The sequence below is a fragment of the Nycticebus coucang genome, chromosome 3 (genome assembly GCF_027406575.1).
Source record: "Nycticebus coucang isolate mNycCou1 chromosome 3, mNycCou1.pri, whole genome shotgun sequence".
Taxonomy (NCBI): domain Eukaryota; kingdom Metazoa; phylum Chordata; class Mammalia; order Primates; family Lorisidae; genus Nycticebus; species Nycticebus coucang.
In genome coordinates this window covers 87,503,201-87,574,511 of record NC_069782.1, presented here as the reverse complement: position 1 = coordinate 87,574,511, position 71,311 = coordinate 87,503,201, and the positions used below count along the sequence as shown (strand labels likewise).

Below are 71,311 nucleotides of genomic sequence, written 5' to 3'. Positions count from 1 at the left end.
ATTAATGAAAGGAGAAAGCAGAGCCAGAGATGTGGTGAGTGGTACGAATGCCTCACTGAGATCTGAAGTGAGGTATGAATATGTCCATCAGCAGAAAGTTATTTGGGTTACGTTTGGGGTGGAGAGCTCTTCCCTAGAGGCCTAGGCTGGCTGATTTTAAGCTGCAGGGGCTGAGTTGGCTTCCTAAGATTCCAAGAATTAAATTGTACATGTCAATCACTGGGGTTGGGTTGACCACTGCCATGCTGGGGCACCTCTTGCCCCCTGACCTCATGGAGAGCTGGCCAGGCATGCCTCAGAAACCTTAGAATGCCAAATAATCTTTCTTTTGTTTGTTTGTTTTGCAGTTTTTGGCCAGCAGATGGGGCTGGCATCCTACTCCTTGAGCCACAGGCGCCACCCATCCCAAATAATCTTGAATGCATCCTTAGCTCCACCACACGTTTGAAACTTCCTAGAAGTCTGCCTATCTCTATCATTGTACCCGAACAAGACTGCTAATTCTGGCTGGGACCGGGCTGCAGAGGGAGAGCAAAGGGGCCAAGGGGTCAAGGATGTGTGTTTTTGAAGGGTGCTTCCACCCTGCGACCTCCCTGTTGCCATCTGTAAATGAAGGAACTGGACAAGATGAGGATGAAGGAGGTCTCCACCCCACCCAGGGCCCAGGTTGGGAGTGGTCGCCTTGAGTGCAGATCTGAGAGGGGAACAAAGACAAGTGACAAGACTAAGAGGTGATTATGTGGGAAGAGTCAGGGCACGACTAGGGAATGAAGAGGATGTGATGCCTCCAGCTGTAATAGCCACAGAGAAATTCTGTTGAAAAGGAGTTACAGCATCTCCTAGACCATGTGGCTCCTAAGGATGGAGGCTGAAGGAAGACAGGATCTTGTCTGTCCCGGGGCCCAAGTACCTCTCAGAACTCACAGATGGCCAGTCGGTACTGCAGACAGTTCTTGTCATTCCACTGCCCATCTGTGTACATCTCCACACACTTCTCCTTGCCCCTCCCCCTGGGCTCCCCAGGGTACCAGTTGGAGTAGTTGACGGGGGCCCCATCCAGGTAGTGGAAGTCTCCAGGGCTGGGGCCCTCGGCCAGGCCCAGGTAGGCGTATGTGTTGTACTTCTTCACAATGCTTGCAATGGCCTCATTTTCCTCTGGACTCCTCGGGACAGCAATGTGGCCACCTGCTCTGGCGCAGGACTCTCTAATGTCATCAAAATTGACTGACTGCCCATTGGTGGAGAAGACCTTCTCTCCCACTGCCAGCATGTCCCCCTGCAACAGGAGGACTGAAAGCAGAGGGATCTGGCTCAGTGCACTGCCCAGGCTACTGCCCTCTGTCCCTGAGTCTGTCTCCCTTATCTGGGCTCTCTGCCATCAGGCTCTCTCTAATCTCTGCATCCATCTCTGCCCCTCTCTGTGTCTTCCTCCCTCTTCTAATCCTACCTTCTAATTTCCCCTCAGAGCTCTCACCCATTTATTCATCTATTTAACAATTATTTAGCGCTAGAGATGGTCCAGTTTCCTGGGATTCCATAGAAAGCAAGATAGGCAGAGGACTTGGTTTCCTAGAACATTGGAAGCAAATTGCACCTGCTTGTCTTCCCTGGGCCAAAGACATCAAGAAAGGAACGCATCATTCTTTCCCTGATGCCCGCATGCCCACACTTGTTTGTCAGGTCTCTAAGTTCCAGAGGCTGATGCCGAGGATGAGACCTCAAGGGGCCCCCTTACCTCCTGTTGACTGCAGGATTTGATGTCTGAGGTCCTGGAGTGTGGCTTGGAGCTCCTCATCTAGATAAGCTGGGAGCCCTGTAGAGAGACCCCATCCAGGATGAGGGGGAACCAACACAGATGCCACTTGCTGTCAAGCAGGTGTTTTGCCAGCTGCAGGCTGGAGTTCTGCCTTGTAATTAATGGTTCCTATCCACAGCCGAGGGCCCAAACTAAAAGAGGCTGGAGTGAGTTTTCACACTCCCCACACACTTTTCTTAATGCAGGTTTGTAGCTGCCCAGTCCATCCTCGCTCCTCTTTCCTGCTGTGTCCTTTGCATGGCTTGGTCAGCCCACCTCTAGGGGGATTTCTGGCTTCTGAGCAGGGCTCCCTCCCCACCCTTCTCCAAGAGCAAATACAATTGTCTCTGTACTCTCCTAACAGACCTTGAGTACTGCTCAGGGCTTTGGAGTTTCCCTCTGCATGTGGAGCTCCTGGTATCCCTGATGCACAAAACCCCATGTATCTTTCAGAATGGCCCCAGTGCCATTCAGTCCCAGGAATAGCCTCTGTCCCAGTGCTGCCCTCTTCCCACACCTGACACACTGTCTCCCTGTGTCCATCCACCCAGGCGCCTCTGATTCCTCTCCTCAACCTCATATCTTCTGACTTGGGTTGAGCCATATGCCCTTGGGGACCTGTGTGGTTTGACTGATCCCCATTGTCCCCATATGACTGCACAGGGGCAATGCCCATGTTACCTCTGCCCACTGCCCCATCCTGCTCACCTGGAGGACCCCTCACTCCAGGCTCGCCCTTCTCTCCACGCTCTCCAGCAACACCAGGGGCTCCATTTAGCCCATCGCGCCCAGGGAGACCTGTCATTCCTCCAGGGGGGCCCATGGGGCCTGCAAAGAGAAAGGAACAGGAATATGAGGGATCTGTCGCCCACAGCTGGGTAGGGGCTAGTGAGACTGCATCTCCATTGTCAACTGGGCTGACTCATCTGTCACTCTGTGGGCACTTTGAGGATGCCCCAACCTGAGGCCCCCAGGAAACTCCCACCCTGTCCTACACAACTAACTCTTGGACCTAGCCTAGAGTCCTGGGCTGATGGGCATCCTAAAAAGGGGTCTCTATCCCATAGGTAAGGGTGGAGGTCTCCAACACAGTACCTGGAGGTCCAGGGTCTCCTTTGATACCATCTCTCCCATCTCTGCCTGGCAGACCGTGGGATCCAGGAATGCCAGGGACACCAGGGCTTCTGACACAAACATCCTTCACATCACCTACAGTGTTGGAAGCTGCCGCCAAAGCGAGGATGAGGGCCAGAGGGCACAGCAGCATGGCTCCAGCTCCCGATGCTTCTGCAGAAGGGAAGGGCCATCAGCCCATCATCAGGCAGCACTTGCAAATTTCTGCCCCTCTGTGCTTTGCTGAGCCAGGACAGGTCTAGATAAGAGCTCTGGGAAGACCCAAGCTAGCCATGGAAATTCCCAGCATCGTTGGGTATCTAATGGATCTCATGCCCCATCCCTCTGGCTTGAGGTGGTGTGGTCCCCTCAGGAGAGGAGGGGCAGAGTAAGGAGCTCTGGGGGTCAGAGGGCCTGGGTTCTGATGGAGCCTCTTATCTGTTAGTGCCTTGTTGTGAGACCTCAGGGAACTCACTTCCCTCTCTGACTTCAGCTGAGTCTTCTGAGCTCTGGAGACAATCTTGATCTGTCCCTATCAGGCTGTTAGAGAAGGGATGTGGTCACCCACTCTCTCACTCACCCCTACTCTCAGTGACCCTCTTTTCAGGTTCTAAGGGATCAGGGACCTGAGAATGAAAACATGTGGACAGGACCCTCAGCCGTCCCCCTCCGGGTGGTCAGTAATGGGGAGCCCCCCTCCCCTCTCCTGAGAGAGTTGTTCTCTCACTTCCCCCTGCGGGCCCTGTTGAACCCCTGTGGGAATCCAGGGAACACGGTATAAGGATATTTGCATGTCCGTCTTCCTGAACTCACAATGACAGTGCTGTGGAGCAGGAGGTAGCATGCGCAGGTAGGGCTGCGGCTCTGGGCTGCTTCTCACTGCCTGCAGCCTGTACACTGGAGAAGACCCAGGGGATGGGGCCAAACTCACCTGCACACAGAGCCCCCAGGCTGTGCGGGTCTCTGCCTCCACGTCAGAGTGGCAAGGTGGGCAGCTCCATTTATAAGGATGTGGACTTCCAGGCTCCCTCCTCACCCCTCAAAGGCCCCTATCACAAGGGCCACAAGGGCCTCTACTCCAGGGAGGGCCAGGCAGGAAACAGCCCTTTCATTTACACAGCTCATTTCCCTGCAGAGCACTCAGGCTGGAGGAACACTTAGGACTCTCGAGGGGAACACAGAACCTGTTAAGAGAAACTCCAGGGCTGTAAGAAGGGAATCTCCCATTGGCAGAAGCCAGCCATCCCCTCCCCTCCCTCCCCCATCACACTTCCTTAGCAGTGAGAGATGAGAGTCCTTACCCAAGCACCAGTGGAGGGCCATTTGCTTCCTTGTCTATTCCCAGACAGGGTAGAGGCTATGACTCAAGCTGAAGTGGTCAAGATGAACAGGAGCAAACTGTTTACCCTGGAACCTGCACTACTGAGCCATCTGAAACACCCAGCCCCTGCCTCTGAAGCCTGCAACGAATGCATGCCCCACTTCCCTCTGCCCTGGAGGCTCAGCTGCAGGAGGCAGCAAAGCGCCTGGAAGGAGACCAGCAGCATCTGTCATTGGCTGTTGAGTGATGTCTGCGAACCTGCCATGGGGCTTATTTTAAGTGGTCAAATGATGTATGAAGCCAATTGATGAGATCCCCCACTGAGGGCACTAGATTAGGAGAGACTCTTTAACTGTGGGGATGGTAACACTGAGGAACTGAGACAAGGAAACATCCTTGTGCTTACAGAAAAATCTTGAGATGCTCAGAGGTTGTGGATTCTAGGGAGAGGGAGCTCAGCTAATGGATCCCACTCCTAGAGGCAGGAAGCCAGGCAGCACTGATTTGGAGCACTGTGTGCTCTTGTAACCCAAGAGGAGGGTTCCAGCCTAGGTCTGGTTGCTCGTCTCACATGAGGCCAATTACTGAGACAACAAGGATTGCAAAGAAAGAAAGGAATTTTTAATGCTGATGATATCAGCTGGGAGAACAGGGTAAGCAGCCTTAAATCCTTTCCCACAACTAAGAGAGATTATGGGCTTTGAAGCAGCAGCCATGTGCATTGGGGCATGTTAGTGAGGGATGGCGAGTCTTGGCATCAGGAAGTCTGCATAGAGGACTTGGGAATCTCAATTCCACCATTTCTGGAAACAACACAAAATAATCAAATAGTTAATTAAAAGTACAAGGTTCTGGTCATCAAGACCTACTGGCCTGAGAATCTAAAACATGGAAGAGATAGGATTATTAAAAAAAAACATACAAGGGTCATTGAAATTTGCTCATAGAGCCAGTTAGACCTTCAGACACTCTGGTGCTGCCTGTCACACCCTGAGGTGGGTTCTGGCCCAGGTGTGGGATGGATGGGGAGTCAGGTCCCGTGTAGGGTCAGGCAGAGGGCTGTAGCTTCACCAACTCGGCCAAGGGGAAGGAGGGCTGTTTTGCAGGTGACAAACAGAAACAGAGGCCAGCTAGGACACCCAGGGCTTTGTATTGGAAATGGAGGATATGGCTTTAGGGGCAGATGCCCCTGAGTTTCAATCTCAATCTACCAACTCCCACCCATATAGGTAGTCAGGTTATAAAACATTTTGAGTCTCACTTTTTATTATTATCTCAATTTTTATTATTTTGAAACAACAGTAAACTTACAGAAGAGCTGCAGGTACAGTACAAATATTAATATTTTTTCCTAAACCCAGGAGAGTAGATTACCAACATGATAACCTAACATTCCAATACTTTAATGTGTATATCATACCAAAGATTGTTTTCCTATACATTTAACCACAGTATAACTGCCCAAATCAAGAAAGTAACTCTTTTTTTTTTTTTGCAGTTTTTTGCCAGGGCTGGGTTTGAACCCGCCACCTCTGGCATATGGGGCCGCGCCGTACCCTTTGAGCCACAGGCGCCGCCCAAGAAAGTAACTCTTATACAATATCTCCAAATAACCTTCAGGGCCTATGCAAAATTCTCTAAGTGCTACAATAATCTCTTTCTCTCTCTCTGTCTTTTTTTTTGAGACAGAGTCTCACTATGTTGCACTCAGTAGAGTGCAGTGGTGTCACAGCTCACAGCAACCTCCAAACTCTTGAACTTAAGCAATTCTCTTGCCTCAGCCTCCCAAGTAGCTGGGACTACAAGCACCTGCCACAATGCCCAGCTATTTTTTTGTTGCAGCTGTCATTGTTGTTTAGCTGACCCGGGCTGGGTTTGAACCTGCCACCCTTGGTGCATGTGGCCAGCGCCATAACCTCTGTGCTACTCTTCTCTTCTCTTCTCGTCTCACTCTGTCACGCTGGGAAGAGTGCTATGTTGTCATAGCTCACAGCAACCTCAAACTCTTGGGCTCAAGTGACCCTCTTGCGTCAGTCTCCTGAGACTAAAAGCACCTACCACAACACCTGGCAAATTTATCTGTTTTTAGTAGAAATGGGGTCTTGCTCTTGCTCAGGCTGGTCTCCAACTCCTGGGCTGGGCCTCGGCCTGCCAGAGTGCTGAGATTGCAGGCATGAGGCACCACACCTGGCCTGTAACACTTTTCTTTATTGAAGAAGGATCCAGTTCAGAACAATGTGCCTTATTTAGTTGTCATGTCTCTTTAGCCCCCTTCAATCAGAAACAGTTTCTCAGTCTTTCCTTAACCTCATGACCTTTCACTTTTTGTTTGAAAGAGTTTTTTTTTTATAGATTACTTGGTGTGTAGAATATGTCTTAATTTGGCTTTTCCTGATGTATTGCCTTATAATCAAATTCAGATTCTGCAACTTTGGCAGCAGAATAATAATAATAATAATAATGCTGTGTTCTTATCACCTTCTTCCAGATGGTACATGATTTTTTTTTTTTTTGTAGAGACAGAGTCTCACTGTACCGCCCTCAGGTAGAGTGCCGTGGTGTCACACGGCTCACAGCAACCTCTAGCTCTTGGGCTTACGCAATTCTCTTGCCTCAGCCTCCAGAGCAGCTGGGACTACAGGCGCCCGCCACAACGCCCGGCTATTTTTTTGTTGCAGTTTGGCCAGGGCTGGGTTTGAACCCGCCACCCTCGGCATATGGGGCCGGCGCCCTACTCACTGAGCCACAGGCGCCGCCCGGTACATGATTTTAATTTGTCCCAGTACTGATGATTCACTTTGATCAAGTAATTAAAGTGGTATGTGCCATTCTTCTCCACCATAAATCTATTCTTTTCCTTTTTTAAATTAATAATAAAATTATGCAGAAGTACTTAGGAACCATTGTAATTATCCCAGTCCTTATCAAAATTTTTTCTTTTTTCTCTCTATATATACTTGTTTGTGTCAATATGAATTCACCAGTCTGAGCAAAAGCCAGACTCTGTCTCTACAAAAAATAGAAAAATTAGCTGAGTGTTGCAGTGAGCACCTGTAGTCCCAGACACTTGGGAGGCTGAGGCAGGAGCATCGCTTGAGCCCAGGAGTTTGAGGTTGCAGTGAGATGGTACCACTGTACCAACAGAGCAAGACCCTGTGGCAATTGAATAAATGAATGAATGAACAAATAAATGACTCAGACCTGAAGCATGCCAAAGGCCATGAGAGAGAGGAAGCAGTCCACAGGATGCTGGCAGTAAGGGGATACTTTATCTGTAGATAATTTTTAAATAATCTACAGTTTATTACCACATTGCATCAACAAATCTAAAGAGTGTCATTAAGAAAACATTTCTCCTCCTAAATAGTTGCCTGTTTCTCTTAGCTCTAACAATTGCTGCAGTCGCTGCTGAGTTCTGACAGCCCGTTTCAGACCACTGCACCCACACAAACTCCGGCACCCTGCCAGACAGCTTTCCTCCAGTGCCCTTCTACCTGTCTTAGCACTCAGGGGGCTGCTCCCTTTCCTCCTTGTCCCACTGCTCCTGGTTCTGGCTGGATAAGGAATCCATGTGTAGATACCTGGAGTTTTTCTGACTTGGATTGTTGCAACAGCATCTACGAGATGTACTGAAAGTAAATAAGTTCTCATTTGATATTTCAATGAACTGAGGCTGAGAGGGGTTGCATGGATTGCCAAGATTTCCCCATCCCTGTATTTCAGTTTAAATATTCTGCCATAGTCTTCCCAAAGTTGGAAGGATGGGCTTATTCTACTTGTAACCACAGACAAAAGCATGCACAAATTAATTGATGAGTTTTATATGTGGGCATACATATTTCAAGGTCACTTCTAATTACAGAAATTTAGGGATCAGTTCAGAAATAAGAAAGGAATGGGAACTGAGGGTTTTCTTTTCCAATTCAGTGAGAAAACTAAATAATTATGTGTGTTTGTGTGTATATAGACATACACAAATATTATACATTTACACTCGAACATATATATTACATTAGTGACTCTCCAAAAACTGTCATTTCATTTTTTAAAATGACATAATAAATTTATTTCTATTACCCAGAAATGGCATCCAATTTTTTAAATTACCCTATTTATTTTAATTTTCACCAAGACAGCATCTTTTTGCCCTATGCACTTTGAACACTATCTTGTGTGACTTCCAAACGCCAAAGATACACATCATGCTTTAGGATTTGAGAATGGCTTCTCCATTCTACCACCTTGAAAGATTGAATCTAGCAGGTGGCAGCACCTGTCTGCAAAGAAACATGCTCAGAAACACACACACACACACACACGCAAAAACACACATGCATTCTCTTACTTTGCACATATAAGATCATACTGTGATACTGTCTCGCAAATAGTGTTTTCCTAACATAGCTAATACATTCTTCCAAATTAGCACACAGGGATATAATTGTAACTGTAGCATTTCCTTGGGGTTTGCTTATTTTTAATTTTGGTAATGCATTCTTTACTTTCTTTTCAATATAAACATTTAAACCATTTTAGTTGCACATAAAACTGTATATATAAAGTGTAATGTAACGTTTTGATGTATGTATACAATGTGCATTAATCAAATCAGGATCATTAGCAATCAGCATCCTCAAAGATTTACCATTTCTTTGTGTTAGGAACATCCGAAATCCTCTCCTCTAGCTATTTGAAAATATATACTAGTTTATTGTTAACTATAGCCACTCTACAGTGCTATAGAAAAACAGATCGTATTTCTCCTGGACAGCTGTAATTTTGTACGTATTGACTAACCTATCTCCATTCAGCCTACTTTCTACCCTTCCCAGCCTCTAGTAACCACTGTTCTGCTCACTACTTCTATGAGATCAAGTTCTTTTTTATCACTGAATAGGATTCCACTGTGTGTATGTACCACATCATCTTTATCCCTTTGTTTGTTATTGGACACCCAGGTTAATTCGGCATCTTGACCTATTGTGAATAGTGTTATCATAAATACAGGAGGGCAGATGCTTCTTTGATATACTGATTTTATTTCCATTAGATAAATTCCCAGTAGAGGAATTGCTGGATAATATAGTAGTTCTATTTGTAGGTTTGTTTTTTTGGTTTTTGGTTGTTTTTTTTTTGAGACAGAGTTTCACTTCGTCACCCTCGATAGAGTACAGTGGCATCACAGCTCACAGCAACCTCAAACTCTTGGGCTCAAGTGACCCTCTTGCATCAGCCTCCCAGGTAGCTGGTACTAGAGGTGCCCACCACAATGCCTGGCTATTTTTAGAGATGGGGTTTCGCTCTTGCTCAGGCCACAATGCCCAGCTATTTTGTTGTTGTTGTTGTTGCTCCTGTAGTTGTCATTGTTGTTTAGCAGGCCCGGGCCAGGTTCGAACCCACTAGCCCCGGTGTGTGTGGCGAGGGCCCTAACCCTAGAGCTACAGATGCCGAGCCTACTGTCTTCTTAATTTCTTAAATTTTTTGCACTTTAACACACACAAAAAGAATAAAAGGTAAGTTTACGTCTCCTTAAGTTATCACAAATTTAAAAACCATAAAACCACCAGTCAAGAAGTAAACTTTGCCAACACTCCAGAGACTGTCTTATGCATCCTCAGTTTCTGCACCCTATTCCTTGGCCATAGCAATTCATTATTCTCAACAATTTTGCCATTGATGAATTGTCCACTATAATGCTGGTAGACAATTGTTATTTCCAGTTTCTATCTAATATGTATGATATCACTGTGAACACTCTTTTACACAAAACTGACAGGTCATAGGGTTTTCATATGTTAAAACTAAGTAGATTCTGCCAAACTGTCTTTTAAATTACACCTGTTTACACTTCTACCAGAAGTGCTCAATATCTTCTCCAACACTTTTCCATATTTTGAATTTTTCTAGTCATTAATCTATACATCTGAGAAACTCAACAAATTCTGTGTAGGATAAACTCAAAGAGATGCACACCCAGACGTAGCATAACCGAGTCTTTGTCGAAATTTTTCAGTTTTGTTGCAAGCAAAAGACAATGAATGAATCTTGAAAACACTAAGAGAGTAGCAATTCATCATATTTAAGAGATGCTCAAAGATTAACAGCTGACTTCTTATCAGAAAAAAAGCAATGATATGGTATGTTCAAGATCTTAACATTGAAAAAATCCTGTTATCAATCAGGGATTATATACATGGCAAGACTATTCTTTAGAAAATGAAGGAGAAGTTGAGCCATTTCTAGATAAATAAATACCTAAAGAGTCCACTGCTAGCAGACCTGCCCCATAACAAATATCCTACAATAAATGAAGAGAGTTCTTCAGGTTGAAATAAAAGAACACTAGAAAAATAAAAACCTAATCCACAAAAGAAAATAAAGGATACTGATAAAATTAACTGCATAAGTCTATTTAAAGACAGTATAAATGTATTTTTATTTATACACTTTCTCCTAATTTAAAAGACAACTTTTTTACTGGATGAAGAGGGTCCTGCCACCTGTCAATGTCCGCCAATATGCAGAGATGGGGATAGGTCCACCAAGCTTTATTTGTCAAAAGACCAGTGATTCTGGAGGACAGTGAAAGTAGCATCTCCAAGACTGTTCTGTTCTTCCATTTCCAAAATCACAGTTTTATATATAAAGGTTCACAAAAATGGTTCAGCAAAGACCACCTTAACTCTTACTTTAACTAATAAACAGCATGACTTAGTGACAATCTATTACAACATTTCCAATTCAAAAGTTAATTTCCTAAATCAATCCTCCTAAACCAAAGACTGTAATAACACTTATTTTAAATAATAAACAGCACAACTCAGTGACAATCTATTACAACATTTCCAACTCAAAATTTAATTCTCTAAACTATTCAAGATGGGTATCTTCAGAGTGGGAGCTAAATTTATAAAATAATAAGAATGAGAGACAGGAAGTGAAGGTCACTTAGGACCTAAACTGACCAGACCAGCTGTGTCATGCAGGCCTTAGCCTGGCGGACTCCATCTTATTCGTGTGCTTTCAACTTCCTAAAGTAGTAGTTATAAATCTATGTTGATTGGCATACAACACATAGAGATGTAATTGATGACAATGATAGCATAAAGAGGAGCAGAATTGTATACAAAAATTGTGAAAATGAGCTCATATTAATCTATGTTGTTAAAAATTAAGATGCTATTGTAATTGTCAGGGTCACCACTAAGAAAATAACTCAAAAAATATAACAGAAAAAAAAACACACACACAAAAATAAAACTGGTACATGAGAAAATATTTCTTTTAACACAAAAGAATGCAATTATGGAACAAGAAAAAAGTGGTATAGCCATATAGTGGATATTATTTAGCCTTAAAAAGGAATGCAGGACAAATATATATGACCACATTGATGAACCTTGATAGCATTGTGCTAAATGAAAGAAAGGAGACACAGAATGCAACATATTGCATGATTCCATTTATAGAAATATGCAGAATAGGCAAATTCTTAGAGACAAAGTAGATTAAACATTGCCAAAGACTACGGGAAGAGACTGACTGCTATGGAGATTCTTTTTTGAGTGACGGAAATATTGATGGAATTTCTTTCTGCAGTAGGTCCTTGATCTTGGAGATTTAAAGAATGAACCCATAGACCACACAGATCAATAAGATTAGATAAGATTTATTAGATAGAAAGAAATACAGAGAGAATGAAAGGCCCAGAGCCTCTGGCAGAAGGGAAGACCCAAGTGGGAAGTCCTAAATGGGTCTTGTGTGTAAGAGGCTATATACCGTTTTGTAAATAGGGAGGTTTTGAGAATTATATTTGGCCAGGACTTGGCAGACGTCTAGAAGACGCCCTTTCAATGTTGATTAGCAAATGAGTAAGTGTATTAACAAGTGAATGTAGTTCTTTCAGCTCCAGGCAAAAGTGGCAGGGAGTCCACTTCAGAAGAGGCTCAGCTTACCTGAAACACTGGAAAAATTGTTTTTCTCCTGCCTTGCCTATATTCAAAGGGTATAGTTTGTAGAGAAAAAAAAGTCTGCTTGTCCAGGTCAAGAAAACAGAGGTCTCTGTCCAGTCCTGAATGGGGGGAGAACCCTATGTCAGAAATATTCTAGCATTAGATCATAGTGATGGTTACACAGCTTATAAATATACTAAAAGCCATTAAATTATACACTTTCAAATGATAAATTTTATTTATGTTAATTATATATCTAAGTAAAAAAAGAAAGAGAGAGAGAATAGGAGAGGATATGAGAGAGGATACCCAGGAAAAGTAAGGTCTGAGAGAACAAAAGTCTTCTCACAGAAGCCCCAAGGACACCTACAAAGTCCTCCCTGTGATGACTCAGCTCTTAGGAATTTGTAGAAATTTAACTTCCTGGGACCTAGAAAGTAATGCTTGCTTCTGTTTCTGCAAAAACCTGTGCTTTTGTAAAACCCCAAGCCTGCCTTCTCCAGCTTACTCAAACTGACCAATGGGAAGGGTACCTGTGGATAAAGAGCCCTTGACTGGAGATAAAAGGGAAGAGACAGAGCCAGTCAGGGAAGTGGCCATTTTTGGACTCTAGTCTGCAGTGGTTCTCCTAAAGCCCGTCTTCTTTTAAACACAGGTGTTCAGAAGTTCTTTCTCTCTGTTGGGTCTCATCCTTCTGCAACATTTTGATAGACTTGGATTACCGACCCACCCAGGAAGGATCCCTTTCCTGGGAGGCATGTCCCTCCAAGAAAATAGTGAATGGGACAATCCAGGCCTCCCTAAACTTTTCCCACCTACCCACCCAGGTAAAGCTATGGACAGACCAATCCTGGCTGCCGTAACCCTTTAAATCCCTGTCTGCCATAGCCTACGTTTGGATTTCTCCCTAGTCAGGAATCTCACCCCCTCCCCCCCCCCCCCCCGCACCTCAGGTGGAATAACAACCGCTTTGATTGCACAAATCAGATCTCTGCCTTCCTTTTGAAAGAAAATATTACCATGAGAATGTGACCACTTCTCGCTCCCTACCATAGGAATGTGACCTTTTGTAACTGTTCCAGGAGATAGCCCCAGGAGCTTAAGTAAATATTTGACTGTTAGTCTTGTCTTAAGACAGTTGAATAGTGAACTAGAGTTCTCCTTATCTAGTTAGAATCCCAGGTGTGTGTATTCTCTCTTACTTTAGAGTCCCTGGCATGTCTGCTATTCCCGCCTACTTTGTAGTTTTTGCCTTTATAAGCTTGTAAAAAACTGCTGTGGGGGACTTGATTTCTCGGCTCCTAAAAGAGTTGTGAATCAAGTCCCCGTATACAGGAATAAAAATCCTCTTGCGTTTTTGCATCAAGAGACGACTCTTGCGGTTGATTGGGGTGGTCAGAGCTCCGGGCTGAGTGGGGGGTTCTGCCCCAAGTCTTTCACTTTCATCTTGTGCCTCGGAATGGTTTTTATCTTTGGGTCCAGAACCTTTCACATTTCAAGTAGAGTAAGTGAGTAGACCAACATTTTTATGAGTTTTCCTTTCAAAGGAAGACAAGAAAGGAGACAGTGTTTGGAGAGGTGAGAATCAAAGGCAGGACTTTTCCTAAGAGTAGAGACTGAAGCATGTTTTTTTGTAGAGTGAATGAGGCAATAGAGAGGAGACATTGGTGAAAATAAACTGACAATTGCTGAAGTGGGGGAGGGGATAGGACATAATGCAGAAGTGGCCACTTTGGACCTAGGTGAGATATAAGGAGCTACTCATGAGGGAAGATACCCAAAAAGAGAAAGTTTTAGGGGAACAGATCTTCTCAAGGAGACCACAAGGATACACCAGCAGGGTCCTCTCCATCATGAGTCAACTCTTGGGAATTTGTAGGCTTAACTTCCTGGATCTTGGAAATTTCCACTTCTGTGAAATCCTGTGCTTCTGTGGGGGCTGGAACAGCATCTCACGCCTGATTCCAATTGACCAATGAGAAAGGTACCTGTGGGTTGGAACTTTTTGACTGGAGATTAAAAGGGAAAGACCAAGCCAGTTGGGGAGCACAGCCATTTCAAATTCTTCTATGCCGTAAGCTGCACAGCTGAAATAAAGCCCTTTATAAACATGGTATTTGGGTGCTCTTTCTCTCCATTGGACCTCGTCTTCCTGCAACACTCAAGCTAAGAAGAGAGAGGCACAATTCAAGGATAATTGAGCAAGAAAGCTGGTGATGGGATTGCAGAGAAACTAACCTCTTATGGCTTCCATTGTCCAGTAAAAGTATGGTCAGCCTTTATTAGTGAAACAACAGAGAAATCATTAACTCATAGTTCTTCAATAAGGGTAGAAATCAATCTTTCTACCTGCTTTCTTTCTCTGCCTAGCAGACTTGCTTGCAGGCACCCTGTGGGTGTCTATTTTCAGGGGGGCCCAGCAGACAAAAAGAAAATGTAAATTTTCTTTTCAATCTAGACCTATTAACTAAATCTGCCTTTTAGAATTTGTTCCCATAGCCTCAAGGGTTCCTGAGTTGTCCCTGGACTGAACAATAGGGTGTGAATATGAGGCCTCAGGATAAGAAACACCTATGAAAAGTCTGTCTCCAACCTTGCCTGAGGAAAAATAGATGCCACATTCCCATTCCCAATGCCTTGTGAATTTGGCTGCAATTGCCTTTTTCTCTTGACCCCGCTTAAATTCACATAACCACTTACCTCCAAGCGGACATTCTTCCTTTCTTTCTTTGTAATGCCAGGTCATCTTCCTACTATCTTTTCTTTCTCTCTTTTTCCTCTCTCTTTTATTCTCTCCTTGTCTTTCTCCTTCAAAGAAGATAAAATAAACTTTATACTTTTATATCCCAATCTTGGTCTAGAGAAAGTCTGTCCTCATCCCATGTGGAGAACCAACTCAACTTCCCACTCTAACAGAAATGAGAAGTTAGTTCATCAAAGGCACATAGGTGTGCCGGAGAAGTGTGTTAGATCCGAGGAAAAGTGTCCCTGAGCCAAAAACTACACCAGGCCTGCGCAGCAAAGCCAAACACTGATGCTGAGAGTTGCAGTGGGAGGAAAAGGCTTTATTACAGGGCATCAGTCAATGAACACAGGTAGCTAATGTTTAAAATCATAGTCCCTGATGCCTTTCAAACTAGAGTTTCCTTCTTTCTTTTTTTTCTTTTTGGAGACAGAGTCTCCCTTTGTTGCCCCCCGTAGAGTGCTGTGGTGTCATAGCTCACAGCAACCTCCCCAGTAGCTGATACTATAGGTACTGCCACAACATCCAGCTGTTTTTAGGGACAGAGTCTCACTCTTGCTCAGGATGGTTTCCAACTCCTGAGCTCAAGCAATCCACCCACCTTGGCCTCCCAGAGTGCTAGGGTTACAGGTGTGAGCCACTGCTTCTGACCTGCAAGCCAGGGTTTCTAAAGGCAGGTGTACATTTCAGGAAGGCAAAATTGTAAATGAATACATGGAGGTTATACACTGGCCTGACCCCAGAGGAGGGATATCCTAAAGTGGGGAGGGGATATAGGTGATAGGTGGATTCTGATATTCTTTGATTAGCAGAAAGGAAAGTTAAAATGGGTACGATTCCTTCCAGGCCCCTCAGGGGAAAATTGAGACTAAGAAATGGAGTTTGGTTCCTCACTTGACTAAAGTGAGGAGTCTAGTTTGCATTATCCATCTGGTGGGGATTTCTGAAAAACAACTTAAGAACAAATGTTAAGATGCCATCTTTTAGTTTCTATAGGGAATCAAAATACCTCATGGCTTGGAGGCTAATGTCCCCATCAGTTTGCACATTCACTTTCTAAGGCTAGCTAGGTGCCCGGAATTTCTCCTGAAAGGACTCAAGATTTTCTTTTATCTCTATGCTGGGGAGGGAGGGTAAGGCAGGCCCCAAGAGGGGTTTCTGCTTTGTCTCAAAAGAAAAAGGTATGGAAGATGATATGGGTGGTGGAGAGAGGTAGGATCCCTGAGCAGCACAAAAGTGATTTTTTTGTTAGTTGTCATGAATTTAAAAGTTAGGGCTGATCGGTAAGGCGCCGGCCCCATATACCGAGGGTGGTGGGTTCGAACCCGGCCCCGGCCCAAACTGCAACCAAAAAATAGCCGGGCGTTGTGGCAGGCGCCTGTAGTCCCAGCTGCTCGGGAGGCTGAGGCAAGAGAATCGCTTAAGCCCAGGAGTTGGAGGTTGCTGTGAGCTGTGTGACGCCACAGCACTCTACCGAGGGGCCAGAAAGTGAGACTGTCTCTGCAAAAAAAAAAAAAAAAAAAAAGTTAGGGCTGAGCATATGATCCTCTGTCACCTGGAAATTTTCTTTGTTGTGAAAAATGAATTGTATGTTTCTCTAGAAGATGTAAGAGGAGGCTTTGCCACTGCCCAATGGATTCAAAGGGACCTAAGGATGAGACAGGGCAGAAGGCCCCCTAGATGAACTCCTAGATATTTTCAGCTGGAGACAGAGACCTAAAGGGGACAAAAAGATGGATGAAAGGAAAGAGGAAATTCATCAAAATGTCTTTCTAGTATTTCCGGTTTCCTGAGCACCTAGTTTCTCTCTTCCTGTTGTTTTTCCAATATGAGAATATCAGAGACAGTGATGCCAGGACAGAATCCAGTATATGCTCCTGTAGTCACTAAAAGGGGTCCAAGGGCCTCCTCAGATCCCTGGGGATGGGAATTCCTGACCAAGGCATCATGGGGCCCTCCACAGGCTCCATCTCCCTCCTGTTAAACTCCAACTGTCCCAAGTCTGCAATGATGCAGGTGTCAGGGTCACACCCTAATCCATGCTGCCTCCGTCAGCACTCAGCACACTTGGGAACCATGTGAGCATGGGGCTTTCACGGTGCTCGCTCGTTTCAGTCTCCTTTCTCTCTCTTTGCCCCATTCTTCCTTTGGACCCGTCTTTTCCATTCCGACTACTTCTCCCAGGAAGATCTTGAGCTCCCCAGGGCAAGACAAAACAAAAATCATCTGCCCAGAGTATCTACCTCACAGGCTGAAGAGACAAAAAAGGGCAATTTAACAGGACCCCTGATGGAGTGACTGGTGTGGGGAAAACTCAACCTTTGCCTGAAATGTCCACACCTACTGAGAGAGGATCCCCGAGAAGGGCGAGGTCTAGGAGAACAGGTCTTCTCAAGGAGACCCCAACGATATACCTGCAGGGTCCTCTCCATGGTGATTCAGCTCCTGGGAATTTATAGATTTAATTTCCTGGAACTTGGGAATTTTCACTTGCATGAAATCCTGGGTTCAGTGGGGGCTGGAATAGCATCTCCTCCTTGATTCAAACTGACCAATGAGAAAGGTACCTATGGGTTGGAATGTTTTTGACAGGAGATAAAAAGGTAAAGACCAAGCCAGTCAGGGAGCGTGGACATTTCTAATTCTTCTATGCCATAAGCTCCACAGGCTGAAATAAAGCCCTTCCTCTTATAAACATGGTGTTTGGGTGCTCTTTCTCTCCATTGGGCCTCACCTTCCTGCAAAACTACGAGGTGTCAGGGTCTCTGCTCCCTGCACACCAGTCTAGCACCCAACCTCTGATGAGGAGGAGCAAGCTATCCTTGGCATATGAGCCCTGGGAGAGTTCATACTGTGCACTTGCAAGATTCCCAGCTGTGGAGGTTTCTGAAACCACCTCCTGCTGTGTTACTGTTGCTCCTGAATCTACTAAATCCAGAGGACTTGTTACATGCGTGTTGCAGTTGTTATTCGCTGATGTAGGAGGAACTGACTCTGAGCAAATAAAGACTCCAGCTTCAATAAACACTTGTCTAAAACAACTTTGACCAAAACTATCTTGGTTATGTGAGGGGTGGTGTGAATAGGAACAATGCACCTATATTTATCTAAACATATAAAACTGGTCATTTCACCTAACAAATGCAATCAGTGTAACCTGGCTTATTACCCTCAATGAATCCCCAACAATAAAAAATAAAAATAAAAAAAAAAATGATCATTTCACATACAGCCTGAACTAAAGGAAATTAGCCTGCTGCAAACCTACCCCAGGCCTCCTCCTCTCCTCTAGCGAGGACTCTAACTCTAAACTACATGGCCACATAACCAAGGGTCTGTGCTCAGAAGCTGGCCCCTGCCTGAAACGTGAGGAGATACACTGGGTCATGGTCTTCTTACTGTCCAAAGCCATAGGCCAGGAGTCAGGCCTGGAGGGACTTCAGGGAGGACCTTTGGGGCCTACTGGAGAGCAACTACAGCAAGTGACCACTGCAGGGACAGTTGCCACTAGCCATGTCTGCTCCCACCACAAAGCCTTGTCCATGCAACCCAACACTACTATCCCTGGGGCTCTGCTCGCTGCCATGGCTCCATCTGGCCAGGGTCTTATAGACATCCACAGGACAAAAAGGAATCTGTATGAAATCTTATCTGGCATCTCTCCTGGTCCTAGGAGCAACAGGGGTGCAGGAGGAGTGGGAGAAAGGGCCCTAACCCATGTGACCTATGGAAGACAGGACAACACAGAGTATAGGGCCAGGTGCCCTTCCCTATAGTGTCCCCTAGGAACAGATAGAGGATGAGTGTTACAGGTAAATATGAACAGTCAGCTGACAAGCAGAGACTCGGGACAGCACGTGCCACTGATTCTGAGGAATCTAGAGTCCTGCAGAGAGCCATCCCACACTCTTCAATGTCCTGCCTAAGAGTAATAGCAAGTGCACTGGTGTCCTTGGGGCCCGCACCCACATACTGTCCACTCCACTGTGGTCCAAGTGGAAAGGTCAGTCCTGAACAGGGCATTATAGAGCCTTGGGAGGTGAGAAGCTATGCATGACAGGGACATGAGCTGGCGTCCTCAAGCAGAGGGACTTGACAGGCCTGTAGCTCTTCCTTAAATAAGGAGCATTTCCAACCCAACAAGGACTGTTTCTAGGATAGCAGAGCTGAATGCTGGCAACCCCTTCTCTCTACCCCCAGAGGGGTGGCCAGCCATCCTTTTCTTTCCCACAGCAGGACATCAGCCATCGCACCCCCGGGTAGGACAGAAGAAAGACAGAGAATGCATACACACACATACATCCCCCTGCAAAATTCCAGCCCATGCACAACCAGACTTTGCTGCTCGTCAGTGCAGCGACCCTGCAACGGGCCTTGCTTCTTACACCTATATAATGGGCATAAAGACAGCTTGCCCCTAGCTGACCCACACTGGGTGCAAGCACTGCATGGCACAGCATTCATGTGCATCATCCTTTCTCCCTCAGAAAAGTACTCCTCTAACAAAGGAAAAAGATGGGGCACTACCTGGAACAAGAGGGGCCCTAGGCACACCAAGGCCCCAAGAATCCTGCTCAGATTGGCCTGTCCTGTTCCAGAGAAATGGAATTTTGTGGAAGGAGTCTTAATCTCTCGGGGATTCTTAATGGCCTTCTGTGCCCATGGCAGGAGATGGGTGCCCCTGAGTCTTGGGACTTCTTGTCCCCCATGGAAACGTGGAACTTCTAAGGAAGTCCCTGCTTCTGTACACAGGGAATGAGTCAGGTCAGCTCTTCTCTCTGCTGGCTATCTGAAAAACTGCAGACAGTTTAGGGGATGTGCTGAAAAAAGTCACACATCACACTCCCTGTTCATTCATTCCATATTCAGGGAGGCTACTTGGTACCAGATGCCACAATAGGACAGGAGGCACAGGCTGCATCCATGCAAATTCTCCCCTACTTCCCTTGATTCTACTAGGATCAGAGTCTTCCCCATGTGCCACCCTTTGTCAGGGTTCTTCTGGCTAATTGCCCAATCCCTATTTGTTCAGGGAGGCCAGCTGAGTGCTGGAGAAGCCTGATATGAACCACTATCCACTCCTGAGCACAGCTATAGGTGCTAGGCACAAGCTATACCCTATATGTCTGCCATATCCCTTTTAGGCTCACTGCAAGCAGGGTCCATGTTCAGGTTCCTTCCTCTGTTCAGGTTTCCCAGAAGACCCCAGGATATGCTCTGCCTACAGTGGCCACAGTCATGAATCAGGCTCCGCTCAGACTCAGCCTGATCTGTCACTCTACAGACAGGCCATGGGGCCCAGGACAGCTCACTGTATCACCCTGGGGCTGCTGCCCTGCTCTTTGCACACCCAGCCCTGGATATGCTTCATCCTGGCTCAGGATGAGCCAGGCACAGTACCTCTTACACCCCGACTTCTTGTCCCTAGTCTGCAGATACCTCAGAGCTTGGCACAGGCTGCCCCCAAGGCTCTCAGAATATGAATTGCATGTATTGTAGTGACATTGGGGCAGGCTCTTCACCCCAGAGGAAGAGTCTGAGAGCCTTAGGGGCACAGGTGCCCTAATTAGGGTAGGACAGAACTGAAGAAGCCCAGCCTCTGTAGACCTGACACCCTGAGCAGCTGAGCTGAGTCTAGCCCTGGCAGGACCCTGACAGTTACAGCTACCTCCTCCCCATGAAGTCAGCACCATCAAGCCATTCTGTTAAATTTATGGAGACTAACAAATAACCCCCACTGTTCTTTCACCACCAAACAACATAGAAGCATCGGCAGAGAAGTGTTCTGATATTTCAAATGTCTCTGCTCCCAGATAATAGCATAGTTTAGGAAATAGTGAAGAGTGTCATCGAAATAAAATTAACTCCTTATGCTTTCTAGAAATTATAAGAACAATTTAAATAACCGCTATTTACTGGATTTTTCTAATACTATTGAAGGGTAATATGAGTAAAAGTAAAATACATATAAAAATATTAAAAAAATAAAAACTAAAAACAAGTACACACAGTTAATAACTGATTTGCCATCTGCTAGTTTCCCAGCCTGCAACGCCCTCCTGTGGCCAAACTCTGAGATCATGGACTTGGTTCTGCCCTGAGCTAAACCTGCGCCTGGCAACCAGGACAGACCACCACTGGAGAGGAGTTGGGGACAGACAGCGGTGATCCCGTCTCACACTCACCCTGCCCTCTCCTGAGCGGGCTCTTCCTGTGGTCCCAGAGAGCCCTCCCCATCCTGAGCACACAGTTGTCCCGGCCTGGAAAGCCTTCTTCTTGCTGCCCAGGAGGCAGACACATATCCATGTGGTACACTAGGCACCTCACCAAGGTTCCCAGAGCCCGGGGCAGGGCGTCAGCACTCCGCCAATGCTCTTGGAAGGAAAGAAGGCTGAGCGAGGGACAGAATGAGTGAAGGAGGCAAAAAGCCATCACTGGCCATTCCTCAGAATTCCTACTTCATGGTTCTCCTCTTGTCAGTTGCTTCCCTAAGGGAAGCTTAAAATCCCTGTCCACAAATATATATCTGAAATATGTGCTTAAAATACAAATGTATATATGATATACTTTTAAGTTGTTTAAAAACTGTAATCAGTGCAATTCTGTACTCCGATAGCATCAGCCGACCATATTAACATTTATTAAAATTCGCTATTTTGGACTATAATGAAAATCTGAAAATTTTTTAAAAGCACAAGTAATGGAGATTATTTTCTATAATAACCTGTCACTTGGAAACAAGTGAAAAATTGAATGAAAAACAACTACATGCAAGTTGGAGAACTCCTCTGCTAGTCATTTTGGATCAAGAAGCCACTAAAACCAACATGCAGCTCAGAAATCTGGAAATGGAAAAAGAAACACATGTTAAGCAGAAAAATAGAAATGATATCAAAATAAATTAAAATGTATCAGCCTTTGCAGTACATTGAGCTTCATGGAGATAGGGCCAAGGCATGTGAGAGCTGGATGGTCAATGGGTGACTCTGTGCCTCGCTGAAGAAAAATAACTAAACATGGGCAAAGGAGATCCTAAGAAACCGAGAGGCAGAATGTCATCATATGCATTCTTTGTGCAAACTCGTCGGGAGGAGCCCAAGAAGCACCCAGCTGCTTCAGTCAACTTCTCAGAGTTTTCTAAGAAGTGCTCAGAGAGGTGGAAGACCATGTCTGCTAAAGAGAAAGGAAAATCTGAAGATACGGCAGAAGCGGACAAGGCCCGTTATGAAAGAGAAATGAAAACCTACATCCCTCCTAAAGGGGAAACAAAGAAGTTCAAGGATCCCAATGCACCAAGAGGCCTCCTTCGGCCTTTTTCTTGTTCTGTTCTAAGAATCGCCCCCAAATCAAAGGAGAACATCCCGGCCTATCCATTGGTGACGTTGCAAAGAAGCTGGGGGAGATGTGGAATAACACTGCTGCGGATGACAAGCAGCCTGATGAAAAGAAGGCTGCAAAGCTGAAGGAAAAATACGAAAAGGATATTGCTGCAGACGGAGCTGAAGGAAAGCCTGATGCAGTGAAAAAGGGAGTCGTCAAGGCTGAAAAAAAGCAAGAAAAAGAAGAGGAGGAAGGGGAGGAAGACAGAGGGGATGAAGATGAGGAAGAAGAAGAAGATGATGATAAGTTGGTTTGAATGCAGTTTTTTTTCTTGTCTATAAAGCATTTAACCTGCCTGTACACAACTCCTTTTAAAGAATAAAATTGAAATGTAAGGCCATGTAAGATTTATTTTTAAACTGTACACTTTTTTTTTTCTTTTGTGTAGTTAACACACTACTGAATGTGTCTTTAGATAGCCCTGTCCTGGTGGTATTTTCAATAGCCACTAACCTTGCCTGGTACAGTATGGGGGTTGTAAATTGGCATGGAAATTTAAAGCAGGTGCTTGTTGGTGCACAGCACAAATTACTTATGTATGGGGATGGTAGTTTTTTCATCGTCAGTTGTCTCTGATGCAGCTTATATGAAATAATTGTTGTTAACTGAATACCACTCTGTAATTGCAAAAAAAAAAAAAAGTTGCAGCTGTTTTGTTGACATTCTGAATGCTTCTGAGTAAATACCATTTTTTATTTAAAAACAAAGTCTTAGAAACTCTGAAAGCTTTGATGTAAAAAAATCCAAGAGATAATTACAAAGTATTTCTTTCTCTCTCTTTTTTTTTTTCAAGAGTGAGGCAGAAATATGTGATAGAACATGAGAATAAATAAAAAACCAAAGACAGAAGAAAGTAAGGTAGGGACAGGGTCAGCTGAGGTGTCAGCCTCTGGGGGTTGCCATGGGCCTTCCCTCAGCCCAGGGTTGAAAATAGAACAAACTGTAGACGACCTACTCACATCAAAAGGCCTCCACCCCACCCCACTTCCTGTCAAGAAAAGGAGGGACATGGGTACCATGGTGGGATGGCCTGGATGGAAAGGCAAAGGCCCCAGAGGTGGAGGGCAGTGCCAGAGGCTGATGAGGCAGCCAGGAAAGAAAAGGGGGTGATCCCTGCTCTTCTCAGAGGGGCCTCTGGGAAGCTGCAGAGCGCAGGGTTGCCCCTCCTGGTGGAGAACTCTCACAGCTCAGAACTATAGGAGAGGCTGGGTCCCAGGACCTTACACCTCTGGGCACAGTCCCATTGAGCAGCAGGGCCCTGGCCCAGTGTATGTGTGTGTTGGTCGGGATGTGGAGGTGTGTGCCATCCCAGTGGAGTGGAGGGAGAGCCAGCTGGCTCACTGGCTCACACCCTTGGTTCCCATCCTACCCCAAGACTGGGTCTGCTCTTTACTGAGTGGGTGGTCTTCCGAAGCGCCCTCTCCTGCCTGAGCGTCAGTTTCCCCCTTGTCATTTAGTGATGATAATGGCCTCTATGAAAGGGAAATTCCCGTCTTCTTAGGCTGCTGTGGTTGTCTTAGCATCTGCAACCTCAGCTTGTGAAGGAGGCGTCACCTTCCAGCCAGCCCCAGTGTCCCAGGGCCTTTCCACGCGAGCGCCTGAAAACACTCCAGAGGTCGTCGCCTGCACATTCCCAGGTCTTGGCTCACCTCTGCCTTCCAGGAACCCGCAGACCAGCTGCCTCAGCCTGAGAGGGAGGGGCTGCATGGCTTCCCCTCAGCCCACCCCAGGACGTTCCCCAAAGCTGAGTCCTGGCCACACGGGCTGCTTGTTGGAACCAGATGGGTCCACCTGCTCTGACCAAGCCTCCAGGACTGCATCCTCAGGGCCACTGCAGGGATGATCTGATTAAAAAGCATCAACCGTGTATTCCCCTCACAATTAGAGGCATGTGAATGAGAAATGTGCACCCATGTTAAGGTTTACCTCACTCTGAAGACCAAGCCTCTCACTCACTCCACAGTCCAGCCACTTATCCCACCATCTGACAAATGCTGCCTGAGTAGCCGCCTCGCAGCAGCCCCACCAGACACTCTGCAAGGGGTGCAGGAGCATGTGGCCCAGGCAAGGGCTAAGGGCAGCCGTGCCTGTGACCAAGAGGGCATGCACTGAAGCCTGAGGAGCCACCATCCAGGTGCCTTTGGTCACACTCTTAACCCTCTCAAGGCCTCAATGTCCCCACGTGTAAAATGTGTTTCCTGAGAGCACCTACCTCAGCGGGACGTGGCGAGGAGTGAACACAGCAGTGACGTGACTAACATGGCAGCTGGAGGATGAGCCCTTGAGGTATATGCTCTGCGTGGACAGGAATGGAGGCCCCCAGGCTGGGTGACATGGAGGCGAGGACACCAACCGTGCTGGGGAGGGGTCAGGTAATGCTACACGGGGGGGGGGGGGGGTTGTCTCTGGGATTGTGAAGACAAAAACTAAGCATAGGGTAGTTGCTCCTTGAGTTTTTATTCACTGCTCTAGCAAGAACTATTAGCAAATAAAAGCTTTATTTTCATATAAACAATGTTGACCAAAAAAAAAAAGACTTCATTCCTCTAGAGTCCAGGGGTAGGGAAAGTATCAACTCCCATGTTTTCACTTTGGATATTGTCCAAGGTAGAGGAATCAGCAACCTGCAAACTTGTCCCTCCCTCTGCAGGAAGGATCATAAGGCTTCCTAGGTAACCAGGTGACATGCAGAGGACTAGAGTTTTATCATTGTAAACAGGCTCTAAGGTTGTCATCTACCCTGAAGAGTTTCCTTTCCCCTGAGGCAAACAGAAAGCCAAGGTCTTTGTGCTGCAGGCCAAGGCCCGGTTACAGGCTGCCTGCCCTCCAGAGACTTTCTGGGCCACCTCTCCCAGCCAGAACCAGCACCGTGTGCCCTGGAAAAAAGCCAAGGCCCCATGTTCTCCTGGGGCCATGGAGGCTGCTACCTGAGCCTATGGCTCCTAGAGCTTGAGAAAAAGCAGAGATGCTGCTGTTTGAGGCTGAGGACAAGGTGGGGTGGGTGGTGGGGCCATGGATGGACAGACAGGGCAGTATACACCTTCCACAACCTTGGCAGACCAAGGGCCACTCAGGCCCTCCAGGGACAGACTTGTCCCCACAAAGTGACTTGGCAAAGGCAGAATTTCCTCATGCTATCTCAGGCAACTTGTCCACCATGAGGTGGCCTACTTAACATTAGCATCTGGGCCTTAGGGCTGGACTCTCTGGAAGAGATATCTGAGGGCCCCCTACCTGCTCACCCCTTACTCCAACAGCATTCTGAAGGCCACAAAGGGGGCAAAGGCAGAGAATGATTTCAGATACCTATGCTAGGACAAGTTGCTGCTTCTACCCCAGGAAGCCCACGTGGGACTGGACTAGACTTAGACCACTTACACAAGAGGCCCGAAATCCCAAGTCCCAAGTGTCTGAGTGGTCACATGACTGGGATTATAAGGCTGCCTCTCAATTCCAGACTCTAGCCCAGGCTGATGGGCCAGGGGACCCAGCTCACCCTGAGCCATCTTCTGGGACAAATGAGGCAAATGAAATAGTCCTTTGGGTCTCTCTTGCCTTTGTAGACATTGTCTAGGGCTCAAGAAGAGCCAGTGGATTAATCCATTAATTCCCGGTAACCCCAGGCCTTCGGGGCAGAGTCCATGGCCTGGCGGCAATCTGCTGAGTCATTGCTCAGATCGGTGCCTGGCATGAGACAGGGCTAATACAAACTGAGAGAAAGCGTCTCACTTCCCATCTAGGCCCTGACACACATGGCTCTGGGACCTCTGAAAGTTATCTAAGTTCTCTATGTCTTGGTTTCCCCCATTTGTAAACGGGGTGATAAAAGATGCTGCATTATCATGTTGCAGTGAAGAAAAAGTGAGATCAGTGGTTGGCTGGGTCCATCACATGTTGTAGACACTTAGGAGACATCAGCCCCTATTCTTACCCCTGCCAGATGCCCAGCCTGAGAGGGGCCTTCTGAAGCCCCCAGCTCAGGGGTGCTGGCCACAGCTGTGCAAAGGAATCCCAGTGGCCCAAGCCCACAGGGAACCCTGAGGTCTGTGAGATGCGCTGACCTCACCTTGGCACACAAAGGCGGGGGGGGAAGAGCTGGTCAGGGTCCAGGCTGCACAGGGAGGTGAGTGAGGGGATTCACTCTGGACAGGGGTGCTTTTCTCACAAAATCAACATTGCCTTGGTCTGAGGGAAAGGCAGGGAGACATCATGAAGACCTTCACAGGGAGCTCTGCCCCTCAGCACCAGGAAGCCATTTGCCTCTAGCCTTTCATGGTGATGGCAGGTCAGGACTGAGTTAGAGGGGCCTGGGTTTGCCCCAGGAGTGGTGGGTGGGGAGAGCAGTCAGCAGTCAGGGCTCTGGAGATCTGAGCTTTGGGATCCTGGGGAAGAGGAATGCAGCCACCAGTTGCCTCTGGGATGGGGCCAGCCCAGCTCCCACCAACCCTAAAACACAAGCTTCTTGGGAATCTCCCACGGGAACTCGCTTCTTCCAAAATGGCCATAGCATGCTGTCTTCTGGTAGATGGGCTTCTTCAAATCCAAATCCCTGCATGTCCAGCAGAAGAAAAGGCCATTTTTAAATGGGACAGGAGCAGAATTTCTCCGTCTGGAGTCAGGGACTCCTCCTCCTGTGGATCTCACATGCATACACCCCATCTGTACCACACCAAAGTTGTGTTTTCTAGCTTAGGAAACAGAAGCTCAGAGATCAGGGGCCAGGACTGGAACTCCAGCCCTCTGGTGCCTTTCTCCTCCCTACTCCACTGAACTGGCCCAGACCAATGTCCATACCGCCCAGCTCCAGAGAACTGGACTGAACTCCATCCACGGATGGCACAAGAAACAAGCATGTGGGAATAGGCTTGCCAGCCCACCTCCCAGCCATTTGGTCACCTCACTGTTTTCCTAAGATCTGTAACCCCAACACAAATGCCCCTAGCTGCTCAGAGATGGCCCCACTGCCATCAGTATGTGCTGGGCCAGCCGGAACCTTGTGCAGACTCCATTAGCCTGAAAAGCAGATGTCCTGCACAGTGGTGTGCCCTGCACTGTGCCAAGAGCTTGAGATCCCTCTTGTTCTGAGAGGCTGAAGCATCCTTCTTTCTGCTCCCCTTTCAGCTGACCTGAACATCTAGGGAGGGAGCAGGCCCCACATAACAGCAGCTTGGGGGTGCTGTTACCTGACAATGACGCCTGGCCGAAGGTCGAAGTTCTTATTCACCACATCCAGCAGCTCTCGCTCTGTCTTCTGAGAGGTTCCATAGGTGAAGATGGAAATGGACAGTGGCTCCGCCACACCGATGGCATAGGACACCTTCCAGAAAAGAGCGGGGTCAGGGACTGAAGCTGCTGTGCAGGGTCTGTCCCTCACGGGGCCTTGCTATCTTCAGGAAGGGGCAGCAGGGACCACTCGTCTCTTTCCCAACACGCTTGCCCTCAATTTGTCTGCCTAGAAACCCTCGCTGTCTCCAGGGAGGACAGTTCTTGCTGATGCCCCTCTCCCTGGAGACTCCTGTTTTCCCTCCTTTGTTTTCAGAGCGCTACAGAGCCCAGTGCAATCCCAGAGCTACGACCTTCGGCAAAGCATGTGACTCTCCCACCAGGCCAAAATCTCCGCAGCTGGGACAGGAAGGTGGGGTCAGAAGTGAGGGGCCTACCTGGACAAGCACTCTCCGGCAGAGCCCTGCTTTCACCAGGGACTTGGCCACCCAGCGGGCAGCGTACGCTGCAGAGCGGTCCACCTTGGTGTAGTCCTTCCCAGAGAAGGCCCCACCACCATGAGCCCCCCAGCCACCATAGGTGTCCACGATAATCTTACGACCAGTGACACCTGCATCCCCCTGCAAAGGGAAAGAGATAAAGAGCAGATGAGAAACAGAGCCCTCACATGGCTGGAGAGGGCTGCAGCCCAAGGATGCTCTGAAGCTGCCACAGGCATTTTCCAAAGACCCCTTAGCTGGGAGCCATCCGGGAACCCTGGGCTCCAATTCCACTTCAGACACTGACTAGATGTAGAAATCAGATAACCTGTCAAAGCTTCATTAGAAAGTTCTGGGGTCATAGCTGTTGCTGATGCCTTTGTGGTTTAGACCATCGTAATGGAGAGACCAACTGCAGGCAGGAATGATAAACGCAGCCCTGGTTGTTGCCTGTGGCTGGTGTCCCCAGCAAACACTGCTGCCCATTTCCCGAGTGCACTCTGCAACATCAGCCAACAGTGATACCTTTAAAATGGCAGGGGCACTGTGTGAAACGAGTTAGGGGCAGCCTGTATACTCCACCCTTCTACCCACTCATTCATTCATTCATTTATTGAGACAGAGTCTCACTCTGTCACCAGGGTAGAGTGCCATGGCATTATAGCTCATAGTAATATAGCTCAAACTCTTGGGCTTAAGCAATCTTTTTGCCTTATCCTCCCAAGTAGCTGGGACTACAAGCACCCTCCAGTTTTTCTATTTTTAGTAGAGACAGGGTCTCGCTCTTGCTCAGGCTGGTCTCAAACTCCTGGGCTCAAGTGATCCACCAGCCTCAGCCTTCAGGAGTGCTAGGATTATAGGCGTGAGCCACCAAGCCTCTATCCTGCCTTTCAGAAATCCATGGTTCATACCAGTATGTCTGGGCTTTGAGAAGTTCTACAAGAAAAAAACAGGAAGCTTTCTTTTCTACCCTTTGTTTCTACACTAGAAGTGCTTGTAAAACCCAAGGATGGGGCTCAATTTCATGTTGACGTGTCTGTAGCTAAGGTCCCTGGGTGGTGGGCTGCAGCCCCTCAGGGGTACTCTGCCAATCTCCACCTCCTCACACCTGGGCCACAGGAGGGAGGAACAGCAGGTGACCTCATCTAAAACACCCTGCCCCACTGGGTGCCCACAGAGCCATAGGCAGCCTCCTGGAAACAGTCAGCCACAAGCACACACGGCCGTGGTGAGCGAGCACCTGGGCGGGGTAAAGCAGTGCGGCTGCAGAGTGGGAGGCTGAAGCAGGAGGGCCAGGTAGTGCTGAGTGGGAGAGTCCTAGGGACAAGTCTCCCATTCCTCATGGACTGACAGACACAGCACAGGCCCGCACAGAGAGTGCACTGAACGTGTGGAGACCAGAATTCACAGACTGCACATTTACTCCATGGCCAGACCTGGCCAAGCCACTCAAAGCTATCTTTGTGGTCTCTGTGTTCTGAGATATGAGCACCCCCAGTAACAAGGACAAATCAGGGCTTCGTTCAGAGACAAGGACGCACCTGGGGACCGCCAATGACAAAGCGCCCACTGGGCTGCAGGTGGTAGATGGTGTTTTTGTCTAGGTACTTGGCCGGCACCACAGCCCTGATCACCTGCTCCTTCAGGGCCGTGCGCATCTCCTCCAGCGGGATGTCCTCGTTGTGCTGCACGGAGATGACAATGGTGTGGATGCGCACGGGGATGACCGCACCGTTGTCCTGCGTGTACTGCACCGTCACCTGTCCATCAGAATGCAGGGGCGACACTGAGCAGCGGAGGCTGAGTGCGGGGCATAACCTTGCCAGGCACAGATGCCTAGGAGGCAGGCAGGGCTCCTAGGAAACCCGGGGGGCCTCCTGTGTCAGGCCTTTGGCAAGTTAATCTGATACATTCTCACATCTGAAAAACTGCCCAGTGCTGTGGGAAGACAGGGCATATGGCGCAGCCATTCCCACACTGGACCACAGTTAGCACTGCTTGGAGACTTGAGTTTCCTCTTGACTTAGGACACTCTGGGCTCCTCTTATAGGAATCCAAGCCACATATCTTTGGCAGGTGCAGGGATGCCTTGATGTTGGCCCATGGAGCTTAAGACTGGGCTCTGTTTGTTGGCACCCAGAAGCCTCTGAGATAGAAGGGGAGGAGCCTAGAGATGGCTCCAGCATCTTCATGGGAGGAACTCTGGGAGGGTATTGTGGCAGCAGCTTTGTCTGAAATAGGGACAGGTTGAGGGGGACCTCAGCTTGGGGGGCTGAATTAGAGAGAGCAGTAAGCTCTGGACTGCCAGCCTCTGGGTGTTTTTCTGTAAGGAAAGAAGAGCAGAGTGCACCTGAGGGCAGAAGCCTGCCTGCAACACCCTAGCAGATCAGGCTGTGGGCACAAAGCTAATATTCACATTTGCCACCATGTGCCCATTCTGTGCATTGTCATTAATATGTAAGATGTCACAGGGGTGGAGGCATGATTACCGCCACCTCACGAATGAGAAAAAGAAAACTGTGAAACAACTTGTCTGAAATTACACAGCCAGTTAGTGAAATGCCAACCCAAGGATCTGTGTCCCTCTCACTACACACAGATGACCCTGTTCTTCTCCATAGACCCTGTCCTTCACTGACATGTCCTGGGTTGCAGAGTAAGAGGGATGGAGGTGGTGAGGGCTGGAGGTGAGAATGGGGAAAGAAGGTAAGAACTTACAGGTAAGAACTTAAACACCTTGGTCAAGTTCACACAGCCAGAAGAGCCAGGGACTGATTTGGAGCTGTGTGTCCTGGCAGATGGGGCTCTGCCCAGCAGAATGTGACTATTCAAGACCCTGAAGGATATGCTGACCATAGGCCTGATACTGCCAAAGGTAGTGGGACCCCTGAGAGCAGAGCCCAGAGGATTTGGGGGATATATGGTACTGCAGAGATGGTGGTGGTGGGGATGCAGGCCAGTGGGCACAGGACCACTCCCCACCCCAGAGCCTGGACAGAACCTCGGGGCAGCACATAGTACCTCCCAGACTGTGCCTGTAGCAGGGTCTCTGCCTGCCCAGGGATGCTCAGACATCTGTCAAACACTGTATCTGTATCGAACTCACACCCTGTGCCCTGTCTTGCCCAAAGGGCAACAAGGTGGGGTCCATAAGAAGCAAGGTAAAAAGCCCTGGCCGTGTGATGCCTGACCTAGTGACACAAGGAAGTTAAGAGTGTGCACAAACAGGCCCTGAAAGCAGAAGCTGAGGTCAGAGGGTAGGGGGTCCCCAGGACGGAAGGCCCCCAGGCCAGCCACATGGGGCCTCGGGAGAAGGCTCGTGCCCTGAGGGGCTGTGCAGGCCTATCCACTCTGACAAACCCCACACAGTGGCCTTGTAGGACCACAGAACAGGGTGGTAGAGCAAAGGGCTCCGAGCACTGCTCTTATCTCATTGTGTCAGCAAGATGTGGGGAAAAACACAGCATGGAAAACACAACTCTGACCAGGTACAAAAATAGCCACCTGCACTGCCAGCCGATTCTCAGTATCAGCAGCAAGAATTTGTTCAGGTGGAAAGACTCATCCTGTTCACAGTCAACATTCTAGTGAGATGGTGAAAATCCTTTACCAACAGGGCGGAGAGAAGACCAAGACTCTGTGCTGGTCCAGCGCCCCTCACTGAGGGGGTATTGGGAGGGCATAGGGGACCACACCAGCCCACCAGCTCTGTCCACACACCCACACCCTCTCCGGCTGGAGCTGAACCACAGCCTGCCCGTGTCAGGGGGGTGGGGCAGATTTTGCTGTCCGTGCTGCCATGTTTAAGACAATTCCTCACAGGAAGGGACCCTAAGAGAACCACCCACCCTTTCCTCTCTCACTGCCTCCCTGACTGGGAAACCTGCTATTTCATACGTAAGGAGAGGGAAGGAGGTCTTTCCTGTTCTGGGCGGCCTGACGAGGGCCTCTTCCATTTCTTACTCCCAGTCAGCCCTGTGACTCCCTCACATCACTGTTCTAGGATTTCCTTTTCTGTGAATCTCCTCATTTTTCATCCCAGCACTGTTCCCATTCTGAGAGCATGATAACCCACCTATGTCAGCTGCCTTTCTGCACAACCTCAGAGGACACCTAAGGAGGCTGATGGCCCCACTTCCCGCTTTGGGGTTCTCTTTGAGCCATGCCTCAGGTGTGCCCCGTGTACGGCCTGACTCTGGGGCAAGAAGGTTCTCATCTCTGTGCAACTCGGGGAGTAGGCGGAGCCACATGCACCAGTCTGAGTATCAAACCGCATGTGCCAAGTTCCAAGTGCAGGACAAAAGGAGGTGCTGTCTGGTGGGGACTGGGGAAGCATCTGAGAGCTGATGACAACTCTGCTGATCACTCTGGACAGGTGAGGACCAGAGAAGGAGCCCAAGCAAGGAGAGAGGCAGGAGCCCAGAAGCAAAGCACTAAGAAACAAGAGAACCCGAGTGAAGTGATGTAGATGGAGCAAGTGCGGGGGGGAGAGAAGGCAGAAGGAAGTAAAGTTGGAAACCCATCGAAGGCTTTGAATGTCAGAATACCAAGTGGATTTCACCTCTCTGCCTTCACAGGGAGCAGAAAGCTGTTAAAAATACTGAACAGATATTAGGACATTAAAAAGTAAAGCCTGAAGAGAGTTAACTAGAGTTTCCAGGCAGGGAGAACCTTTGGGAGGGCAAAGCACTAGTTCTGGCCTAGCTGGGCTGGAGCAAGAGGAGCGCTTGACAGGACAGACACGGGCCCGGGTAGGGTGGAAAGAGATGTGTTGAGCAGGACTGGGGAAGGGTGGCACTCCAGCTCCTTCTCCAGCTGAGTGAAGGAGGCTTCAGCAGGCTCTCCTACAGCAGGCTCTTCTACAGCCCTCTCATGCCCAGGTGGGCATCCAGGGCTGAATGTAGGCGTTTGCAGGGTGAGTGAGAAATGGAGCTATTGAGTTAGACTAGCAAAGTAGAAGATTTGGTAGCTAAGTGTGCAAAGGTGATAATGGGGTCCACAAAGGTGGCTAGAGGGAGAGCCACACTCGTTCAGGAAGAGGTACAGGGACCTGGGAGTCATGCTGGAGTGTGGAAGAGAAGCCAGGCAGGAAGCCACAAGCATGGGGCCATCAGGGTTAAGCCAGGGGGTGGGAGGGCCGGCAGGAGGCCTTCACCTGCTCTAGCACTTGCATCACCCTGGACCTTCGAATACAGACCTGGGGGACAGTTTCAACACAGCAAGGGGCAGAGAGGTCAGGGCCCATGGGGTTGGAGCTGGAAACAGCAAAGGTAAAGCCGTTTTACGAGAAACAAAGATAAGAAAAAGGGCCACAGGGAGACACAAACAGCAGAGACAGTCCGTTCCAGGTGCAGAGCTCTGGGAACAGGGGAAGGCACTGAGCAAAAGCCTGAAGCCGGCTAAGAAGTCTGTGGCAGGATCTGAGGACTCATCAATATCAATGTATGTTAACAAGACAAAGAAGAAACCCCCCAAACTAGAATTGTTCTTTCAATCATTTCTGTATTCCCATAATTTTTTATAATAAAATGTGGGGTGGGCATCCAGGGCTGAAAAAAAAATTTTTTTTTATGTCACCCTCAGTAGAGTGCTGTGGCATCACAGCTCACGGCAACCTCCAGCTCTTGGGCTTAGGTGATTCTCTTGCCTCAGCCTCTCAAGTAGCTGGGACTACAGATGCCCGCCACAATGCCTGGCTATTTTTTGGTTATAGTTGTCATTGTTGTTTGGCAGGCCCAGGCTGGATTCGAACCCGCCAGCTCCAGTGTAGGTGGCTGGCACCCTAGCCACTGAGCTACAGGCACTGAGCCCAGGGCTGAAAAATTTTAAGTAAATAGTTCTTTTCAAAAGTGACAATTCCTTGAGGGCCCAGATTGAACATTTTGGTCTCAAAAATGATAGAAGTAAGAGGACTTGGGGTTGCTTAAAGGTTCTGCCTAGAGCTCTCCAGAAGGTAATTTGGCAGCTCACCTGAGTCTTCGAGTCAGGCCTCAGCCAGGGCAGGACGCCAGAGCGTCTCAGCTCCGCCATGTGGGCATTGAGCTTGTGCGCAAGGATGATGGTGAGGGGCATGCACTCCTCCGTCTCGTCCGTGGCATAGCCAAACATCAAACCCTGTGGAGGGGCAGAGAGGAGGCTGAGCAGCATGTGTCCACGACCAACAGGACAACAGCTTTCTACAAATCTAAAATTCCCCTGGTGCCTCAGTGTTTATGAGGTGCCCCCACTGGGCACTTGCTGTGGGGAGGAGGACACTCTCAATGGGAGAGACAAGCCCAAATTGGACATTAGCGACCGCAGCCTTCCTTAGCATGGAGATGAAGCGGGGTGTTCGACCCATTCCAGGCTTTCACACCAGGATGAGGAGCTATCCCCCCATGGTGCAATTAACCCATCACTCAGAAACTTCTCCACTAACTCCTCAACAGCTCTGAGCCAGATCACCCTGGAGGGAAGTGCCCTCATGGTCCCTGCACACAGTGCCTCGTTACCTGGTCTCCTGCACCAACATCTTCTTCTCTTCTGTCCAGATGGACACCCTGGGCGATATCCAGGGACTGTTGCTCCAAAGCCACCAGCACATTGCAGGTCTTGAAGTCAAAACCTAGGTGGAAGGGAAAGTAAGGCCATATGGGGACACATGTCAGACAGGTGGGCCTGTGAGTTTCGCAGGGGACTGCTCAGCTCCTGACATGGTATCTGGTGTCAGGGTAGGTGGTCTCTAACCAGCTGGGACCTGTCTAGGCCTGCAGCTGGGGCCCAGGATGGGGGAGGTCCATGTCCTTCCCACACTATCATGTGGGACTCTTGGTCAATGAAAGTTCTCCATGGTACATTTTTACTATACAATACTCAATCAGACTACAGTTTAAAAACTATATCTAACATAGAACTGCGGCATTAGAAATGAGGTGACATCAGGGCTTCTCTAACTGAAGAGCAGGTGGATAACTCACAGCTCTGCCCCTTAGGCTCTCCCTGAGAAGTCTCCCAGAACCCACTACAATGGGTTCAATTTGAAAATCACTACACACCGAGTAAAAATCAAGGGCCCCCCAACACTGTCATCCAGAAGCCCACCTCTGTGCCTAACCCATGTGTTAGACATCATGGACAAATACTGTGCATGCGAACTATACCGAGAAAATCCCAGAGCTGCAGGGCTCTCTGATGTGAGATGTGCACAGGGTCTGGGGCAAATTGAAAAGCCATATGTCTGGGGCCAAGCTCCCTGCCTCACCGCATTTGCAAAGCTGAGGCACGGAGGTAGGGGGCTGCCCCCTGATCCCAGCATGCTGGGCTCTGGTTCAGGGAAGTCTGGGATAACAGCAGCCCTGACAGCCCCTTGAGAATGCCACTGTGCTCAGAGGGCACATTCTCCCTCCCAGCTCAGCTGCAGGGACCATGAAATTGAGGGGCTAAATACATAAATGCCCTCACCACAAGGTCAAGTACAGTAACAAGCCCCCACTGCCATCCTCTTCCCAGTCCATGCCCTTATGCACACTGCCAGACTGGGCTTACAGAGAAAGCACAGGCAGACCCCATCTACTGTTCATGGATATATGAGCATCAGGTGGTGATCCACTGCCCAAGACTACCCCTGAAACTCTCCAATTTGACACAGCCCTTGCCCCCTGAACTCCTTTAGCTGACTTAAACTTGGGTTTAGCCTTAAGTAGGAGATACCCTTCCACCTCAACTGGGTCTCTCTGTCTAGAATGTTCTTCCTCTGGCTCCCCCACCCTACATTAGCTGTGAGTGTCCTTGGACCCTCTGCAGTTCACTGTACGCAAAGCCACAGATTCACCCAGGTAGCTCACATTGCATCATGTGAGTCCAGATAGTCACTCCGCTATCCCCAGGAGCATCAGGTCACCTTTGCCCTTTACACCTCCTTATTCCCCCAGTGAATGTTTTTGAATTTGCAAATCAATGAACAGTCTTTAGAGAACTGCCAAAAGGTTATCTTGTTCTGTGTTAAACATTCCACATTTCACCTTATCACTTTCCATCTAAAAAACAAATCTTCCTAGGGCTCAAAATCAAGCATGGGCTCCAAGTGATTTGGAAAAACAGAACTTAGGAGACCAAGAAGAGAGGCGCAGGGCTTGGAATGGGCACTGAGCCCAGCTACTCTGCAGCCAAGAGCTGTAAGCAGCGGCTGGTTCAAGGCCTTGCTAAGGCCATCACTACCCCTGACAGTCCACCTGGCATAGGTACACTGGGAAACTCACCACTGAGTCCCTCTTAGCCAGGGCTCGGCTCACTCACCTCTACCTTTCTAGGGGACATGACCTCCTGGAAAATTTCCCTGCTACCTAATGCAGAATAAGGTTTGCTCTTGACTAAGATCTAAATGTACATAAACAAACTGGCTTTACCCAGCAGAACGGGGAAGCCGCCATGTGGAAACATGTCAGGAAGCTGCTACCCTGGGACAATGTGTCTCCCTTTGCGAACACCCTCACATCCTGATGGGAGGAATTAACCCGCTCTCACTGCTTCTCTTCCCCAAGATTCTTTTTTTTTTTCTCTTTCTCTCTCTCTCTTTTTTAAATTAAATCATAGCTGTGTACATTAATGCAATCATGGGGCACCACGCACTGGTTTTATATACAGTTTGAAATATTTTCATCAAACTGGTTAAGATAGCCTTCCTGACATTTTCTCAGTTCTTATATTCTACATTTAGTAAGTTTCACACGTACCCTTGTAAGACGCACCATAGGTGTGGTCCCACCAATTACCCTCTCTCCACCCATCCTCTCCCCCCCATAATTCTTGACACACAGCCCCTTCCACCCCCAGCCCTACAAAAAAAACCACTTTCATGCACTCACATGACATTGATTGATCAAGATTGCTTTGGGCCAGTCAGGTGGTGGCCAGATTGGGCTGTGTGTGTCTATGCTCTCATGCTGTGAGGGACCCTCTCTCTTATAAAAGTGGGGCATCTCTCCTATCCTGAAGCACAAGGATGCCCCACGTCACCCTAAACAGCCAACCAGTGACACAGGCAGAAATGAGCACCTTCAAATAGCTGTGTTTCTGTTGGTGCATTTGGGTTACAGGTTTAAGTCCAGGAAGGTTGATCTGGGTGAGGTCCTTTTTGCAATTGCATCAGGCCACTACATCTCTTATGGCAATTTTAGGGAATTAGGAGAGAGCCAACAGAGACCCAAAGGAATTTTTCTTTAAAAATTGGAATTGTTGGCCAGGTGCAGTGACTCACAACTATAATCCCAGCACTCTAGGAGGCTGAGGTGGGTGGATTGCTTGAGCTCGGGAGTTCAAGACCAGCCTGAGAAAGAGTGGGACTCCATATCTACTTAAAATAGAAAAATTAGCCAGGCATTGTGGCAGGTGCCTATAGCCCCAGTTACTCAGGAGGCTTGAGGCAAGAGGATCACCTGAGTCTAAGAGTTTGAGATTGCTGTGAGCTATGATGCCACAGCACTCTACTAAAAAAAAAAATAATAATACGAATAATAATAATATGGAATTGTTTGAATATTTAATACTAGAAGCCAACACAGAACTTTTAAGAATTGCGTGTTAGCCTCCCACCCAGGAAGCCAGTGTGGATAAAGGGTGCCTGAAACTGCCATGGAATATCACTGCATGTAGGCCCTCAGCACCTGGCCCTCGTACCCTGTCTCCTCTGATGCCCCTCAGGGCCATGCTGTTCCCAGCCTGCCCAGTCTTAGATCGCAGTGCCTCTCCTCAGTCCCCTGCGAGGGCCTATGCCCCTTCCCTGGGTTGTGGCACCACACTGCCTGGTGCTGGTGCTGGCCTGGACCAGCCTGTCCCCTTCTCCTGCTTTCAGCACCAGCTCTGTCTTTTTCCGTGTCTATAATGGGAAGCAGCACAATGTAGTGGAAAGCACAGGTGCCCCAAGCCTGGCAGCCACTTACTCCATGTGGAAACATGTCGGGAAGCTGCTACCCCGGGACAATGTGTCTCCCTCTGCGAACACCCGCACATCCTTATACAAATGGTTGACTTCTTTAAAGCCTCCATTTCCTCATCTGCAAAGGGAGTGTTTCAGAGTTTCTGAAATGATTAGGACAACACACACCAAGGGACTAGCACCTGTGCCTGGCAGGGAACACGTTCCCAGCAGAAGGCAGTGCCCTTTGTTCAGTGCCTCTCTCTTCCAAAGCACCAAGAAAGCAAGAGCTAAACAAGCCCAGCTAATGACAGATGGGTATATGCTGCATCAACAGGGCACTGTCACCTGCTTGCCATACTTTTGCCAGAGCCTGGACCCCTGGAACCTGACAGCTGGGTCCAGGAAGACTGAAAGCCTCAGGTTTAACTCAGCATTGTGGGGCCTTTTCAGCAGAGACCATCGTGTATTTGAGATGTGGATCCTGCCCTCACCCTTGGCAGAGTCGTCATAGCCGATGTTCTTGATGGTGTCCCTCACCACGCGCTGGTAGTCCACCATGGCCCGAGAGGTGATCTCGCCACACAGCAGCACCATGCCTGTCTTACACACGGTCTCTGAAAGGGAAGGGGGCAGAGTCAGCGGCCCAGGGCCAGCAAAGGGAAGCTCAATACTAGACCTTCCATGGTGCCGGTGAAAAGGCACAAAGGGGCCTTACAAGGAATAGGCACCAGAAAGAAAATAAGAATGCCAAAAAAAGATTAACTGCCAGCACCATGCTCTGAGCACCTGCAAACGCTGCCCTGGAAGGGATCAGTCACATGTGAGTTCTGTGCAGAGCGCTTACTGCTGTGTGATCCTGGACAACTATTTAACCTTGACCTTGGTTTCCTCAACTATTCAATGATGATAGTAAGACTGTTGTATGTGTTAAAATGAGGCAATGGTGGTATGTAGCTGTCAGAAAGAATGTAGTCAGTGCGTGTGAGCACCCCGCCATACACACACAGAGCCAAAACTGCCCTGCAGGCTTCAGGGAGTGAGACCCTGACTGAAGGATCAAGGCAGGCCCAACTTCTCTGCAGATATTTATAAAGAGAAGATGTCAGGGTGATGTCTACCCTCAGAGGGGCATGGGTCCCTGTAGTATTGGGCATAGGGACTAGAATGCCACGAGAGAAGGAAGGATGAGTCTGTGCAGTGGATAGGACATGGAACTAACAGAGGAGAGCAGGGCGCTGGTCTCTGCACTGGGACAACCACACCCATGGCCTGGGTCAGGCCCTGATGCAGGGAGCACAGTGATCCTGTGTGTAAAGTGAATAGGCTGGACCTGACCACCCCCAGGTTCCTCCAAGGATTTTCTGTCGAAGCACTTATCCTGCAAATAAAGGTGAAGATCTTTAACCTGTGTGAAGGTCTCCAGAAAACAATGAATGATGCGGATATGAAAGATAGGGCTTCCATGCTTTTGTTCAACAATAATGTCCCTTAGGAAAGCTATTGGTTTATTTAAAAACAATTGGTGAAGATGCTGCCCTCCAGGTGCTATTAAGTAGGAGGCATAAGTTATTTTAAAACTTGAACCATTCCAAAAACTAGGAAAGTATTCAAGGGAAGAGGCCAGACATCTGTGCAGCTATCACATCTGTACGGCACACGACCACCTAGGTAGCTACACTTGCATCAAGCTCTTCTAGCCCGTCTGGAAGAGTCAGCTGTGAACTCTGAAAGGGCCTCTGGATCCCAGTGAGATTAAGCATCAGAGAAGACACATGCTAATCCAACCCTCTGCTGTTTATAGTTACTAAGACATTCAATGCCAAAGTCTTACCAAAATCAATTACCAATTTGTTTTGTGCTTAGAAATAGTTTCCTCCCCTATTATTACATAGGAGAGGTCGCATAATCAAGAAACCTACTGTAGACCAAAGGACACAGCTCTATAGTCTCACTCCTACTATTAACTTCTCAGCCCAGTCCATGTACATCTCTGGCAGGAAAGGATCAGGTGTTTCTTACCACAGGCCACCTTGGCATTGGGGTCTTGCTTGAGATGGGCATCCAGCACTGCGTCACTGATCTGGTCACAGATCTTATCTAGACAAGAACAAACACGGGTGAGAATCACACAAATATGAGGTACAACAAACTTTTATTTCTTCCCAGTCCTGCCTAATTTTGGATGATGTGTATTATATAAAGTCATAGAATTCCCTAAAAAAGAAAAGACGTACCTTTCAAAACCAGCTCTTCTAAGAAGAGTCTAAAGCAATTAGCAAACACAATTGCACATACACATTCTTCTAAAATAGTGGTTCTCAACCTTCCTAAGGCCCACCTTGTTACCAATTGAACAAAGGGGTCGCAACCCACAGGTTGAGAACCACTGTTCTAAAACGTTTCTCATGCCTTGTCACATTCCCTTTAATCCAGACATTTAGAAAAGTCCTAGAAATAGAAAATTTTAAAAGCTAGTAACATCTGTAAGAGTAGGTGCCAGAATGTAACATCAGATGGGAAAAGCAGTTGCATCACACTGCAGGTTCCATGAGGTGCATGTATAACACACCACACCCAAACCCAGAATGGGAGAACCCCTGCACATCACTGCTGCTTTGCAAAACATTTCCATAAGTAGCACCTTGGATTCTCCCCTCCAACATCAATGTCACTCAACCACCTGAAAACCAGATGTCCTAACAGCTGTGTTTGACCTTTTCAGTCAAGGAGTGACTGACCAGGGTTCAGCATGAGCTGGGATTTGATCTTTTTCTTCAATTATTTGTCTTAAAGACCCTACATGGCCTAGCATATGGTAGTGTAGAAAAATCCACTCTTGCTATGGTGTTGTATAAACCATCAATGCTCACCAATTAAGAAATAAAAGTGACCTTGGGCGGCGCCTGTGGCTCAGTGAGTAGGGCCCCGGCCCCATATGCCGAGGGTGGCGGGTTCAAACCCAGCCCTGGCCAAACTGCAACAAAAAAATAGCCGGACGTTGTGGCCGGCGCCTGTAGTCCCAGCTGCTCGGGAGGCTGAGGCAAGAGAATCGCGTAAGCCCAAGAGTTAGAGGTTGCTGTGAGCCGTGTGACGCCACGGCACTCTACCCGAGGGCAGTACAGTGAGACTCTGTCTCTACAAAAAAAAAAAAAAAAAAAAGTGACCTCAATATATATCTCATCTCACCTAGTGTTCAAGATACTCAATCTTCTCTCTCAAGATTAATATGTTTTTAAGTGAATAAGCCAGATTCATAATCAAGCCATTTGGATCTCAAAAGCCGATATTAAGTTCTGTAATTAAAGGTATTCGTTAGCCTGCCATTAAAGGTGAACTCTCTAATCTTTCATTCAGGAACTCCTAGTAAACACATGTTTGAGCTTTTTTATCCGTCCTCCTGCCAGTGACAGATCCTGATGGTATTTCTAGGTTTGTCTGAGCCCACAGCCTCTGAAAACCCCTACCGACGAAGGCTTCTGCTGATAAAATATCCCACAATAAATAAATGCTGGACCCATCAGGATTTCCAGAAGCTTACTCACATACTGATCTTGGGTATCTCTGCTTGTTTAAGGACAGATCCTGCCCCCACTCTGCATGGAGAAATGCAACAGTGACTAGGGTTAAAGCCAGAGTCCAAAAAGGGCATCGAGATAGCACCACAAACTAAGACAATGCCTCCAGGGTTCCTTTCTGAACTGTTTTTTTTTTTTTTTTTTAAGTCTTTCAAAGTTTCTATCAATATCACTCCATAGGCTTAAGATACATGACAGTTGGTTTTCTTGGAAGTTTAAAAAATATCACTAACTTTATCATTCTGGAGGAAAGGAATTCAATGGGAGGATAAGCAGAAAGTCCATGAGCCTTAGAGGAAACTGACTTACCTGGGCAGTTCATTTACAGTGGCAAATGAAGGAGGGATCAGACCAGTAGATGGGTCTTGATTAAGTAGACAAAGTGATCACTTGCTTGGTTGGAATTTTCATTCTCAGACAGCTGAGCACATTGCTACTATGTACAATGTGCCCTTCTTGGCACCATTGGACACTGTATGCCAAAGAACCCACTTCCACCAGGTGGAGTAAATCTTTCTCCTAATCTATATGTGACTTCCTAAGTCATAGAGCTAACCAGCAATGTATCTGAGATTACAAATACAGTAAAGCTAGAAACTTTATCTATAAAGTTATACACAATGAAAGAGGCTATTTATACTGCATAGAACTAAGTCACATACAAAACTGAATTTAACTCAAGGTTTCTCAACAGCTATACTATTGACATTTTGGGCCATAAAATTCTTTGTTGTGGACTGTCTTGTGTATTAGAGGCTGTTTAGCAGTGTGCCCAGCCACCGGATGCACCTTCCCCATCCTCCATAGTTGTGACAACTAAAAATGTCTCCAGATGTCACAAAACACTCTTGGAGAAAGCAGCAAAACAGCCCCCAGCTGCAGCCCACTGGCTGAAACATGTGGAGTACTGCACTGAGGTGTCCAAAGCCAAGTGACAGGCAGGAAAGTTAAATATCTTTAAGAAAGAACAAAAACAAGGAAGATGGGAAAAGTAGACTCGGTAAGTCATTAAGCACTTCAAATACATGAATTTTAACTTAAATGTTAAACGTAAATCTATATGTCTGTCCCCCAAGGTTCTTCAGGAACAGTGTTTTCAAAGTGTGGTTCCCACACCTGCAGCACCAACGTCTCTGGGAACTTATGAACAATTCAAATTCTCAAGTCTCTCCCAAGCCCTACTTAATCGGAAGCTCTGGGGCTGAGGTCCAGCATTCTGTATTTCAGCAAGCTCTTTGGGTGACTCCGATGCATCTGAGGCTCTGAATGCGTGGCTCTAGTCCTCACTGTCAACAAGGAAGCCTCTCTCACTTTATCATTCCAAAGTCTACCTGCTTCAATGCCTGGATTTTCTTCCTCTTCAGAGGGTCATCTCTATGTACTTCTCTCAGATAATATAGCGGAGAACCCCAGCACCTAGAGATCTATCTCAGCACCTAACATGGTGCTGAATCATTTCATCTTTCTTTTTTTTTGAGACAGAATCTTACTCTGTCACCCTAGGTAGAATGCTGTGAAGTCATCATAGCTCACAGCAAACTCTTGAGCACAAGAGATCCTCTTGCCTCACTCTTCTGAGTAGCTGGGACTACAGGTGCCCATCGCCATGGGCACCCATAGAGATAGGGTCTTGCTCTTACTTAGGCTGGTCTTGAATACCTGAGCTCAGGAGATCCACTCGCCTCGGTCTCCCAGAGTGCTAGAATTATAGGTTTGAGCCACCGGCGCTAGCCGGGCCTTCATTTCTACTCTGTATATACCAAACTCAGTGACTGCTTGGCCTTGTTTGAGGAATATTCTCTGTTGATCTAAGTCGATCACTAATGATAACTCTTTACTCAAAAAAAAAAAAAAAAGTCTATATGTCTACAAGTTAAGATCTGATGATACTTTTTATATATACCCTACTCTGCTCGTGGTGAGCATGATGAGAGACTGTCTATAAAATTACTCCACACTGTTTCTCTAGAGATGCCTAATAGTAACTAACACACATTGCTCTTAGAAGACCTCTAGGAAAAATGACTCCCTTGGATACAAAGTTAGAGTTAGATGGGAGGAATTAGTTCCAGTGTTCCATTGCACAGTAGGGGGACTATTGTTATTGATAACACATCATATATTTTAAAAGGGCGAGAAGAGAAGCTTTTGAGTGTTCTCACCACAAAGAATTGATAAATGTCTGAAGTGCTGGATTTGCTAATTATCTGGCTCTGATCACTGCACACTGTATACATATATCAGAACATCACACTGTACCCCATGAGTATGTACAATGATGTTTATGTGTTGGTTAAAAATGTTTTTAAAAGAGACTCCCTCAGTATAGACTGGGAAGGACAGATTTGCCAGACAGCCCAGGACAACTACTTACCTGGGTGTCCCTCTCCCACAGACTCTGACGTGAACATGAAGGCTCCCTCATCACTTAGAGAATGATCGCACAGGCCATCCACTGGTCCATTCATCTTCCCACACTTCTCAACTCACGCTTCTTCCAGGTAACAAGGTTAATGCTGCGACTTGGCCTGAGTTTATTCTTCAAGCCCAACAGGCTTGCCTTTGGCAGAGCCACCAGGATCGCTTCTCCCTAAGTGTCTGTGTGCACGTGAGAGTAAGGTGAGGATGGGTGAGGAGGGAGGGAATGGAGAGAACACAGATGTGTCATTCCCTCCAGCTGGTCAGAGCTTGCTCCTGGGTGACTCCTATATATGGAAAAGTGAAAGTGCCTGAATAATCATGTGAGAAACTTGGAGGAGTCCATTTCCTGGGAGGGGAGTCTTTTTACCTTGAGGAATTTCAGTTGTTAGCTCTGGTTTTTCAAACCCTAAGCATCCAGTCAATGCAAGGTAAAGAAGCCTGCGTAGACTGTGCAGAACTGAAGCTCCTTTGGGACTCGCTTTCAACTGTCCAGCTAATCTCTGAATTGCTCCAGGAGTAACAACCCACTTTGGAGAGTAGGGGTCTGTGGTTACTCAGAGATACAAGCAGGCAGGGAGAAACTCTTTCCCAGAGATAGGGTTTAGATCGCAACACTGTGTGGCTATGCTGTTGGGTGGTCCCCCGCGTCTTATCTGGATTGGACTCTTCCCCTCCCACCTTCTCAGGGCAGAGCGGGAGCACACACCTGTGTTCTGAGCCAGCTGTGACTTACAGGACAGATTCATTTCAGAGGAAAAGCTATTGAGTCCACTTGCTTCTGCTAACAGCAATCAGCTCAACTGTCAACTCCTCTAAAAGGCTGGCAGGCATTTTAACAAGCAAGATGTTTAAAAAGTATCTGGGCAAGTTACAGAGAATAATGATTTTTGTGGGGGGGGGTGTTTTTTTATTTTTCAAAAAGATCTTTGAGAGACAGACTTATCACAGAGAAATGATCAGAGTACAGTTTCCCAAAGTCTCCTGATGATAAATTAAACATCTGCTTAATAAACATCACGTTATTGTTTTTGTGTTGTTCTTTCGTTGGTTGTGCTTTGACCAGGCAAAGCAGTAAACAGGATCAGATCTTCAGCTAGTTCTTATACTAAATGCCAGCACTGCTCACCTCATTCTCTCTCACACTTAAGTCTAGCTGCATCCTGGGACCCAAGGAATAACAGAGAATTGAGATCACAGAGGAAAGGAAGGGTGCAGAAACCAGTTCCCACCAAAATGCAATAAAATGTAATCACCCAAACCCCATGCATCAAAGGTTGGACTGTGGGAAAGCAAAAGATAGGAAGCACCATTTGTTTTTGCTTTGTTAGTATAAGAAGAAAAAGAAGGGAGGGAGGAAGGAAAAAAAGTAAAAGAAAAAAGGAAAGGAAATGGAAAGACTAAAAAAAATGTTAGAAGGCAATAGCCCTAACAATCCTGGTGACCAAACTTCCTCTGTGCTTATCATACAAGCATTATTTAAAATTTTTTTCTAGCACAAATTCTGGTGCTCTCTTGTACCAAATAGATGATAGTGTGTGTGTGAGTGTATACTGTCCATTTGTGTGTGTATAATTTTGTACCTCGCTTTTTTTCACAATGTGAGAGTAAGGTGAGGATGGGTGAAGAGGGAGGAAGTGGACAGAACACAGATGTGTCACACTCTCCAGCTGTTCAGAGCTTGCTCCTGGGTGACTCCTAGATATGGAAAAGTGAAAGTGCCTGAATAAACAAGTGAGAAAATTGGAGGAGTCCATTTCCTAGGAGGGGAGTCTTTACCCATCCTCACCTTACTTCTCTTCATGTCTCTGCACACAAATAGATCTCATAGATCTCCAGGGAATTAAAGCTGTATTGAAGTAATTGCTTCTGGAATAAAGGGACTTTACATATATGTATTTAATCAGAGGCATCTAAGTAGTTGCACACCAATGGGGGAGGATCAGGGACAGGTTTGTTTTTGACTGTCCCAAACCTCCTCCACTCCCCATTGGTTTAACAAGGGGTGAGTTGAAGCACTTAGGGAAAAGACTTCTGAGAATTCAAAGAGGAAAAGGCCACTGGGAAGGGGCAGACAAATGAGTAATCAAATAGAGACTTTAGACAACATGGCCTTGCCATTGCCAGCACACAGGACCACTCCTGTTTGCACTTAAAATATTGCAACATAACTGTCACTTTGCAGTTTCTTCTGGGTACACTAGTTTCAAACCCAGAGATGTAGGCGGTAATGTTTAATTTGAACTGTAGACCTAGGTTATCCTAGCAGTTTGAACTGTATGACAGCCATTACATTCTAAATTTGCTTTAAGAGCAAGATGAAAGTGAAGTAGTGAGTGCTCATCAGGGTTCCTAGAGTGAACAAGAATGCAGAAAACACAGCAACAGCTGCTCTCTGAGTTCCCAAATGAGTAGCAGCGTCATGGGCTGGGGAGGCACCAGGCTGGTGGGACATCCTGTACAGAGAAGTGGCTCTTTCAGAAATATGTACGGGAGGCTTCTGCAGCCTGGACAACGACTCAGAGTAAGGGAAGGATCTGGAAGTCACCTAGTTCAGTACCTATCTCATGTATGGGTTTCATATAACGTCCCCACTAAATACTAGGACAACTTATAGTCTTTCAGCAAATAAATGTTAAGAAGAAAACTCACAGAGCATCCTGGTTACAAGTGCAGGCTTTAGCCCTAGAGCTCCAGTTTTGCTTCTGACCCACCGTGCAGCCTCGGACAGACAGACCACCTAACCCAGGCGTCCTCAAACTTTTTAAACGGGGGGCCAGTTCACTGTCCCTCAGACCGTTGGAGGGCCGGACTGTAGTTAAAAAAAAAAAAAAAGAAAACTATGAACAAATTCCTATGCACACTGCACATTATCTTATTTTGAAGTAAAAAACAAAACGGGGACAAATACAATTCACACCACCTCATGTGGCCCGTGGGCCACAGTTTGAGGACGCCTGGCCTAATCTCTCCAAGCTGCAGTTTCTTCATCAGTAAAGGATTTTAACTAATCACCTGTCTCATAGTGTTGTTCTGAGAAGTAAATGAGATCATTTAGGTATGATCAACATTGAGTATAATGCTAGCACAAAACAAAAATAGATATTAGCTAATATTATTTAGCAATCTATGTATGTACACATAATTTTCTTTTGAACAAAAATAGATGATAGTGTGTGAATGTATACTGTCCGTGTGTGTGTGTGTGTGTGTGTATAATTTGTACCTTGCTTTTTTTCACAACATACTCTGGCCTTCTCTCCACGTCGGTACATACAGACAGATCTCATTTTTTTTTTTTTAAGATTTATTTATTTATTTATTTATTTAGTTGCAGTTTTTGGCCGGGGCTGGGTTTGAACCCACCACCTCCGGCATATGGGGCTGTGCCCTACTCCCTGAGCCACAGGTGCCACCCCGACAGATCTCATTTTTAGCACATGAATAATATCCCACAATAAGGTTGTCCCATGTACCATAAATTGTGTAACCATTTATTCCCCAATAGTTGAATATTTATAATTTCTCCAGTTATTTAATAACGCTGCAGAGAAGATCCTTATTTATAGGCATGCTTTTGTAAAAGATAATAATGAAAGGCCTTGGCAATGCTGAACTAGCCAAAAGATTTCCCTTAGTGATAAAGTTTACCAGTTATATAAAAGAAATAGTTCAACCAAGAGTTAAAAACAGTAGCTCTAATCTGTCCCCTTGAGAAAGAGTTGGCAGATCCTAGCAGAGATGTAATGACTTTGAGAGCCAGACCCGCAAGGACTTCATAGCCCTAATTTGCCATCATAAAACACAAACTGAATCCTCCCTCATGCACAAACTGTCCCGTCCTCTCTTACGCATGAATTGCCCTAATTTCCCCCCCCACCAGCCCCACTGATTACCTAAGTCCAACGCGTGTCAAAGGCCTACAGTTGATCTTTCTTCCACAGAGCAACCTTCAACTCTGAAGCTTCACTGATAAGCCTCTGAAGAAACTTGGCTTTGGAAATAGAAAGAAAAAAAAAAAATCTCACTTTCAATCAGATTTACCCCAAATGAATCTCTGAATATAAAATATCAATGGAAGACTGTTTCTAATAATAATACATGTAAGTTCCACTGGCCAGTTTCATAAAGGAATTTTGGGGGTTCCTCGTCTTTGCTGCCACAATGCGTCAGCAGGGTTGGTATAATTTTGTACCTTGGGGAGGGCCTGGCCAGACGGGGGAGGCCCTGACCAGACAGTGCCTTTCACTGACTCATGCACACCCATGCCTGATGCATGTGGCCATGGGCAGAATAAAGAGCAATTTGGATGACCTAAAACTCCAGACACAGAGGTGGACTGTGTTAATGCTATTTAAGTGTGAACATGTCTAAACTTTGGCTAGAAACTCCTGATTTAATAACTCCTGGCATAATAATTGCACAGAATACTTTCAAGCAGACTACTTATTTTGCCTAATTTAATTGAAGCACAAACATTTCCCATATATATCATTCTAGAGCATGAATAATTTATTTATGGAAGAAAAGATAAAATTGCATCAGATTGTATATTTTTAAATATACAATAAACTTCAATGGACAAAATATTCAAATAAGCACTTAATGGAGCTCAGAAAATAATATCCCAAAGTGTGTCACCTTGGCATGCATAATACTCTGAACTGAAAGATACTAGAAGGCTTCGGTCTCTCTGACTTTCTCTTGCCCTCCTCTCTCCCACCACTCTTTCTTCCCCAGAGTGACTCACAGAAACCAGAATTCTGCCATGCGCAGTGGTTCATGCCTGTAATCATAGCACTCAGGGAGGCCAAGGCAGGTTTGCTTCAGCTCAGGAGTCCAGCCTATGCTAGAACGAGACCCCTGTCTCTAAAAATAGCAAATTCAAGAACAGCCTGAACTAGAGCAAGACCCACATATCTAAAAAAAATAATGGCCAGGCACCTATAGTCCTAGCTATTTGGGAGGATGAGGCAAGAGTATCTATTGAGCCCAAAAGGTTGAAAGTTTAAGGTTGCTGTAAGCTGTGACATCACAGCACTCTACCAAGGGCAACAAAATGAGACTAAGAAAGAGAGACAAACCAGTATTCCTCTTCCCCCCAAATGGATCAGAGAAACTAGAACTCCTCTCCACCAAAGCAAGCCATAAAACATAGGAAGGTCATTGTCTCCCTTCTCTCTTGAAGACCTTCATTCCACATTCCACAGGGTTCCTCCTCATATCCCAGAAGAAAGAATGCCAGACAGAGAGGCCAAGAAGAATCTGAACATACAAGCCTTACTGAGTCTTCCTGCCCTTCTCTCTCTCTTACCATTAGATTATGTATGATCTGTCCAATCATCTCTACACCATCATCCACTCTTCACCAATCCCAAACAGGAAAGGAGATAGTTTTCCCTGAGTCCTCATTTCAGTGGGGCTCCCATGTCACATAAAACTTGGATTAAATAAATTTGTTATGTTTTTCTCTTGTAAATCTGTCTTTTGTTATAGGAGTGTTGGCCATGACACTTATGATAGGTGAGGAAAGGTATCACCACTTTCTGCCCCTACAAACCCCATATACATAGTACAAACAGCTATTATGAAAAAAGAGAAAGAAATGTGGAAACGCTTCATAGGAAAAGTAGGAAATGAGCAGGGCCCTGAAGGAATGACAGAATGTACAGAAACATCAAGGACACAGGGAGCCTCTGAATGGGGGAAACTTTATCAGCCAAGAGGCCATAGCTGTTCATTAGTATTGATGCAAAAGAGCTTTGCCCCAACTGCAGCTGCTTGGGGCAGAGGAAGATAACTGGACAGGGAGGAGCCAGAGCTCCAAGCAGTAAGTAGTCACATGGAGAAGCAATGAAATGAGAGTTGTATTCTTACAGAAAAATGCAGGCTAGGTTGGATGAGGAAGACTCTAAAATCAGAGGGAAGAGGTAAGACCTTTGATTCAGGACTAACTTAATGAAGAACAGACCCTGAGATGTTCGTGTGATATAATGTAAATCCAGCTATGCACTGTCACTTGTCAAAATCAGATTGATTTTCTTAGTTGAAACTCCTCCCCCCCGCAATACACATCCCTTGACTTTTGAGGCTTAAAATCCTAGGAGGTTGTTTCAGTTCTTGGTAGTCTACCATCAGATCCTCATGTCTATAGTCTGTTCAGTCTTCTGAGTGGGGCCTTGGAATTCTCCCCCTGTTTCTGTGTATGCAGTTAGTCACCTCTGCACCATTCTTATCATTACACATTTGAATTAGGCACCAGCTGGGCCACCTGGTCCTCCACAACAACACACCCTGAGGGCTTGGTACTGTGTTGTACATACCAGGTTTTTTTTTTTTTAATTAAATCATAGCTGTGTACATTAATGCAATCATGAGGCGGAGGCAAGATGGCTGACTGGAGCCAGCTTTCCACAGAGGCACCCATCCAGAAAGACAGAAGTTTAGCAAGTAAGCTGATGGTTTGGAGCTGAGCCAAGAGAAAAGGTTGAAGAACGCACATCAACCCTGCTGAGGTGAGCTGTGACCCTAAGGATACAAACGTATCAGGTTATTTTAAAACTACCTGCCGATTCACACCTAGAAAAATGAGCAATCTCTTATGCTAAGTTAACCCTCAATTAAGCCATGCAAATAATATTTATATAGTGAAAGCCAAACCGATCTCACAGAAATATTCCCACCCTAGAATATCTTTCATCGATCAAAACATGCACGACAGCATCACATACAAAGACAGGGATGGATGTGGGAAGAGGGAGGGTAGTTGGGGGGTCCTCACCTAATGTGCATGATGCAATGGTACATTTCAAAACTATTAATGAAAAAAAAAGACAGGGATGGACTGTGGCAATATAATATTCGGTTTTAATAAAGGCCAAATGACAATGTGCAACATACCATTTTCAAAAATACAAAAATGAACAATATGCAATATTGAACAAAATGAACAAATGAACAAAATGCAATAAAGGATATAAAAAGGTAAAGAAAAGAGAGATGTTACTGAAAAGGGTAGAGAACTCCAAGCTTCTATCCCTCCACAAAAATCAAGTAATAAGCATAACTGTCTGAATCAACTTTTGCAAACTCTGGAATCCAATCAAGAACTCATAAAAACCTTAATGAAGAAAAAGGCTGTTACATTACCACAAAAGAGCGCTATGATATTTAAATTGCCTGCCTACCACAACCTGCTCTCCAGATCAGTTGGGCTATGAAGAAGGCAGCCCACACTCCTAGTTCAAGTTGTTAAGGCCAGAGGGAGATAAAAGAATCTTATTCTCAAAGGACTATAATTGTGTGTTTCAAATGACCTGTCTAGTGGCTCCCTGCAGAACTTGCACAAGGGCTTGCCTTTTTGTTTTGCCTAACTCAGAGCATTCCCAGGATTAGAGTAGCTGCCCAAGCAGTGATTCCTTCAAATATTTAAATGCAGACAAAGTATTGGCTCTCACACACTGAGGCAAGGGATGACATCCCCGATAAGCAATAAACAGACCAAATGTGGGGAGGGAGAGACTGGGAAAGGAATCTTGGAGGTTGGAAAATGTCTCCAGTAAATGGGAGGATAAACACTTTTAAAAGCTACCAATAAAGAAGTTGAAGCACATGCCCAGGACTAGATTCGTGCTCAGAAAAGGTCTAAGAAATCCTAAACTTCAACTATCACCTCACCTCTTTCGGGCTTCATGAAAATGGGAAGTAAAGCTAAGGTAGAGGTATAAATGGCCTAGCTAATCACTGAAGAGTACCTAACACAGAGGCAATCTGCCAAGACTGGGAAAGCTTTGTGGCATTTTCTTTTTCTTTTCTCAAGGCATTTAAAGAAACTGTCAAGATGGGTGGAGTGGCTTACACCTGTAATCCTAGCACTATGAGAGACTGAGACAGGTGGATTGCATGAGACCAGCCTGAGTGAGAGTGAGACCCTCATCTTTACTAAAAATAGTAAAAATAGAAAACTAGCTTAGTGTTGTAGCCAGTGCCTATAAGTCCCAGCTACTGGGGAGGATCACTTGAACCCAAGAGTTTGAGTTTGAGGTTGCTGTGAGCTATGATGACACCACGGCAGTCTAGCCTGGGCAACAGAGTGAGACTCTGTCTCAAGAAACAAAAACAAACAAACAAAACAAAAACAAAAGGAAGAAAGAAAGAAAGAAAAGGGCTCACATAGCTAGGGCACCAGCCACATACAAGAGAGCTGGCGTGTTCGAATCCAGCCTGGGCCTGCCAAACAACGACAACCACAACCGAAAAATAGCCAGGTGTTGTGGCGGGTGCCTGTAGTCCCAGCTACTTGGGAGGCTGAGGCAAGAGAATCTCTTAAGACCAAGAGTTTGAGGTTGCTGTGAGCTGTGACACCACAGCACTCTACCTGGAGTGACAGCTTAAGACTCTGTCTCAAAAAAAAGGGGTAGGTACCTGTAGCTCAGTGGTTAGGGCACCGGCCACATGCTCCAGGGCTAGTGGGTTCGAACCCAGCCCGGGCCTGCTAAAGAAAAAAAAAAAAAAGATAGCTAGGCATTGTGGCAGGCACCTGTAGTCTCAGCTACTAGGGAGGCTGAGGCAAGAGAACCATTTGAGCTCAAGAGTTTGAAGTTGCTGTGAGCTATGACACCACAGCATTCTACTGAGGGTGACGAAGTGAGCCTCTGACTCAAAAAAAAAAAGCAAGAAACTGTCAAACAGTAGCTTCCCACAGAGATAATGTAACATAAACTTTATTGGCCATAAAGAATATAGACTTTATATAAATAGTTCCACAAATTACTAATGAAACAAATAACAAGCAACAACAACAAAACTGGGTAAGGGGGAGAATCTGATTTCCAGTGTTACTACATTATAAAATTCAAAATATTCAATTATCAACAAAAACTTATGAGGCATGCAAGCAAATAAGAAAGTATGGTCATTTGTGGGTGAAAAATAAATTAGTACAAAATGTCTCCAATAAAGCCTAGGCATTGGATTTATTATACAAAGACTTTAAGAGAACTATCTTAAGTATGATAAGAGCTAAAAGAACCCACAGGAAAAAAAATAATGCAAACAAAGAGAACAATGTCTTGCAAATGGTGAATATCAATAAAGTGATGGAAAATTATAAAAAAGAGAGTGCCCTTTGACCCCATCCCCAGTGACAAACAGTGGGAAGTCCCTGTTCTTAGCTCCCAATTCCCTCCTCTGGTCTCTCTCAGGAGGAATTCTAAGGATAGGAAGCACAACGTAGAAAGAAGGGAAATTAAGGAAGGAAATGTCTTCCCTAGGCTAGAAATTATGACAACCTTTTACTTAAGATGTCGACACCGAGGAGGGAGACAAGATGGCGGACTGAAGCCAGCTTTCAACAAAGGCTCCCGTCCAGAAGGAGAGTTAAGGGACAGGAATTTAGTAAGTATCCTGGTGGACTTGAGCCTCACCAAGAGAGAAGGCTGAAGAACGCACATCAACACCGCTGAGGCAAGTTGTGATCACAAGGACGCAAACAAAAGGTACAAAATCCACCACCAAGCGGACGGGAGTCCCCCTCCCCCATGAGACCGGCTCTGGAGCCCCACAATTGAACAAGCGGGCAGAAATTAAAGGCCCTCCCACTACACTCCAGGGAGAGACCTTCTAAAAACTGGACCTACCTCCCCTACTGGGGTGCCGTGGCGTTCTCCTGCCGGACATAGGGCTGAATAAAACTTTGGGAATCCTTTGCCGGCAACCCTGAATCCCCGGCGCTCCCCTCCCGCCCACTGAGGTCTGGAGGCCTGTCCCCCAGGACTTCGGATCCTTGGGTGATTTCTCAAGGGGAGTGGACAGTCCCCGAGTTGCGACTGGTCAGCATTGACTCTGAGGCGCGCCGAGTGAGGAGAGGGCACCGGGCTGAGGGGGAGTCACGCCTCGCGGCACTTCCCTGCGGTGCAGTGCACCAACCCTCCCCGGGCATAGGGGACCCAAGACTGAATCAGACTCTGGCCTCCCCGCTGAGAGCTGAGAACCCCTACTCTCACTCGGGGTCTGAGGGCCTATCCCCCAGGAGTTCGGCTCCTTGGGTGATTTCTCGAGGGGAGTGCACAGTGCCTGAGCTGCGTCAGGTCAGCGCTGACTCTGGGATACGTGAGCGTGAGCGAGGAGAGGGCACTCCGCTGAGGGGAAATCAAGCCTTGGCGGCACTTCCCTGCAGTGCAGTGCAAGAGCCCTCCCCGGGCACAAGACTGAATCAGACTCTGGCCTCCCCGCTGAGAGCTGAGAGCCCCTACTCTCACTCGGGGTCTGAGGGCCTATCCCTCCAGAGTTCGGCTCCTTGGGTGATTTCTCGAGGGGAGTGCACAGTGCCTGAGCTGCGTCAGGTCAGCGCTGACTCTGGGATACGTGAGCGAGGAGAGGGCACTCTGCTGAGGGAAAATCAAGCCTTGGCGGCACTTCCCTGCGGTGCAGTACAGCAACCCTCCCCGGGCATACGGGGCCCAAGACTGAATCAGACTCTGGCCTCCCCGCTGAGAGCTGAGAACCCCTACTCTCACTCGGGGTCTGAGGGCCTATCCCTCCGGAGTTCGGCTCCTTGGGTGATTTCTCGAGGGGAGTGCACAGTGCCTGAGCTGCGTCAGGTCAGCGCTGACTCTGGGATACGTGAGCGAGGAGAGGGCACTCTGCTGAGGGAAAATCAAGCCTTGGCGGCACTTCCCTGCGGTGCAGTGCAGGAGCCCTCCCCGGACCGTAGTATTGCGTGAAACTGAATGAAACTCTAGCTTCCCCCCGCCCCACTCCCAATCCGGGTCTGGGGGCCCATCCCCCAAGAGTTCTGATTCTTGGGGGATCTCTTAAGGGGTGTGGACCCAGCACAAACTGCGGCCGCTCAGTGCTGACTCTGGGGCGCGGGACAGAGGAGAAAAGGGTCGCCTGAGTGCCCACACCAGAGCAGCAGTTCCCTGGAGGTAGATCAACAGCCGTTTTTTCTTTAACGGCAGAACGCTCACTTCTGGATATTCTGAGGCCACACCCCCTGTCTCCCTGGGCAACCAGAGGAGGCCACCGGTGTCACGGCTCACAAACCCAGAAGCCTCCAGGGCGGGGCCGACCCAGAGAGGTGTTCAGACGCAATTCTCCAGCAGCAAAGACGTTTGAACTCAAAACAGCCCGTCTCCTGTAGGCGACGACAGGAACAGAGACAGAACCTCACAAAGTTGTCTGTTCTGTTCTGTTCTCTTAGCAGCATCCATCAGGGACGGGGCTAAGCCTGAGTGAACACCTCCTTCCCATCACCTGCATCAAACACTCAAAGATGTCAGGCCCCATCTCCTCCTGCTAGATAGTGGCAGTCTGCGGGGGCCTGGCAGACTTCCTCGCGATTCAGGCAGGTGCAAACCCCTGGAGTGTCTGTTCACTGCAGGCAACTGGGTTAGCCATCTGCAGAGATACCAGTGACTGGGTCCGACGGAGGGGCAAAGTGGGGAAGGAGACGTCAACCTTCCCAGACTGCTCTGTTTGCGGGGTGGCTCCTCCTGACTCCACGCTGCACTGGGGTGAGCTGTGTCAGAGGAGTCACCAGGCCCCTGTGATCCAGTTCCCAGAGACCTCTTGAACCCTTCCACCTGAGACAAGTGCCGATTGAGACAGTTGATTCAGACCTTTTGAACTGGGCTAATAGACTGAGGACTTTTCAGGTGGTGCCCTGGGTGTGCGATTGTAGGAAGGTTTCATTCTCCTTTTCCAACTGGGGCCAGAGGTGGGCAGGCGGGGTGACTTAATTGCTGATTTTTCCACACAGCTGAGACTTCAAGCCAGAGTAGAAGTTGCAATAGGATCGAACAGAAACCAGCTGAAAACAAGACAGAACCACTTTGCTCCACCACACCAGACAGGGCCCCAGTTTCTCAGGCCACAACACTGTACGGGCCCTCGATAAAACCCCAGGGGAAAAACCAAAGGGAGTAAACCATGGGGCGGAATCAGCGGAAAAACTCTGGTAACATGAATAACCAGAATAGATCAACCCCCCCAAGAAAAGATACGGCAGATGTGATTGAAGATCCCATTCATAAACAACTGGCTGAGATGTCAGAAGTTGAATTCAGAATTTGGTTTGCAGACAAGATTAATAAAATGGAATTAGGAATTCGAGGAGAAATTCAAAAACTGTCTCAAGAATTTAACGAATTTAAAGACAAAACCACCAAAGACTTAGACACACTGAAACAAGAAATTACAGCCCTCAAAGATATGAAAAATACAGTAGAATCCCTCAGTAACAGAATGGAGCAAGCAGAAGAAAGGATTTCTGACATTGAAGATAAAGTCTTCGAACGCTCCCAATCTCTCAAAGAGGAAGAGAAATGGAGAGCAAAAACGGATCACTTACTCAGAGAGCTCTCAGATAATTCGAAAAAAAATAACATAAGGGTTATAGGAATTTCGGAGGCTGATGACGTGGCAGCCAAGGGCACAGAGGCCCTTCTACATGAAATTATGAAAGAAAATTTTCCAGACATGCCTAGAGAATCTGAAATTCAGATAGCAGACAGCTTCAGAACCCCAGCACGATTCAACCCCAAAAAGCCATCTCCCAGACATATCATAATTAGCTTCACTAAAGTTAACATGAAAGAGAAGATTCTCAAAGCAGCCCGGCGAAAGAAAACTATAACGTACAAAGGTAAGAATATTAGAATAACTGCAGATCTCTCTGCTGAAACTTTTCAAGCAAGAAGAGGCTGGTCATCAACTTTTAATCTCCTAAAGCAAAAAAACTTTCAACCCAGGATCTTGTATCCAGCTAAACTGAGTTTCATCTATGATGGAGAAATTAAATACTTCAATGACATTCATATGTTGAAAAAATTTGCCATAAGTAAACCAGCTCTTCAGGATGTTCTCAGACCTATCCTCCACAATGACCAACCCAATCCTATACCACAAAAGTAAACTCACTCAGAAACTTCGGATCAAACTCCAACTTCCACACTGGCGAAAGGATTAAAAATGTCCACTGGACCTTTGAAAAACTCGATACCCAAAATTCCACCAGACTTATCCTTACTCTCCATCAATGTGAATGGCTTAAACTGTCCTCTAAAGAGGCATAGGTTAGCTGACTGGATACAAAAACTTAAGCCAGATATTTGTTGCATACAAGAGTCACATCTCAACTTAAAAGACAAATACAGACTCAGGGTGAAAGGATGGTCATCCATATTTCAGGCAAATGGTAATCAGAAAAAAGCAGGTGTTGCAATTTTATTTGCAGATACAGTAGGCTTTAAACCATCAAAAGTAAGGAAGGACAAGAATGGTCACTTCATATTTGTTAAGGGTAATACTCAATATGACGAGATCTCAATTATTAATATCTATGCACCCAACCAGAATGCACCTCAATTTATAAGAGAAACTCTAACAGACATGAGTAACTTGATTTCCTCCAGCTCCATAATCGTTGGAGATTTCAACACTCCCTTGGCAGTGTTGGATCGATCCTCCAGAAAGAAGCTGAGCAAAGAAATCTTAGATTTAAACCTAACCATCCAGTATTTAGATTTAGCAGACATCTACAGAACATTTCATCCCAACAAAACTGAATACACATACTTCTCATCAGCCCACGGAACTTACTCCAAAATTGATCACATTTTAGGTCACAAGTCTAACCTCAGTAAATTTAAAGGAATAGAAATTATTCCATGCATCTTCTCGGACCATCATGGAATAAAACTTGAATTGAGTAACAACAGGAATCTGCATACCCATACAAAAACATGGAAGTTAAATAACCTTATGCTGAATGATAGCTGGGTCAGAGATGAGATTAAGAAAGAAATCACCAATTTTTTGGAACAAAATGACAATGAAGACACAAGCTATCAGAACCTCTGGGACACTGCAAAGGCAGTTCTAAGAGGGAAATTTATAGCACTGCAAGCCTTCCTCAAGAGAACGGAAAGAGAGGAAGTTAACAACTTAATGGGACATCTCACGCAACTGGAAAAGGAAGAACATTCCAACCCCAAACCCAGTAGAAGAAAAGAAATAACCAAAATTAGAGCAGAATTAAATGAAATTGAAAACAAAAGAATAATACAACAGATCAATAAATCAAAAAGCTGGTTTTTTGAAAAGGTCAATAAAATAGATAAACCTCTGGCCAACCTAATCAGGAAAAAAAGAGTAAAATCTCTAATATCATCAATCAGAAACAACAAAGACAAAATAACCACAGACTCATCAGAAATCCAAAAAATCCTTAATGAATATTACAAGAAACTTTATTCTCAGAAATATGAAAATCTGAAGGAAATAGACCGATACTTGGAAGCACGCCACCTTCCAAGACTTAACCAGAATCAAGTGGAAATGTTGAACAGACCCATATCAAGTTCAGAAATAGCATCAACTATACAAAACCTCCCTAAAAAGAAAAGCCCGGGACCAGATGGTTTCACGTCAGAATTCTACCAAACCTTTAAAGAGGAATTAGTACCTATATTACTCAACCTGTTCCAAAATGTAGAAAAAGAAGGAAGACTACCCAACACGTTCTATGAAGCAAATATCACCCTGATCCCCAAACCAGGAAAAGACCCAACAAGAAAAGAAAATTATAGACCAATATCACTAATGAATATAGATGCAAAAATATTCAACAAGATCCTAACAAACAGAATCCAGCAACACATCAAACAAATTATACATCATGACCAAGTTGGTTTTATCCCAGGGTCTCAAGGCTGGTTCAATATACGTAAATCTATAAATGTAATTCAGCACATAAACAAATTAAAAAACAAAGACCATATGATTCTCTCAATTGATGCAGAAAAAGCTTTTGATAATATCCAGCATCCCTTCATGATCAGAACACTCAAGAAAATTGGTCTAGAAGGGACTTTTCTTAAACTGATAGAGGCTATCTACAGCAAACCCACAGCCAATATCATATTGAATGGAGTTAAATTGGAATCATTTCCACTCAGATCAGGAACCAGACAAGGCTGCCCATTGTCTCCATTGCTTTTCAACATTGTAATGGAAGTTTTAGCCACCGCAATTAGGGAAGAAAAGGCGATCAAGGGTATCCATATAGGGTCAGAAGAGATCAAACTCTCGCTCTTCGCAGATGATATGATTGTGTATCTGGAAAACACTAGGGACTCTACTACAAAACTCCTAGAAGTGATCAAGGAATACAGCAGCGTCTCAGGTTACAAAATCAACATTCATAAATCGGTAGCCTTTATATACACCAACAACAGTCAAATTGAAAAAGCAGTTAAGGACTCTATCCCATTCACAGTAGTGCCAAAGAAGATGAAATATTTGGGAATTTACCTAACAAAAGACGTGAAAGATCTCTATAAAGAGAACTATGAAACTCTAAGAAAAGAAATAGCTGAAAATGTTAACAAATGGAAAAACATACCATGCTCATGGCTAGGAAGAATCAACATTATCAAAATGTCCATACTACCCAAAGCAATATATACTTTCAACGCACTCCCTATTAAAGCTCCACTGTCATATTTTAAAGATCTTGAAAAAACATTACTTCGTTTTATATGGAATCAGAAAAAACCTCGAATAGCCAAGACATTACTCAGAAATAAAAACAAAACAGGAGGAATCACACTACCAGACCTCAGACTTTACTACAAATCGATAGTGATCAAAACAGCATGGTATTGGCACAAAAACAGAGAAGTAGATATCTGGAATAGAATAGAGAACCAAGAGATGAATCCAGCTACTTACCGCTATTTGATTTTTGACAAGCCAATTAAAAACATTCAGTGGGGAAAAGATTCCCTATTTAACAAATGGTGCTGGGTGAACTGGCTGGCAACCTGCAGAAGACTGAAATTAGACCCACACCTTTCACCATTAACTAAGATAGACTCTCATTGGATTAAAGATTTAAACTTAAGACATGAAACTATAAAAATACTAGAGGAGAATGCAGGGAAAACCCTTGAAGAAATTGGTCTGGGTGAGTATTTCATGAGGAGAACCCCCCGGGCAATTGAAGCAGCTTCAAAAATACACTACTGGGACTTGATCAAACTAAAAAGCTTCTGCACAGCTAAGAACACAGTAAGCAGAGCAAGCAGACAGCCCTCAGAATGGGAGAAGATATTTGCAGGGTATAACTCTGACAAAGGTTTAATAACCAGAATCCACAGAGAACTCAAACGCATCAGCAAGAAAAAAACAAGGGATCCCATCGCAGGCTGGGCAAGGGATTTGAAGAGAAACTTCTCTGAAGAAGACAGGCGCACGGCCTTCAGACATATGAAAAAATGCTCATCATCTTTAATCATCAGAGAAATGCAAATCAAAACTACTTTGAGATATCATCTAACTCCAATGAGACTAGCCTATATCACAAAATCTCAAGACCAGAGATGTTGGCGTGGATGCGGAGAAAAGGGAACACTTCTGCACTGCTGGTGGGAATGCAAATTAATACATTCCTTTTGGAGGGATATATGGAGAACACTCAGAGATCTAAAAATAGATCTGCCATTCAATCCTGTAATTCCTCTGCTGGGCATATACCCAGAAGACCAAAAATCACAACATAACAAAGATATTTGTACCAGAATGTTTATTGCAGCCCAATTCATAATTGCTAAGTCATGGAAAAAGCCGAAGTGCCCATCGATCCACGAATGGATTAATAAATTGTGGTATATGTATACCATGGAATACTATGCAGCCTTAAAGAAAGATGGAGACTTTACCTCTTTCATGTTTACATGGATGGAGCTGGAACATATTCTTCTTAGTAAAGTATCCCAAGAATGGAAGAAAAAATATCCAATGTACACAGCCCTACTATGAAACTAATTTGGGACTCTCACATGAAAGCTATAACCCTAATACAACTTAACAATAGGGGGAAGTGGGAAAGGGGGGGGTGGGTAGAGGGAGGGGAATCGGTGGGATCACACCTGTGGTGCATATTACAGGGGTATTTGCGAAACTTGGTAAATGTAGAATATAAATGTTTTGGCACAGTAACTGAGATAACGCCGGAAAGGCTATGTTAACCACTGGGATAAAAATGTGTCAAATGGTTTATGAAGTGAGTGTATGATGCCCCATAATCATATCATTGTATACACTTATGATTCAATAAAAAAATTAAAAAAAAAAAAAAAAAAAAAGAAAATTATAAAAAAGAACCAAATAGAAATTATGGCACTGAAAAACATAACAGAAATGCAAATTTTACTAGAGGGACTCACTAGTAGATTTGAGCAGGCAGAAAAAACAATCAGCATATACGAAAATAAAACAATTGACAAGAGACTTGAACAGAAACTCCTCTGAAGATGATAGATGAATGGCCAAACTCATGAAAAATGCTCATGTCTTGAATCAGAGAAATGCAAGTCAAAAGCACTCTGAGATATCATCTTACTCCAATAAGATTAGCCCACATCACAAAGCCCTAAATCTGCAGATGCTGGCATGGATATGGAGAGAAGGGAACACGTCCATGTTGCTGGCGGGACTACAAACTAATACAAGCTTTACAGAAAGAAGTATGGAGAATTTTCAAAAAACTAAAAGTCAACCTTCCATTTGATCCCACAATCCCATTACTAGGTATCTACCCAGATGGAAAAAAAAAAATCATGCTACCACAAAGGCATTTGCACCAGAATGTTTATTGCAGCTTAATTCATAATTGCCAAATGGTGGAAGCGACACATGAATGAATTAACAAACTGTGGCATGTGTATACCATGGAATACTATTCAGCCATAAGAAAAGATGAAGACTTTACATCTTTTATGTTTACCTGGGTGGAGCTGAAGCACATTCTTCTTAGTAAAGTATCTCAAGAATGGGAAAAAAATATCCAATATACTCAATACTAATGTGAAACCAATATATAAACAATTATATGGCCATATGAATAAGAAAACAAGGATGACTGGTAGGAGGAGGAAGGGCAATTGGCAGGCTCTTGCCTGATGTGCACAATCCGAGGGTGTTTAACATGCCTCCTGGGTGCTGCACAGATCCTAAATTTATTTCTTTGTTAATTAATTTAATTCCACTATGGTTAGAGATATTTTGATTTCAAATCTTTTATTAGTTTGGTAAATGCATTAAGACTTATTTTGTACCCTAGCATATATGGTCTTTTCCTGGAAAATGTTCCATGTATGCTGCTATTATTGGGTGCAATATCCTATAAATGTCAAATCAAGTTAGTTGATAGAGCTGTTCAAGTTTTCTATATCCTTGCTAATTTTATCTCTATTTGTTCCATAAATTACTAAGAGTAAGGTATTGAAGTATTCCTACTATTGCTGAATTGCCTCTTCCTTCTATCAATTCTGTCATTTTGTGCTTTATGCATTTGGGGGCTCTGTTGGTAGATGCATATGTGTTTATAATCGTCATATCTTCCTGACAATGTTGATACTTTTATTATATTACTTTAATATTTTTGCCTTAAAGTTTATGTGGTATCACTTTTCTACATCTTTTGTAAACATATAATTGCCTCTTGGTTTCTTACCCAGTCTGACAAATTCTGAATTGTTTGATCCATTCACTTTTAATCTAATTATTGATATGTTTGAATTTATGCCTACCATTTTCAATACAACTGTTAAATTTAAATGCTCAGAGAGAAATCAGTATAAACTCATGCTCATCTTAAATGGATACAGATATTTGCATATAGAAATACTTATAGATGTATATACACACATACATCTCCATTTTATCAGCTCCAAAGGCCTAAATGCAACAAACTCCAGTGGTGACTGGCACCCAGATCTTGGTTTGTAATATTGTTCTCCAATTAAAAGAAGAATTCCTTAGAAAAATAGGTGATCTTGAGACTGGGGCAGGAAATATACAAGATAAACCGGGAGAATCTTTGCAGTGTCAGGAAGGAAAGAATATTAAATAATAATATGGTATGTCAAAAAGTACAGGAGCCAACTGAAATAGCACCCAATGGCCTAAATTGGAACAAGTTGAGTAACAAAATAAATATAAGAGTTTTTTTGTTTTTTTAAGAGACAGAGTCTCACTTTGTTGCCCTCACTAGAGTACTATGGCATCACAGCTCACAACAACCTCCAGCTCCTGGGCTTAGGCAATTCTCTCTCCTCAGCCTCCTGAGTAGCTGGGACCACAGGCACCCGCCACAATGCCTGGGTATTTTTTTGTTGCAGTTTGGCCGGGGCTGGGTTTGAACCTGCCACCCTTGGTATATGGGGCCGGCACCCTACTCACTGAGCCACAGGTGCCACCCAATAAATATAGGAGAATTTAAAATCTAAAGCATAAAATAAAAATTCATGTATCCATACTGACATAAATTATTGAATAAATAAGTTAAGGAAGAATACACAAACCTCCTGTGCAGAATTTCAAATAATTTACATTGATATTCTACCCTTATAAAGTGGAATACAACTTCCACTCCTTAATTCTATGCTGAACAGAGTAAATATCTTCCACAAAGTACAACATGGAAAGGGAGGGAAAAAAGTAACTTTACAAGACAGAAATCTGACAAACACTTAAGCCCAAGTGACTACAATGACCAGCATCAACAGTGATATGTCATACTGATGACAGTTTGTGCCCTTGATATGTGATGAAAATGGCATTTCACCTTTGTGATCTTCCTCTTAAGAGCATATTCCTCCAGTCTGATCATGTTGAAAAGATCGGACAAATTCCAACTGAAGTGCAACCTACAAAATACCTGACCAGTACTCTTCAAAATTGCCAAAGTCATTAAAAAATCTGAGACACTGTCACAACCAAGAGGAGCCTAAGGGGTCATAACTTCTAACACATTGACTGTCACACTAGGAAAAAAAAATATTTTTTCTTTGGAGTCATGGGGGTTTTATTGTGAAAACAGAATAAAAACTTTCTAATTTAATGAAAACTTTGTTATTTTTTTATTGCTTTCTGTTTGTGAGATTTATGTTTTGATTGACAGTGAAAATGAACAGCAGTTTCACGGTGCACCGGCAGGCTATGGACCTTCCCACCTACCCCCCAGTTCTATATGCTTCACGAGGCTCTGGGCTCAAAAGTAGTGTGAGTTAAGTACAACTCACATGGCAGTTAATATGTAAATGCAGGATCCTGAATGGATCAGAAAAAAAGACATTAGGTGACAACTGAAGAAATCCAAATAATGTATGAACTTCAGACAATAATCACGTACAAATATTGTTTCATTAATTGTGACAAATGTGCTTAGTAACATAAGATGTTAATAGAAGAAATTGGGTACAGGTTTCACACAAACTATCTTTGCAATAATTGTGTAAATCCAAAAATGTCCTAAATTTAAACAATCTTTTAAATTAAATATTTACCTTGGCTCATTCACTCTTGCATTCATCCACTCTCTGAATTTAATTATTTACTGAACACCTGCTATGCCTCAGGCTCTGCTCTAGTCTCTGGAGATACAAACAGCAAACAAAAGCCAGCATGGTTCCTGTTATCAAGAAGGTTATATTCCAGGGGAAAGTGAAGCACAGAGCACTGAGGGACTCTTAAGCCATGCATGGAATAAGTCATTACTTCCAAAATGAAAAATTATCTTCTTGAGTCTTCATTATAGAGGAAAAAATGTCTTTTGAGAAGGTAGAGGTCTGGGTTGAACACCACACAGTCCGGCAGTTTGATAACCAAGGAGCAGGATTTTCAAAGAGGAACAAAAGTTCTTGAAGCAAATAATGAAACCCTTAGGAGGAGGCCCAGCCTCCCACCCCTAACAGCAGCCACTATTCGGAGCCTAGGATTATATCGGAGGCCCAGGGTGGCTGGCTGCTCTCTGCAAGCCAGATCTGTGCTGGGGGACACAATGTGGAGAGAAGCATCGTGCCTGACTAGAGTGTCACCCCACTCTCGTGAAGCAGGGCCAGGACAGGCTGAACTGTACCTGTGTCCACCTATCTTCCTATTCCTACGTCCTATCCTTTCACAGCTACTGTGTGCCAGACCTAGGGTAGGCCCTCCACACTGCTAAGGCTTCAGGGGACAGGAATAACATGTACTTAAGGCCCAGGAGGTAGAGAGCCTATAAAACCTTTTTGAAGCTTTAGGTGACTTGGTGAGGCTGGGCCTGGTGTGTGGGCTGGCAAACAGCAAGAAAGGGAACCAGAGATGAGGCCCAGCGTGGTGGCTTATGCCTGTAATCCCAACACTTTGGGAGATGGAGGTGGGCAGGTTGCCTGAGCTCACAAGTTCGAGACAAGTCTGAGCTAGAGCAAGACCCCATCTCTAAAAATAGCTGGGCATTGTGGAGGGTGCCTGTGGTCCCAGCTACTTGGGAGGCTGAGAAAAGAGAATCACTTGATCCCAAGAGTTAGAGGTTGCTGTGAGCTATGACAACCAGGGTACTCTACTGGGGTGAGAAAGTGAGACTCTGTCTTGAAAAAAAAAAAAAGGAACCAGAGATGGTGGGAGAAACCAGATCATGAAAAACTGTGTGGGTCTTATAAAGAGCTTAGACTTTATCCTGATGACAAAGAGAATCCAATGAAGGGTGTCAGGCAAAAGATGTGCATGGATGGAGCCTATAACCAGATATGGACTTTTACAGAAACCATTCTGCTGGCCGCTGCTCTTGTGTGGAAACTAGACTAGAACAGGGCTGCCTTGAAGGCTGGGAGATTACATGGCAGAGTCTGAGAGCAAAGGAGGGGATTGGATACCTCACTGGCTGTAGGAAGCAAAGGAGTAAGAGGATTCAGGAACAGCTTTGGAATTTCTGCTCTGGGTAAAAATGTGGGATGCCAGCGTAGAGGAGTAATGACAATAAACACAAAAGTGGTGTGTTCCCAGGATGTGTCAGGCACTACGAGGATGTAAATGCCAGTGCTCTGGGGAAAACTAAGTGCTTTCAGTGACCTAATCTAAGTACCACGCAGATACTGGTTTTCCCTTCTACGTGCATTCCCCAGGCCTTATTCCGAGCCGATATCTTGCTCGACAGGTAATGATATATTTAATTATACAAAAAAATTTAAATTAAACTCTCTTTTATAGATGTAAGATATAAAATAATCCCTGGTAAGTAGAGCAATTTCTATAAGTAATTTTAAGAATATATGATTCTCTATGAAGTTAGCAATATTCTGAATGTTGTTGGTATCATTACGCAAATAGTACTCGTGTTACGTAATAAGCAACACACTCACCAAGATAAATACCCTGCTGAGGAAAAAATGAAACCAGCAGGGGTGCTTAGAACTAGCCAGTAATTTCAGAGAAAAAAAGAAGGAAGCTGGGTGGGACGGAAGAACAGGGTATGATTGGGTAACCTTGGTGGAGGGGAGGATGAGGATTATACAAGCACAACTGTTGTTAGAGTGTCATGAATTGTAAATGTCTCTGTGGAATTTCCTACCCAGCCAATAGTACCTCTGCTACCGGATGACTTTAAATATTTTTGGAGTAGAAAAAATATTGAGCCAAATCTATGAATCAATTCATAATAATCAATACATTAAATATAGTATCCACACACACACATATGGTTTCAGGGAATTCGCTGCGACCTCTCAGTTCTAAAACTGCTAAGATGCCTTAAATTTCTGTCAGGTATCTGTCAGCATCTCTAAAGACTGGCATGTACACACAAAGCTTCTATTTTGAAATAAAATCAGAATGGCCGTAGCCAGTCAATGTAAATCCACTTTATTTTAAAAGCTGAAACTTGTCTCAACTGACCTTATTATGACATCTGTAGAAATCCAGCACACCATGTCCATCCCTCTAAGTCAACTCTCCATCAACTCATTGCCACAGGGGGGCAATCTAGAACCTATACAGATTGACAGAGAATGGTAACCCTCCGCCCCTACTTTCCTTTATGGTGTTAAATCATTGACCTGAGGTTGCAAAACACCGCCAAAGGCAGAGAAAGATCAAGTCGCCTTTTTCCCAGAATACATTTCTTCACTAAACAAATCCCTAGGCCAATTGACAAAACTGGGAGTTAGAACATCTTAGTGGCCAAAATTGTAGAGGAATTACATCTATGAAATAATCCTGCTTTCAGTTTCCTCTTGATATTTTGTCTTTCCCTTATTTACTCTAGAAAGTACTCTGGTTATAAATGATTACTATTATTTGAGTCTAAATATTTTAAATGAAATAAGAAACTGAAATAATGACTTATGAAATTTAGGCCAAACTGATCCTCCCACCTAAGTTTTCATACCAAAAACATACAAAATTGGCGCTGGGCACAGTGGCTCACGCCTGTAATCCCAGCATTTGGGAGACCCAGGCGTGTGGATTGACTGAGCTCACAGGTTTGAGATTAGCCTGAATCAAATCAAGACCCGTCTCTAAAAATAGCCAGTGCTGTGGCAGGCACCTGTAGTCCCAGCTACTTGGGAGGCTGAGGCAAGACAATCACTTAAGCCCAAGAGTTTGAGGTTACTGTGAGCAATGATGCCATGACACTCTACCAAGGGTGACCAAGTGAGACTCTGTCTCAAAATAAATAAATAAATAAATAAATAAATAAATAAATAAATAAATAAAAGAAGTTTAAAAAGGAAGTACACAAAATTTGTCCCAAATTGTTTCATGTTTAAAAAGGTCTATATAGGCCGGGTGCAGTGGCTCACGCCTGTAATTCTACCACTCTGGAAGGCTGAGGCAGGTAGTAGATTGAGCTCATGAGTTCGAGACCCCATCTCTACTAAAAATAGAAAAACTGAGGCAAGAGGATTGTTTGAGCCCAAGAGTTGGAGGTTGCTGTGAGCTATGATGCCACAGCTCTCTACCCAGGCTACAGCTTGAGACTCTAAAAAAAAATTAAAAATAAATAAAGGCTTGGCACCTGTAGCTCAAGGGTTAGGGCACCAGCCACATACACCAGGGCTGGAGGATTCAAACCCGACCTGGGCCTGCCAAACAACAATGACATCTACAACAACAACAAAAAAAGTAGCCAGGCATTGTGGCGGGTGCCTGTAGTTCTAGCTACTTGGGAGGCTGAGGCAAGAGAATCACTTAAGTCCAAGAGTTTGAAGTTGCAGTGAGCTGTGACACCACAGCACTCTACCGAAGGTGACCTAGTGAGACTCTGTCTAAAATAAATAAATAAATAAATAATAAATAAATATTTAAATGTCTCTATAACTGTCTCATTTGAGAATTTAAGAGCAGATTTTAAAAACCTCTATGTGGAAGGCAGCCTCTCATACCTCCTCCATCCCTGATAGCAATTTTCCATATTAATAAAGAGAGACAGACAGCCAGAGGGTGCCTTGTAGGTTACAAAGCACTTACAAGTGTGGGCTCATTCAGCTGGCATAATGACTCAGATGCTGGAAGTACTGTCCCCATTTAGCAGAGGACAAAGTTGAGGCCAAGAGAGATGAGGTGATCTGGGGGGGTGTTGCTCAACTGGTAAGCAGCACAATATGCAAACTCAGCTATTTTGACTCCAAGTACTCTCTTTTCCTTACGCTGCACTGCCCCCATTAAAGCTGCTTCAATTTTTTCCTAATTACAGTTAATAAAAATTAATTACCTGCAAATGGTAGGTAATTTGCTTATTTATTGGCTGCCAACGACTCTAATGTTTTCTGCCACCAGAGCTTAGCAAAAAGCCTTTCACTGCTTCCTTGCAGAAAGCTTGAAGTCTAGTACCAGGACTATATCCAAAGAATCCTTGGACAACGAAGCAAAGACCTCTCTAAATCCACTGCTTGGTGTGATCTGCTTCCACTGAGTTTTGATCCACAAGGATAACTTGTACTGAAGTGCTGAATCCAATGAATCATCAGACGCCATAAAGGAGGAAGTGACACGATGCTCAGGCTGGGCTCAGAAGCGGCAGCGTGGGCCAAAAGCATTGCCAGCCTTGTGCCCACCACCCATGTCCCCACCTGAAGCAGCCTTCCACCACCTTCCCTAGAACTGCTGCCCTGCCCTCAGACTCCTCCAGCAGCCCCAGTGTCTATCAAACATCTGTCCTTTCCTCTCCAACTCGCCCCCACCACTCAGTCATGGCTATTCAGTCATGAATAGCCCAGGGCTTGTCCTCTAGTGAAGTTCCTTGGCTAGCCACCTCAGCGTCACCTGTGACCACGTTACAAAGGCAGGATCTAGGGGCCCCACCCTAGACTCAGGAATGAAATCTACACTTTCACAAAAGCCCCCACGAACTTAGAATAAAGTCAAATTTAAGAAGCATTACCCTAAGAAAGAGGACAAAACAGGCTCAGCGCCTGTAGCTCAATGGCTAGGGCGCCAGCCACATACACTGGAGCTGGCAGGTTCAAACCCACCCTGAGGCCTGCCAAACAACAATGACAACTTCATCCAAAAAATAGCCGGGCCTTGTGGTGGGTTACTGTAGTCCCAGATACTTGGGAGGCTGAGGCAAGAGAATCACTTATGCCTCAGAGTTTCAGGTTGCTGTGAGCTGTGACGCTACAGCACTCTACCAAGGGTGGGGGGAGGACAAAGCAAGCAACCTCCCTCTTTTCTGGTTGCCAAACCAGTCTATCCTTGGCTCTCAGAAGTTATTACAGCCAAGTTCAAACCCTCCAGCTCCAGTCCACCTGCTCATTTACTCCCCTATTTTATCTAATTCAGCTAGGTTTTAGGGTTTAGTAAAAGAGCTTGGGCTACTTTGCGCTAAAGTAGGAACAGCTTAGCAATGCAGGAAAACACAGTAGGTTCTGATGAAAAATTGCTGAAAGGACATATGGTAGCAAGGAAGTTCTAAAGCCAGAAAAATCTGGTTTTGTATCTCCCTTCTCTCAATGATCAGCTGTGGGAAATTGCAGAAACTTAAATAACTCTCTGAACTTCCCTGTCTCTATAAAATGAAGATAATATCTACCCTACACAAGGAGTAGGGATGACGCAAAATATCTTATACGCCACACCTGGCACATAGTAGGTGCTCTCTTCCTTTTATCTGAATGAATCATAATGTCAATTGGTGTCCCTCCAGCCAGTGTAGCCACATAAGAGACACTCAGGAATAGGTAAGGATTTCTTGCAACGCATACAATCTCATCTGCCAGCCCCCATTAGTCGTGTCCTTGAAGAAAGTGTTCAATCAGCAAATTAAAGGGCCAAAAATAATGGCCAGGGTGAAAGTAGGTTGACACGTTTAAACTGGAATACGCTCATATTTAGCACTTAAAATATCATTTCAGCAATATCGCCAAAGTACGTGAACTAGAATTTTTGTTATTCACTGTAACTGGTAAAAGGGCACTCTACCTGATTTTTAAATTTTCAGTCTGATTATTGACTATGCTTGAAGACAATTAACTTTAAAAGACTAAAAGACATGAAAATATTTTTAAATGTAATCCATAAACTACATATTATAAGTGCTTTTCAGAATTAATAGCTCATTCATTTTTAAATGAGACCAAAAAAGCATATAACATGATGAAAAATGATGCATTAAAACAGAATAATAAAAACATTTTTGCCAAACAATAAAAACCATAAACAAACTAAAAGGCAAGCAGCCACCTGAGAGATTTCCCAACGTGTAGTCTAACCAACAAAGAACCTCAATAAGAGAAACAAATCAACAGTGAATGTCACAAATAATATGAATACGCAGTTCTTGGAAGAGCCAATCCATTGTCTAATAAACAGAAAAAGATGTGTTAACCTCACTAACAGGGAAAATGCAAAATAAACATCTAAGAAACTACCACATTACGCTCCTGAGATATGCAAAAAACACTGAAGTATAATATTACCAAGTATGGAAAAGGATATGTTGTAACAGGAACGCCTATATCCTGCTGGCAGGATTGTAAACTCATGTGACCACTTGGGAAAGCAATCTAACTTTATCTAGTAGCTTCAGAATGGTCACATCCTGCGCCCCAGGAATTTCACAAGTGTGCCTTATATATTCTAGAGCGCAACAGGGCCTTGCTGACTCAGGAGCAGCAGCACCTGGGGGCCTGTTAGAAATGCAAATTCTCCAACCCCTGCCCAGACTTAACGACTTAAATTAAGAGCCAATCGGGAAACTTCACAAGTTAGTTCTCCCCTGTTCTGACACAGAAGGAGCCCAGGGATGCTGTCTGTGGTCACATTCTCTGGAAAGCTGTGTCTTACAGTCGACCTTGGTTTACTAGTACGGTGTCATTGAAGGGACAATGTGCCAACAGTCCGATTTCCTCAAATAGACACCTTTGCACAGAGACACACACACACAAAGATGTATGTATGTATAAAAATAAAGCATTTAAAATATCTGAACACCTAAAAATAGAATGGATTCAATGTGTATTATGCAGCAGTTAAAATAAATGAAGTGCTTGTAATGTATCGGCAGAGATAAATCTTGAAAATATAACACTTACTGAGCGGCGCCTGTGGCTCAGAGGAGTGGGGCGCCATCCCCATATGCCAGAGGTGGCG

The 71,311-nt window shown here is 45.5% G+C and overlaps 2 protein-coding genes, 1 long non-coding RNA gene and 1 pseudogene across 3 annotated transcripts; 1 reads left to right on the top strand and 3 right to left on the bottom strand.

Annotated features, from left to right (window-relative positions):
• Window positions 1–913: 913 nt before the first annotated feature.
• Window positions 914–3,908, bottom strand: LOC128581839 (pulmonary surfactant-associated protein A-like). Its single transcript, XM_053585124.1, has 5 exons — window positions 3,840–3,908; window positions 2,891–3,082; window positions 2,504–2,623; window positions 1,736–1,813; window positions 914–1,290 (listed from the first exon to the last, which is right to left on the bottom strand). Exons 2-5 carry the CDS (start codon window positions 3,060–3,062, stop codon window positions 914–916), a joined length of 747 nt encoding a protein of 248 aa, XP_053441099.1. The 5' UTR covers window positions 3,063–3,082; window positions 3,840–3,908.
• An 18,032-nt stretch (window positions 3,909–21,940) lies between these two features.
• On the top strand, window positions 21,941–22,560 carry LOC128581054 (high mobility group protein B1-like; annotated as a pseudogene).
• A 2,167-nt stretch (window positions 22,561–24,727) lies between these two features.
• MAT1A (methionine adenosyltransferase 1A) lies at window positions 24,728–44,180 on the bottom strand. The gene is made up of 9 exons (XM_053584725.1): window positions 43,851–44,180; window positions 39,921–39,998; window positions 38,393–38,515; window positions 34,498–34,610; window positions 33,977–34,120; window positions 29,548–29,766; window positions 27,965–28,147; window positions 27,488–27,621; window positions 24,728–26,853 (listed from the first exon to the last, which is right to left on the bottom strand). The coding sequence occupies exons 1-9, from the start codon at window positions 43,942–43,944 to the stop codon at window positions 26,751–26,753; spliced, it is 1,191 nt and encodes a 396-aa protein (XP_053440700.1). The 5' UTR covers window positions 43,945–44,180; the 3' UTR covers window positions 24,728–26,750.
• Window positions 44,181–45,973: 1,793 nt separating this feature from the next.
• LOC128582039 (uncharacterized) lies at window positions 45,974–66,737 on the bottom strand. Its single transcript, XR_008378974.1, has 3 exons — window positions 66,614–66,737; window positions 47,791–47,888; window positions 45,974–46,706 (listed from the first exon to the last, which is right to left on the bottom strand). It is a non-coding gene; the product is annotated as an uncharacterized LOC128582039 (long non-coding RNA).
• Window positions 66,738–71,311: the final 4,574 nt, after the last annotated feature.

Excerpts from the sequence above, each read along its gene's own strand:
- LOC128581839 (XM_053585124.1), bottom strand. The coding sequence starts at position 3,062 with ATGCTGCTGTGCCCTCTGGCCCTCATCCTCGCTTTGGCGGCAGCTTCC. Across the intron at positions 1,814-2,503 it reads TGGAGTGAGGGGTCCTCCAG|GGCTCCCAGCTTATCTAGAT; the intron begins GTGAGCAGGATG and ends GTCTCTCTACAG. Across the intron at positions 1,291-1,735 it reads AATCCTGCAGTCAACAGGAG|TCCTCCTGTTGCAGGGGGAC; the intron begins GTAAGGGGGCCC and ends CTCTGCTTTCAG.
- MAT1A (XM_053584725.1), bottom strand. The coding sequence starts at position 43,944 with ATGAATGGACCAGTGGATGGCCTGTGCGATCATTCTCTAAGTGATGAG. Across the intron at positions 34,611-38,392 it reads CTATGACGACTCTGCCAAGG|GTTTTGACTTCAAGACCTGC; the intron begins GTGAGGGCAGGA and ends CCTTCCACCTAG. Across the intron at positions 28,148-29,547 it reads TTGTCATTGGCGGTCCCCAG|GGGGATGCAGGTGTCACTGG; the intron begins GTGCGTCCTTGT and ends TTCCCTTTGCAG.